The following is a 72,089-nucleotide window of genomic DNA, read 5'->3' as shown; positions in this document are numbered from 1 at the left end:
CATGCTGGTCAAATAAATGGTATCCTACTCGTGACGATAACTGTGGCCAGCAACAAGTCTTCATCATGAAAGTCACATAACTGCAAATTTCCCAGTGCTCTCTGATTTATTTTCCTGGAAAGTTTCATCCTCTAATTTTGTTAAATTCTTTGTTCTTCTCCTTCTCAAACCCATCGATTTTTGGTTGTTTATTTTTGATATTATCTTAATGAAAATAATTTTTAACACTTTTTATAATATGTTTAAATTTAAATATTATTTTTTATTTTATGTTAGTTCAAAAATGTTCACATTATTATAATTTCTGATTTAAATATATTTTATTTGTTAAATATAATTTCTTCTTTATATTTTTAATTATTTAATAAAAATTATACTTATTTTGATCATTCTTGGAAAGGGACATTTAGCTGTATATGTTCAGCGAGGCAAGATAGGATTTGAAAGGGTAAGGGTGCTGTTCAAGCCTTGACAACAACCTTACCTAATGCAACATTAATTAATTTAACCAATTAAATTTCAAGCTCATGTTGCTAATAAAAATGTATCAAAGTAACTCTCAAAAAGAGATCGCATAAAATCACAGTAATGGTAATAGAAGTCATGAGAATGCGAAGCCGGTAATGAGATAATTTCACTACTGGATGGGAAAGAAGAGATGTGTGACTGGTTGTATAGAAGGCCACACTTAGGCCTGTGCCCCACATGGTAGGACCTTACACACATTATTAGAGAGAGGGGAAGAACGAGACCATGTTAAATTAAACTACGAAGAGAAAGAAATTACATAAATCAATTAATTATAATAAATATGATAGTGGCAGGAACACAATTTTCCCAATATTTTTTATATGATATTAAATTACAGAATAAAAGTTTTTATTTTATTTCTTAATTTTAAAAAATTTTTACTTTGGACCTATGCAAAAAAATGAAGGGACATACATACGAGGGTCTAATCCCGGAAAAATAGATAGAAGGGAAAAAGATACTTTAATACTAAAATATTTAAAAAAGACATAAAGAAAACATTCCTATTGGACCGACACATCTGAAGAGTGAGAAAGATGGATGAGAAATAATTTAAAATAAAATAATAATATGAGGAAGACTTGTAAAATTGACTTGGTGACCGGATATTTGAAAAGACTCTTGAAATCTCACATGCTTGTGTTTTCAACAATTCTTCCATCATTGAAGTCTCGTAAGTTACAATTTCCCAGTGCTTTGTGTGCTCTCTCGGTGCTCTATTTTTCCGGTAATTAAGTGTGTTACGTTATTGATTCATCCTCTTAAAGTTTTATCTCATTTTGTTAAACTCTGTTACTATCTCCAGTAAGTTTTCTTTTCAAAGCGATCTTACTCTCCTGTGGAAGGCATAGTTGAGTAATTTGCAGTCTGCAGAACACAGGTAAGTTCATTACTTTCTCTTCATATCTCTTATTTACTTTTCGTTCTTTGCTGGGTTTAATTATATTACAAGTTTGTGTCTCTCTTCTACTTAGACTTGAAAGGGAAACATTAATTCCTTTTTTGTTCAGATGATTGTGAGCGTTTTTTCCTTCATGACTAGCTAAATAATTTTGAATTGATCGATACTGACAATAATATTCATTTGATAAAGCTACAATAATAACTTCACCATCCCATTGGGAAATTTAAAGTTTGGGAAGATTTTTGGGAAAGCATTAGAAATAACAGAGTTTTTTTTTTTTTAAATGAATCAAATTTATTATGTGCACTTCAATAAAAGAGAAAATAATTCATAACTAAATTGCTTATCTTTTGACCTTGGAGAGCAAGGAGGAAACAGTAAAGGGAATTGAAGCTGAGGATCCTAATTTAGCACCGGAGAGTAGAGACAGCCACTCAAAAGGTTCAGTAGCTAAACGACAATTGAGAGCAGGACACCTCTACGTATAAATTTATTGATTATTGGACTATTTTCAATATGATAACAAGTTCATTTTAAATTTATAATTAGTTAAATTAGTTATTTATGATAAATATATGTTATTTTTTAAATATTTTTATTAATCATATGTATTAGTTAAAATTACTATTTAATTGAATATATATGTATAATCACTATAACGACTATTTAAAAAAAGATAAATATAAAAAATAAAATGAATTATATTCTTATATTTAAAACCAAATTAAATATTAAACAAATTTTTATATTAAGAATTAAGAAGAGGATGTAATGGTTGTCCAAGCTTTAACTAAAAAGGTACGAAGCGGGGTGTAACCGCAGAAGAAGAACATGCAAGCTTAATAACAAAATGGAAGGAAGATTCAGCAAAGTGAGGGAAATTATTGGCATAATTTGTCCCTACCTGTGAAACGTGGATAGGATCAAAATCTGGTGTTTCTTGTTTAATAGAACTGTGCTGGAAAGTGGTTCTTTTTTCCTGGATTTAAATCACATACATACGCTTTAAAGAGATATTTAATGATGGGTATCTGATGTTGACCATGATCTTCAGTGACATATATACGTACATATGGAGTGAGTGTTTCAAGAAAATTATACCAAGTGGCTTTCTCGCTCATAGGGCCAGATTTTATTTTCACTTCTTATAATACTGTTCTGATTTTAAATATAAAATTTTTTTATAATATAAATTATATTATAAAAAAAATCTTATATTTAAAATTTGAGGAGTATTTTATTTTAATTTTAGTTTTAGAAAGTATCTTTTTAATCCTTCAACATTAATACTGTATAACATTAAAATTTTAAATGTTAAAATATTTTAAAATTGAGTTTAATTTTTAAGAATAGTAATAATAATTGACACATAAAATCATAATATGAGAAATTAATCCTTGCAATATTAAAGAACTAAAAAGATGTTTTATAAAATTAAACGGTCTAAGTAAAATATTGAAAAAAATGGGGGTGTTTGGAAGATACTCTGAGCACTTTAAAAAATAATTACGCAAGTCAGAGATAAAATCTCTTTTTATATGTTTATCCCAAACTCTCTAAAATTATTTTTAAAATTAAGACTTAGTTTTTATCTAAACACTTCTCACACCTTTCAAATTAGAAGGGTAAAGATGCACTTTTGTCTCCCAAAGTGCTTTTGCCTATTACTTAATTACTATTATTAATAAACAATGATTATTTTAGAAAAAATTTCAGAGAAAGACCTTAAAATTATCATTACCTCAGACATGAAAAAGTTAGAAATAATAGAAAAGGAGGTAGAGCATAATCTGATATTTTGCAAATATAATTAAATGATTAGAATCTTTTATATCAGATTTGGAAAAGAAAAAGCTATCAAATTTGTGATTGGCAACATATTTTTAGGAAAATCACAAAAAAAAATTCTGAAATTTGAAAAATACGGATAGGGACTCATGACAATTTTATTATGAGTTTTGACAATTTTATGATATATTATTATTATCAAAAATCATAGTAAAGTTATTACGGGTCCCTATCTGTTTTTTTCAAATTCTAGGATTTTTAATTGCGATTTTTTCTATTTTTTTTTGTTATTGAATGTTTAATATGTATTATTGTCGGTTCATAATTTGTTAATAAGTAATTTGTTATTATTAGTATATTTTTTATTTTTTGTTATTTAACATTTGCTATAACTAGTTCAAACTTTTTAGTATAAACATATCTTAATCATTCAACTATATTTATAAAATATCATATCAACCTCTACTTGTCATTTCCTTAATTTTTTTAATAATTAAAAATGTACAATTTCACATGTGAGAGAATATTTTTTCAAAATATCTACCAATGGGTTCCCGCTGGCCGCTGTGGGAGGGCCTGTGTGGATAATAGATCAATGACAGTGCTGTTCTTTGGGTAGTCCCCACCACGGGATATGCTTGTCAAATAAATGGTATCCTGCTAGTGATGATCATTTGTAGCCAGCAATAACTGTTCATCATTAAAGTCACATAACTGGGAATTCTGCAGTGCGCTGTACTCTATTTTGCTGAAAAGTGCTTTAAGTGGATTCATCCTCTAATTTTGTTAAATCTTTTGTTCTTCTCGAAACGATCTGATTTGAGCAGAAAGTGAAGGAGACTACTCGATCTCTCATTAAAGGCATCGTCAAGCAATTTGCAATCTGCGAATACAGGTAAGTTCATTAATTACTTTTTCTTTTTTATCAAAATTAAAACCATAAATACGTTTTGAAAAACTAAAAACCAAAAAAATTTCTTGTTTTTATTTCTGTATTTCTTCTTTTTTATTTGTTTAGGAAAATTAGGAAATCATTTCTTTTCCATATGAGGATTTGAGTTATGATCAAAATTTCACCCCTCCAGTCTCAATATGTGTATTTTAGAATGCAATTTTTCTGAACAATTATCCAAGTTTCTTTTATTTATGTTTCTGAAACTTGTTTTATAAAATTTTTTTGGGGGAAAAAACAGAAACAAACAAGCCCCAAGATTTTGACTTTTCAGTGATACTTGTACTTATTTTCATTTATAGCCAAAATTAATTCTATAAATCAATTTCATAAGTCACTTATGAACAAATATATTTTCATGGCCATAATTATAAATCAATTTTATTGAAAATTTATTTTCTAACCTCTAATCCAAGCATACGTGTAAGTGTAAGGTTAAAACTTTCTCATCCAAACAAGTAAATAAATTTTTTCATCGAATAATTGATGAAATAAAATGAAAAGAATTTATTCTTATCAATGTTATTATTCTTATCATTCTTGACTTTACTTTCATCTTCAAATTTTTCAAAAATAAAAAATAAAAAATAAAAAGTAGAAGGACATAATGTTTAAATTTGTCATATAGTCATTTATCTCTTTGTAGTGTTAATATCCTTACCCCATTATTGGATCTATCTTCTATTGTCAAAATTAATTAGTCGTAAATCTCATGCTTAATGTGACTCCAATTGCCTTATCTTACTGATAAGTTTATCTTTTATTCTGCAGTTTGTTCGTATTTACTTCATAGTAGCTTTTGGTTATTTGCCTTATCTTCCGAGACAGGTAAGTTCATTAATTACTTCCCAAAAAACTAAGGGCCTGTTGGTTTTCTTATTTTAAAAATAGTTTTTTAAGCTTTTAAAAAAATAAAGAAAATCTTGTTTGGTAATTTGTTTTCAGATAAGTCATTTTAAAAAACTAAAAACCATAAATATTTTTGAAAAACTAAAAAATAAAAAAAAATTCTAGTTTTTTACATGTTTTAATTTTAAAAAAATGGTAAAAAAGACTACCAAAATAGAAAAATTGCGCACGGACTCGTTTACAAAAATTGTTGACAAGACCTATATTGATATTATCATGGGTCCCTATTTATAATTTTTCTATTTCGGCGGTTTTTTGTTGTTGCTATTTTTCATTTTATTTCTGTATTTCTTCTTTTTTATTTGTTTCGGAAAATTGGGAAATCCTTTTTTTACACTCGACTGCTTTTTCCTCTATTTGAGGATTTTAGTTCTCATCAAAGTTTCACCCCTCTAGGCTCAATATATTTATTTTAAACTGCAATTTTTCTGAACAATTATCCAAGCATTTTTTTTGTTTTATGTTTCCAAACCTTGTTTTATAAAATTGTTTTGGGAAAAAAAGAGTAAAAAAAGCAGAAATAAACAGGCCCTAAGATTTTGGCGTTTCAATGATACTTACTTTCATTTATAGCCAAAATCAATTTCATAAGTCAATTATAAACAAATCTGTTTTCAAGGCGATAATTATCAGTCAATTTTATTCAAAACTGAATTTTTACCCTCTAATCCAACCTTACGTAAACGTGTGTAAAGTTAAAACCTTCTTATCCAAACAACTGAATAAATTTTTTCATGAATAAGTGATTCTTGTCAAAGTTATTATTCTTATCACTATTTACTTTAATTTTTATCTTCAAATTTTTCAAAGAAAAATAAAAAGTAGAAGGACATAAATGTTTAAATTTGTCATATAGTCATTTATCTCTATATATTTTTAGTATCCTTGCCCCATTATTAGATCTATCCTCTGTTGTCAAAATTAATTATTTGTAAATCTTATACTTGATGTGACTCCAATTGCCTTTTCTTACTAATAAGTTTATCTTTTTATTTTGCAGTTTGTTAGCATTTACGTTCCTCATAGTAGCTTTTGGGTGTTTGATCACATTGCGCATCTAAAAATTTTTAAAAAAAAAGGACAAAAAAAAAACACTTCTCTATCCGGTGTCCAAAGCATCATCCGACGGCTTTGAAATCTCCAGAGAGGAAAAAAAACGGTAAGTGTGTCTTTGATTGTCTCCATTTTACTGATAATGTCCCTATTTGTTATTTGCTCTATTTCTGATCTAATATGCATTTTTTGTTAGCTTGCCCATGACTCCACCAATTATGAGAGCTAAAATATATAAATTAAAGTATGAATCAAATCCCAAAAATGTTATTTTATTTTATTAATGATCACATAAATGAGACAAAAAAATACTAGCAAGTTAATATTGAGAGCATGTCCATTGACTTGATGCATGTGATGGGGATATGGAGCACTGACTTGATTCGTAAAAATTTAATTAGATGCAAATTAGTGATAATGCAATCTCCAATTTCTTATTTTAAAAATAGTTTTTATTGTTTTTTAAAAGATTAAAAAAACTTGTTTTGGGATAATAAAAAAATGAAGTAGAAAATTATTAAATCTCAAATTAGGTTTGGTAATAATACTTTATTTTGTGTTTACAATACTGAATTTACAAATAATAACAAATTTTTATTGACATTTCCTATTTAGTATATACTAATTTTTAGCTTCTTTTTTACATTTTCATAACTTGTTTGGTAATTTATTTTTAGGTAAATCTTTTTAAGAAACTTAAAATCATAAATGTTTTGAAAAACTAAAACCAAAAAAATTTCTAGTTGTTTACTTGTTTTTATTTTTGTATTTCTTCTTTTTTATTTGTTTAGGAAAATTTGGAAATGCTTTTTTTTTCTTTTCCATATGAGGATTTGAGTTCTCATCGAAATTTCACCCCCTGATCTCAATATGTTTATTTTAGAATGCAATTTTTCTGAACAACTATCCAAGCTTTTTTTTTTTTTAATGTTTTGTGCTTCCAAAACTTGTTTTATAAATTTTTTTTGGCAAAACAAACAGAAACAAACAAGCCCGAAGATTTCTGCTTTTCAATGATACTTATTTTCTTTTATAGCCAAAATTAATTTTATAAATCAATTTCATAAGTCAATTATAAACAAATCTATTTTCAGGACAATAATTATAAATCAATTTTATTGAAAATTTATTTTCTTTAATGTTTCCAAAACTTGTTTTATAAAATTTTTTTGGAAAAACAAACAGAAACAAACAAGCCAGAAGATTTTGGCTTTTCAATGATACTTATTTTCTTTTATAGCCAAAATTAATTTTATACATCAATTTCATAAGTCAATTATAAACAGATCTATTTTCAGGACCATAATTATAAATCAATTTTATTGAAAATTTATTTTCTAACCTCTAATCGAAGCATACGTAAAAGTGTAAAGTTAAAACCTTCTCATCCAAACAACTAAATAAATTTTTTCATCGAATAAGTGATCAAATAAAATCAAAAGAATTTATTCTGATCAATGTTGTTATTCTTATCATTCTTGACTTTACTTTTATCTTCAAATTTTTCAAAGAAAAAATAAAAAGTGGACGGACATAATGTTTCAATATGTCATATAGGCATTTACCTTTAGATATTCCTAATATCCTTACTCCATTATTAGATCCATCTTCTATTGTCAAGATTAATTAGTCGTAAATCTCGTACTTAATGTGACTCGTTTGCCTTATTTTACTGACAAGGTTATCCTTTTGTTTTGCAGTTTGTTCGTATTTACGTTCTTCATAGTGGCTTTTGGTTATTTGATCGCATTGTGCTTCTAAAAATTAAAAAAGGACAAAAAAAAAAGGTAAGTATGTCTTTGATGGTCCCCGTTTTACTGTTAATGTCCCTATTTGTTATTTGGTTTATTTTTGATTTAATATGCATTTTTTATTAGCTTGTCCATGACCCGACCAATTATGAGAGCTAAAATATATAAATTAAAGTATGACTGAAACCCCCCAAAAAATTTATTTTATTTTATTGATGATCACATAAATAAGACATCGACATACTCGCAAGCTAATATTGAGAGCTTGTCCATTGACTTGACGCATGTGACGGTGATATTGGGTATTATATTGACTTGATTCTTAAAAAATTTTCAGTGAAGGAAGTTTCCATTAAAATTAGATGTAAGATTAGTGGTAATGCAATCTCCGAGTTCTTAAGATTTATACTTTGCATCTCTTCAAAATAAAGAAAAGGTCATAGAAAATAGCGAGCGATGTTGATTAAATGTAGTATGATCATTAGATGCCTTCAAATTGATCTCTGTAAACTGTTTGCCGATTTTCCGATTGGTTGTGTTTTCTTCTTCTTTTTACCTTCGTATAATAATGTAAACAAGAGTCAGGTATCTTAATTGTATATCATGTTTCACTGTAGTCATGCGAGTTTATAGAATTTATTTTTTATCCTTAGAAAAATAATCAACGGTTTTCCTTTTTCTAGCAATCTTTAACTTAAACAGTATGTATATAAATTTTAAGGTTAATTCAATAATGAGATTATAGGATGAGAATGTCGATAGGATCAAAATCTGGTGTTTCTTGTTTAATAGAACTGGGCTGGAAAATCATTCTTTTTCCATGTATTTAAATTACATATGTTCACTTATAGGATCAACTTAGTTTTTAACTTCGCATAATGTTTTATTTCAGTCTCTTAGTTTTGCAAAGTATCTTTTCAGTCCTTTAACATTAGTACTATCTAACATCAAAATTTTAAATGCTAACAAAATATTTTAAAATACTTATATATTGAGTTTATTTTTAAGAATAATAATTCACACATACGAATCATAATATGAGAGATTAACCCTGACAAGATTAAACAACTAAGAAGATATTTTATTAAATTAAACGATCTGAGTAAATTTTTTGGGCCTGAATCTGAGTAAAATATTAAATAAATGGGGCGTTTGGAAGGTCCCATAAGCACTCTAAAAAAGTATTTTCATATAAGTTGAGATAAAATCTCTTTTATATACTTATCTCAAATTCACTAAAATTATTTCTAAAATCAGGGCTTAGTTTTCATCAAAACACTCCCTAACCTGTTTGGTTTGAGGGGATGGAGGGGTAGGGAAGGGGAGGGGAGGTTTCATCCTCACCTTGTTTGGTTTGATTAAAAAGGAGGGGAGGGGAGGGTATTTAATGAACCCTTATTTGGTTCAAGGAGGGGAGGGGAGGGATAGTAATAATCAATTTACCATTTTACCCTTACATATTAGTTTATGCTTTTTATTGATATATTATATAAATTAATTTACATCTTAATTTAAATTATATAATTTAATAAAAATTCAATCTTATCATGTTAATATGTGTATTAAAAAATTGGTATGGTAATTTTTTATTCTAATTAATATAATAATATATTTAAAATAATCAAATTAACAAATTTTATATGTTCAAAGAAAAATGAAATTTTATTTTCTTTAGGCTATCTTTTTTCCAGCTTTAAAATATATTTAATAAATAATATATTTATAAAAAATTAATTTTATAATATTATAATTTTTTATTTAAATATTTTTTATTTTAAATAATTTTTATAATATATTTTTAATTATAATAATGCATATTTTTTATTTTTTTTACTTAGGATAATATATTTTTTATTTGAAATAAATATTATAATAATATATTTTATGGGTAGAAGTGGAATATTAAAAAAGCCATAAAGGCATAATGGTCCAAAATTTTGGCTCCCCTCCAAAAACCCCCAATTTAGAGGGGAGCCAAAATGGGGGGGGGGGAGGGGAGGGGAAGGGAGGGGAGGGGACATTTTAATCAAACCAAACAGGTTAAAATGGTAAATTGATTATTACTATCCCTCCCCTCCCCTCCTTGAACCAACAAGGGATCATTAAATGCCCTCCCCTCCCTCCTTTTTAATCAAACCAAACAAGGTGAGGATGAAACCTCCCCTCCCCTCCCCTACCCTACCCCTTCCCCCTCCCTCCCTCCCCTCCCCTCAAACCAAACAGGCCCTAAAATTTTTAACCAAATGAGGGGAGGGGAGCCTCCAACTAAACACACCCTTAAAATCTCGTATGCTTGGGCCTTCAGTAACTCTTCCATCACTGAAGTCTCATAAGTTACAACTTCGCAGTGCTCTATGTGCTATCTCAGTGTTGTATTTTTCTGGTAATTAAGTGTGTTACGTTATTGATTCATCATCTTAAAGTTTATCTCATTTTGTTAAACTCTTTGTTACTATCTCCAGTAAGTTTCTTCTCAAAGCGATCTACTCTCCTGTGGAAGGCATAGTTGAGTAATTTGCAGTCCGCAAAACACAGGTAAGTTCATCACTTTCTCTTCATATCTCTTATTTACTTTTCGTTCCTCGTTGGGTTTAACTCTATTACAAGTTTGTGTCTCTCTTCTACTTAAGACTTGAAAGGGAAATATTAATTCCTCTTTTTTTTTTAGATGATTGTGAGCGTTTTTCTCTTCATGACTAGCTAAATAATTTTGAATTGATACTGACAATAATATTCATTTGATAAACCTACAATAATAACTTCACCATCCCATTCGAAAATTTAAAGTTAGGGTAGATGTTTGGGGAAGCATTAGAGTGCTTTTGAAATGAATCAAATTTATTATATGCACTTCAATAAAAGAGCAAATAATTCATAAATAAAGTGTATATCTTTTGATGTTGCAGAGTAAGGAGGAAACAGTAGAAGAGATTGAAGCCGAGGATCCTACTTCAGCACTAGAGAAAGACGCACTCAAAGGTTCAATAGGTAATCCCCATTTGGAAAGGACATCTCTACGTATAAATTTATTAATTGTTTGACTATTTTCAATATGACACCAAGTTCATTTTGAATTTATAGTTTGATATTTATAATAAATAAGTGTTATTTTTTTAAAATATTTTAATTAATCATATATATCAGTTAGAATAATGATTAGAGAGAACTTTTAATATGTATAATTACTATATGGATTATTTTGAATAAAATGGATAAATATGATAGACAAAATAGATTTAGGTCTTATATTTAAAGCAAAATCAAATGTCAAACTAGTTCTTATATTAAGGATAAGTTATTTTTTGGGAAAAATTTCAGAAAAAGAACCTTAAAATTATCACTTCCTAATTCAAACACCAAAAAGTTGAAAATAACAAAGAAGAAAATCGTACTTGATCTGATATTTTGTAAATATAGTTAGATGACTAAAATACTTTCGTATCAGATTTGGGAAAAAAATCAAACTTGTGATTGGCAATATATTTTGTGTCATGGGATATTTAACACTTATCGTGGTTAATTCATAACTTATTAATAAATAATTTGTCATTGCTAATATATTTCTTATTATTTGTTGTTCAATATTTATTATTATCAATTCACAACTTATTACCAAACTTTTTAGGATAAGTATATTTTAGTTATTTAACTATATTTACAAAATTACTTTTAAAATAGAGTTTGGTTTTCATCTAGACACTTCTAAAGTTAGAAGAGCAGCGATGCATGTTTGCCTTCTTCTTTTTATTCACTGGAGCACTTTTGCCTATTACTAATAAAAAATACTTATTTTTTAGGAAGAATTTCAGAAAAAAAAACTTTAAAATTTTCACTTCCTAATTCTAACATCAAAAGTTGAAAATAATAAAGAAGAAAATGATATTTGATCTAATATTTTGTAAATATGATTAAATGACTAAAATCCCTTTGCATAAGATTTGGACAGAAAAAATCAAACTTGTCATTAACAATATATTTTTTGTCATGAGATGTTCAATACTTATTATTATCAGTTCATAATTTATTTATAAATAATTTATCATTGTTAATATATTTCTTATTATTTATTGTTCAACATTTATTATTATCGGTTACAACTTATTACCAAATATTTTAATATAAAAATATTTTAGTTATTTAACTATATTTATAAAATAAGTGATCACAACCACTTCTTACTTAAATCTGGAAACGTAAGGTGCGTGGTGTGTAGTGGTGTCGTCATGTTTTGAGATTTTTATTTGCCATTCTCTCTATTTTTTAATAATTAAAAATGTACAATTTCACATGTGAAAGAATATTTATTAAAATATCTACTAATGTGCCCCAGCTGTGGAGGACGCGTGTGGAATATGGTTCCATATTAGTGCTCCTCTTTTGGTGGTCCCCACCACGTGACATGCTTGTCAAAAAAAACAGTATCCTGCTCGCGATGATTATTGTAGCCAGCAATAACCCTTCACCATCGAAGTCACACAACTGGAAATTCGCAGTGCTCTGTGCTGTTTTCCTGGAAAGTACGATAAGTTGATCCATCTCTAATTTTTAGTTTTGTATCATTTGACTTAATTTCATTGAAATTAATATACCGGGGGTTCTTCTATTCTGACAGTTTTGCACTAGTAAATTGGTATTAAATATGATAATTTTTGGAAAAATCTAAATAAAATCCAGCTGAAATACTTAAATTCAAATTAAAAGCTTATATTTTTTTAACAAATTCTTAATCAGGCCATAAGGCCTAATTTAGGATTTTTTAATCTTATTAAATGACTAAAATGTTCTTCTTTTATAAAAGAAAATTAATTATTTTATAAATAATTTAAAATGTTTAATTAAAATATTTTTAAAGATTTTAGTTATATACACATTTTAAACATGATAAAATTATTTATGTGTTTTGGTTTTAAAAAATAATTATAAGAGATGAGAGAACGAACACTTGGGAGGGCTAAAATAATCAAGTTTTTTTTTAATTAAAGAGTGCATTATAGTCATTTAATAACATTCATAAATCCCTAGAGGCTTTATGACCCAATTAGGAATTTGTGAAAAGTGTAAACCTAAAGTTGGATTTAGATATTTCAGTTGGATTTGATTAGAATTCTCCTATAATTTTATGGTTTAATAATCTTTGATTCTTTACTTTTAGTCTCAATTGGTTTTAGTTTCTTAAATTTCAAGCCATAGGTTTTGGTTCTTCAAGAAGCAAAATAGTCATAGTTTTTATTGAATTACAAGGATAATATTTTAAATCAAAAAAATTTAAGAACTAAAAACTATGATTTAAAATTTGAAAGACCAAATATTATATTAACAGGATTTTATTTATGATATCTAAACAAAATAGACTGCATGACACACATTTTAAATTTAAATATTATAATTATTTAAATATCATCACTAATATTCTTCTTTTTGCCAGTTCCCTTTTTGATTTGGCTGATTGTTTTTACTGCTCCTGGAAGTTTTTCTGTGCAAATCAAAGAAGTGGTACGCATGTTTTTGAAATTCACTTTTCTTTCCTCGTTATATACTTTTTTATTTTCCATCTATTTCATATTTAAGGTTATTTAAGATATAAATTCAATAATTATATGTTTGGCGTTGTTAAACTAATCTTAGTTAATATTACATACAAAAATTCATAACAATAAATTTGTATACACGAGAATGATCAATTTTAGAATATTATTGGCGTTTTCCTCTAAATAATTTAATTGAAAGAAAAGAAAATCATATGCTAATAATGTTTGTGTATGTGATAAAGCCTTTTCCAATCACTTGCTGCGGAAAGTAGTTAGCCAAAAATATAAACATGACATAAAGGAAAAAGAATAAGGCTTTACAAGAATTATCCTACTTTAGTTTCTTAACTTATATATTATACACAGCTTACTCAAAATTAGTATCCTAAAATTTCATATTTTTACACACGCATCTCACCACCAAGCTATCACGAAATTTATGAATGGAGCTTGCTAGAGAAACTCTTAATTATTTGAATATTTATAGTAACATTTAGGGACTGTTTCATTTCCTGTTTTCAAAACAGTTTTTTTTTCTTCTGAAAAGCAATAAAAAAAATTGTTTGAAAATGTGTGTTTGTTTATGTGCTTTGAAAAATAAGAAAAATATTAAAAATTGTTCAGGAAAAAAAAACATATGTTAGATGTCTTCTTATCTTCTTGTTCTGTAAAATTAGAAAATAAGTGGAGAAACATTATGGGCATGCTTGTTTTATTGTTTTGGAAACAATTTTTATTTTTAAAAATAAAAAAACTTGTCTGTTTGTTAATTTTTAACTAGGTGTTCTGCAAAACAAAAATAAAAATATATTTCAGAAAACAAAAAAACTCAACAATTTTTACAATTTTTTTTTGAATTTTTTGTATCATGTAGTTGTTTTTTTTTTAAACTAACCTTTTTAGACACTCTCCCATTCTATCTCTTATGCTTATCTGCATGTTTCTCAATCATCTATCTTTTTTGTCCATTGTCAATGCACTTTCCGCTCTGCCTTTCACTTCTCTAGTCGTTTTTCAAGTTGATTTTAAATACAATTATCCTGAAAAAAAAATTTTATTTTCAAATGCAAATTTTTGGAACAATTACCCAAACATGTTTTTTTAGTTTTATAAAACTTATTTTAAAAAATTTATAAAATTACTCTAAAAACGTAAAAATAAAATAGAAACAAACAAAGCCCATGTTTTTAATTAAGGACAATTATGCAAGTATAAAAATATTCTTTCATCTTTTATTTCACTGTTTTATACTCCTCCGGTCCTTAAAATATGACTTAATTATTGAGTTAATTTGATCCTAGATATAAGATCTATTTATCATATTTATCAGTTTTTCTAAATTACTCTTATTAATACTCCTTCAAGCATAATCAATTAAAAGAGGAAATGATGATTAAGAAAGATGATTATGGTATTTTAAGAAAAATATGTCATATTTCTTATAATTAATTACTTATTTAACTTCTTTAATCTAATTAAATTAATTAAATAGGTCTTATATTAAGAACAGAGAAGTATATGTTTTTCAAATTAATTATTCAAACAGATTTTTTTCCAAAGTTGTTTTGAAAGACTACTCTTCAAACTTGGTTTAAATAACATTAAAAAAAAAAAAGAATCAGAAAGCTCTTAAGCGCTCAATTAATCCACAAGAATTCCAGTATGTTATTTATTTCTCAATTCATTTCTTAATCTTTTTATACTCGAGAATTTGAACATTAACGAGGCCCCTTCCTAATTTTGCAAATTATGCTCAGCATTATACACTAACCTCCTTCACATTTTGTCTTAATTACATAGATCTCTCGTTTATTTTGAATACATACACTTACATCTAAATTATTAATATGCTAGTTTACCCTTCATCATAATGCTAATTTTCTACTTTTGCTGAAAATGTTTTGAAGAATTGATGGTTTTCTTTTCTTTTCCCTTTTTTTTCCTTTGAAAATAGTTATTTGTTTTGATATCTTTATCATATTGGACATAAACTTAAGTACTTTAGTAAATGCAGACATATAAAAGACTTGATGGAATATTGGTTAATTTTTTGATAAATATATACTCGACCAATTATATTTATAATATTTTAAATAAATTGTCTAATTTCTCCATCTTGTGGCATTTATATTATATAACGGACAAAATGCGTTTCAAATTTTATCCAATTTTTTAGACATCCTAATATTTTTCATAATTAATTTTAGTTAATTATCCTTTAACTAACCAAAATTTTATAAATTAAATAAAATTCCTTTTTGGACAATTTCCTTAATTTCACCACAATTGCAACAAATATGTCCAGGACATTTATTCCATTTGCCATGAATTTCTAAGAATTTTATGAATTTTTGGGCATATTTTTTAAAAATGCTTATCCTCACGGACCCAGAACTTTTTAAAATTATGCTTTTGCCTCAATTAGAAATGAGACTATTAACGATTCATAATATTACCTGAAATCCATAATTTCTAGGATAATTAGACCTCCAGCCTTGCCCATCAGCAGATTTATTAGGCTTGGGAGCTGGGATTGATTTGTTTTAATTTTTGGAATTATGGTTAGGAAATTGTGGACAATTTCCTAACGTGTACGTAATTAAATTTCATCATTAATTCCCAACCAATAAGTAACTCTTCCAAAATCTATTCTCCTCATAAAATAATTTCTGCAGTTTGTTTTGTCATCTCAAAATTTAATCCCAAATTATTTATCCTTTAATTTTTTCGAAATTACAATTTTAAAGCTAAAAAAATTTTCAAAATAAAATATTCCATTTCCTTGGGTAAAATTCTCTTAGTAAATTTATTAATTCTCACAATAATTATTTCGGACTTTTATGTAATTTTAGTTTATTATATAATTTGCCTAAATATTACCGAATCAGCCAAAAATAGCCCCTTTATTCCCACAAATTCCTTTTTGAGGTATTCTCTTTATTTATGCCTCTCTAAAGCCTCCATTTTTTTTTAAAACCTCTTTACTATTTTTCTTGAGTTTATGATATTTTGTGAATTTCAGGAAAACTTTTCATGATTACTTTTTTTTAGGCTGAAAACTTTTTAAAACTATACTTTTATCCCAATTTGACATTTCTATATGTTTCTCTATAATGTATTTGAAATAAATTAAAACCCAAAAACAGGTTAAAGATGGTGTTGGTAACTTTTATGACGTTTGGTAATAATTTTTTAATAAATCTTAGAATTTGAATATGTAGGCAAAAGTACGTACGAATCTTAATTTTATGTCATTTTCATTTAAGTCATGTGAGTCTACGCTCTACAAAATTTCTTATTTGGTCAAGATTTTCCTCATTCTTCGCAATCTTAATTTAAAACAGTATATTTGTAAATTTATAGTCAATTAATTAACCAATTAAAAAATTTTGACCATAAAAAGTTTACTTATATGTAAAATGAATCTTTTTCATACATTGTGATAATTCATTTAATATTTTGAGAAATATTCCAAAATTAAAATAAAATTAATAAGGGTTAATAATTTTGAGTCCTTTAAATTTGTTATGATTTTAATTTTAGTCCTTCTAGTTTCAACTTTTAGTCGTTTAAATGTGAGTTGCATGGGAACAAATTTACCAAAAGAGATATAATCATAATCTATAGGTTGACATTAAAAATATAAAATCACAATTTGTAGATTGACATTAAAAATAAAAAACATATGTTTTTAAAAATTATATAGTTAGTCCGCTAACCCATCAGGAGAACACTAACCTGCTAGGTTTGACCCACGGGTTTGCTTGTATCCTGAACTCTTTTAATTAGGAGGCATTTATTAAATATTGATATTGGAAATTAAGTTGGTCCAAAAAGATAGTATGCATACAATTTAAATATAATACAATTTTATTTTACGACATTTTTGTGTTTGCAATACTGTAATTCGTTTATTACTTATCTACTTATATAGCTAATTATTAATTAAAATTTGGATCCCAGAACACTAACAAAAGAGAATGCAAATGGTTGGGCATTGACTACACCAGAGATTTCATTACATATTTGTAAAACATTATATATCACCATAGCTTTTCACATTCTTAATTACTATTTTTGGAATCCTAATTTAATGTCTTGTCCATTTTAGATGGCATGCCCTGGGGAAGGTATTTTAACAGATCTTGCCAAGAGATTGGTAGATAAAACCATAAAGGAAGTTAGTTACTTTCGTCATTTCGAGACTCATGATCAGGAGTTTGACGAGGACAATCAACTTTTGTGTAGAAGATTAGAGAAAGTTCGAAAGGATATTGATGACGCCAACATTAATGAGCATGAAGTTGAAGGTGAATTTCAAGATTGGATAAAGAAAGCAGATAATCTAATTCAAATGAATGCTGAAATTAGGCAGACAATGTTTGATAGCTGGTGTTTTCTTAGGAAATATCGACAAGGTAAGAGACTGGCACAGAGGGCGCAAGTCATTAAAGGTCACATCCAAAAATATAAAAACTTTGAAAGAGAAGCTCGTCCAAGTAAACTTCCAGGTATGAAGTACTATGCTTCAAAAGACTTCATTGATTTTGAGAGCAGGAAAACAAAATTCAAGGAACTTGTGGAAGCTTTAAAAGATGGAAATCATTACATGGTTGGATTGCAAGGGATGGGGGGAAGCGGGTAAAACCACATTGGCAACACAAGTGGAAAGCAAGTTGAAGAATCCAAAGCATTTGAGAAAGTCATCTTTGTTGTTGTGTCTAATCCTCCAGATGTCAACAAGATTCGAGGCGACATTGCAAGGCAATTAGTTTTGGATTTAGATAAAAGAGTTGAAGCAGATCACTCAAAGCTTTTGTGGTCTAAAATTTATGATTACAAAAAAAAATTACTTATAATATTAGATGATGTGTGGGAGAAGTTAGACCTCACCGAAATTGGGATTCCATCTAGACCTGATCACAAGAATTGCTATGTTTTGATAACTACCCGCCATTCAAAAGTTTGTGAAGCAATGAGATGCCACCAAACAGTTCGCCTACACATGTTGGCTGATGAGGATGCATTGACACTTTTTCTATCTCATGCTAGAAGTAATGATTCTGAGGGTCTTGCACACGAGTTTGTGAAGGAGTGTGGAGGATTGCCAGTTGCAATTGTAGCATTAGCTGGAGCATTAAGAAATTGGCCTGCAGGTGAATGGAATGTGGCTTTGACAGCCTTACGAAATTCTAAGCAATTTGTTGATATTGATGAAGATTTAGTGACTATTTATAGATGCTTGAAATTAAGCTATGATCATTTAAATGATGAGAAGGCTCAAAGGCTTTTTTTATTGTGTTCTATTTTCCCAGAAGACTATGAAATTCCTATAAACCTTATTATTAGACTTGGTATAGGGTTAGGAATTTTTGGCGAGCCTGACGAATACTGTGCATCAAGAAGTCGAGTAGTTGCAGTAAAAAATAAACTCATAGCTTCTTCTTTGCTATTGAAGGTTGAGGGAAAAGAATGTGTAAAAATGCATGACTTGGTTCGTGAGGTAGCCCAGTGGATAGCAAAAGAAGATATTCAGGTGATTACAGATTCAACAATGACTTTAAAAGCCAACAAGCGATTTGTGTTTTGGAGTGCTGATGATTTTCCTGATCAACTTGGTGATGCAAAACTTGAAATTTTACTTCTTTGGATAACTGGAAATGCTCTAGTGAAAGATCCAAATGCATTCTTTGCAGGAATGTCAAGGCTCAAAATTCTGTCTTTACTCAGTGGATATGGTAGAAAAGTTCCCACTCCATCACTGTCACAATCACTTCTTTCCACTCCATCACTGTCACAATCACTTCTTTCATTGAAGAATATTCACACTATTATCTTGGATGGTTGGGAATTAGGTGACATCTCTGTTTTGAAGAATCTTCAAAGTCTTGTGACGCTTGAATTGAAAAATTGTTTAATTATTGAATTGCCCAAAGATATCAAGGAGCTACAGAAGTTGAGATGGTTGGGATTAAGGAAGTGTGAAATTCAAAAGAATAACCCTTTTCAAGTGATTGAAAGATGCTCACAATTGAAAGAATTGTATTTTGTCAGCAATTACAATGTCAAAGACTGGAAGCCAGAGGATGAAAAAGAAATTGAAGATGAAATTGCTTCTGATATATCTCCTTCTACATTGCAATTTTTTTTATTGCTTGTGATGTCTTGAAAGGCTTGACTCATGATGATAATGGCTTACCAAAATGCTTCAATACAGATCATATGAAACATTTACTATCAAAAGCCATGTTTAAGTACCTTGTGGAAAGATCAGAAGTTCTTGAGCTGGGAAATTTAGGACAAACAGGATGGAAAAGTCTTGTCCCTGACATTATTCCTGTGGAAGATGAAGGCATGGATAATTTAATCAAGCTTTACTTGTATGAATGGACTGACATCGAGTGCCTTATTGATAGTAATCAGCGTCACAATTGTAACATGACAGTCTTCTTGAACTTGATTGAGTTGCATCTGGATAATGTGGATGTGAAAGAATTATGTTGGGGTGCTACGCCTTCAGGCTTTCTTGAGAAGTTACAGATTTTAAAGTTAAAGGGTTGTAGGAAACTGCAAAACATATTCTTAGATGAAACTCTCAAACTTCCTCATTTGAGGGTATTGAAATTGAAAGATTGCACAATGTTCCAACTAGCAATTTTCAAACCCTCTATTGCTCAAAGTCTTGGGCAATTGGAAGAATTAGTAGTTGAAGGTTTTGCAGAATTGAAAAGCTTAATCGCAGATAAGAGTTCAGAAGAAGAAATGGGGGTTGTTCATGATCAAAAAGGTGATGGCTCATTGTTTCCGGCATTAAAGTCTCTTCAAATTGCAGAATGTGGCAAATTAGAAAAGGTATCTTCATTCCTTCTAGCTGGAGACCTTCCCAATTTGACAGATTTATATATAGATGATTGCGCAGAGCTAAAATACATATTCAGTGAATATAGAGGTCAAGTTGTGCAACAGGAAATCAAAATGCTCCCTTCGCTAGCAGAAGTGAGACTTTTTCGAGTACCAAGTTTCATTAACATATTTCAAAAATGCAAGAGATATGTGCTAAGGCCACCGCCTCAAGTTTCGAAAGAAGATTCAAAGGAGAGACCTAAGAACTTTAAGATGAGTTCATTCTCGTGGGCTCATAGGTGTTGTTTTTTGGGCCCAACTACAGATACTAATATTGGAGTTTCTAACGTCACTCTGCTAAAAGAGCCAGGTATGCTACTTTAGTCTTGCTCTTTTTGTTCAAAGGTGTTATTCTATTAATTAAACTTCCATTTTAGCATATCGTATATGAACGGTTTGTATTCTCTCTTTTTTTCCCCTTTTATTTACATATATTTTCATGTTTTTGTGTTATTATAATTTTATGTATGGTTTCCTTAGTGTTTAGTTTTGATAAAGTGCACCTTTACAGTAATTTAATCAATATTTTTTTGACCAGCGTAATTTAATCAATATTGTCTTTATCACAAAATTTAGTTAATATTTAACATCAATTTTTCTTAAAAAAAAGTAGTCTATATTTAACTCCTTGGATGTTGTGGGGCTACCTGCGTCCTTTCTGAATGGGGGAAAAGAAATTCCGCTTGTTTAAATCAGTTTTCTTTTGATATTTAAAATGCTCATAGTCTCAACTTAATATTCATTATTTTGGACTATTTATATTTGTTTGATGCATATTGGTATACCAATATTTCATATTCTCGATTTAAAATTTGAGATCTATTTTTGTATCTCAGAAATTTCAATAAACTGACGTGATATTTTAATTACACTAAATTTAATGTCAATTTGTCTAACATTAATCTTTTTATTGCAGTAAAAATTAAAGACAAAGGTAAAATACTCACACGCACGCACGAATAGTGATAATTGGTAGCATATGATTAACATGAGCAGGAATTTTGGTTAATTCAATGTTTTATTATTTTTTTATTTTTTATTTTTCTATTATTTGACTAGTATCAGGGGCATGGAAGTTATTAGTTGAATAACTTATAAATCACATTTTATTTTTTAAGGCATGTCGATCTAATAACACAGGGGAGATGTGGTAATATAACTATTGCCAATTGATTGGTTTTATTGAAAGTGTGACATGGCACTTCTAATGTGATGACGAAGTAAGTGAATCTGATGTTTAGAGAAACTGTGAGAGAGAAAAAATGATAAGTCATGTTTGTTTTTACTTGTTTGTTCTTTTCTTTTAATTTATATGAGAGTCATGATAGGCCATATTTATAGTCTTTTTTTCTTTATACATATTTTTAATTTTTTATGTTGTTATAATTTTATGCATCGGTTCACAGTATTAAGTTTTGATAAAAACAGTCATTTAAATAATATTTTCTTTAGAAAAATTTAATTGATATTTAATATTAATTTTTCTCAAAAAATTAGTCTATATTTAAGAACAGATTTTGACCCAATTAATGATTTTTTTTTTTAGGTTTGTGTAGATGACAGAAAGCTCTTGGAAAAAAAATAAAATTATTTCTAGTGAAGTAAATTTAAGAATGTTGAAAGAATACAAATCAAATGTAAAATCGGATACCACAAGCGATTAAAAAAAAAAAGGAATTCTTCTATGCATTAAATTGAAAAAAGTAATTTTATGTTTTGTAATTACTCAATTTTCCTACAACTGTAATATTTATCAATAAAATAAGTCTCCATCAAGATTGATAAAGCGGTAATATTAATTATTTTTTTAAGTGCACTAAATTAAGGAATATATATACTATCAAAACACAAACACGTATGGCTTTCGTCTTGGATTGGAACTACACACCCTCGATCTTTTCATTTCAGTAAAAATTTTAAGAGAAAAATAAAAATTCACACGCACACGTGAATAGTAATAACAGGCATATCATTAACATGAGTAGAGATCTTAGTTAATTCAATGCTTTATTTTTTTTTATTTTTCTATTTTCCATTATTTGACTAGTAGCGTGGGCACGATGTTACCAGTTAAATGCGTTATAAATCAGAGTCTTATGATACATGATGCTTGACAAACTAATTTATATTTCATGTATTTTCTGATACATTAATTCTTTTTCGGTTCATCTCAGTTTATAATGGGATTGTTATTGAGATATATGATCATATGATAGAAAGTAATTAGTTATATAACTAGGTTGAATCTAAGAGAAGTGATTGGTTGTAGGAATCACATGTATTGAGTGAAAGGATTGAAACATTTCATTCAGCTGAGTGTCTTATGAGACAACCATTGAGCCTACAAAATATAAGGCAGATGATGCTTGTTGGATGTTCAAAATTGAAGTCACTATTCAGTGTATCCATTGCCACAACCATCATGTTGGAGTATCTGTATGTTGAGGACTGTGAAGAATTGAAGCACATTATAACAAATGAGGCAGAGGATGATGATGTCCATCTCAACTGTACCTCCATCTTCCCAAAACTACAGAGCCTCTATGTTCATAATTGCAATAAATTGGAATTTATATTTCCATCCACTCTTTCCGGAGGTCTTCAAGAATTAAAATCTATACATATTTTGGGAGCTGATGAGCTGAAATATGTTTTTGGAAAATACGATGAAGAAGAGTGTCTATCAAATGAGAATGAAAGTAATGAGCCTCACATTCATCTTCCTGCATTGGAATCACTAGACCTCTATTATGTACAAAATATAATCAGCATTGGTATCAAGAAACGTCAACCAGAGTGCCCATCTCTACAGATTGTGGAAGCACCAAAGGTACGTAACTATTTTTAATTCATTATTTAATAGCGTCTCAATCTTGCTCTGTTTTTTTTTGTATGAAAATATATTTTATCTATTTATTCTCTTTTAAAATTTTAACTTTAAAATTGCATATAACTATTATGGGTCATGCGGCTTTCAGTTTATGTCAAAATGCAATTTATCAATATTTTTATTATCTTGTATAAGGATTATTTTATACTCGTAGAAGACAAACACGCATGACTTTCGTTTTGGTTGTGCATAGTATTTCTGTTCATTTTCAATTAGTTTTTTTTTTCAATTATTTTAACTGGTATCTAACAAGAATCCAACTAAAATAATTTGATCTTTAAAATGCTCATATTCCTAATTTAATATTCATTATTTTTTAATATTTATGCTTATTCGATGCATATTCATATATCTACATTTCATATTCTCACTTTAAAATTTGACAGCTATTTTTGTAACTCAGAATTTCGGATAAACTGAAGTAATACGTTAATGACATTAAATTTAATGTCAGTTTGTCTAACATTAATCTTTTTATTGCGGCAAAAATTAAAGACAAAAATAAATACTCGCACACACGCACGAATATTGATAATAGGTAGTATATCATTGACATGAGCAGGAATTTTGGTTAATTCAATGTTTTGTTATTATTTTTTTATTTTTCTAGTATTTGACTAGTATCAAGGGCACGGAAGTTATTAGTTGAACACCTTATAAATGACACCTTAAAATGCCCAGTGTTATAATACCTGATGCTTGACACACTTATTTTGTATTTCATGTATGTTATGGTCCTTTAATTACTGCGATGTTTTTATTCAGATTGTAGAAAGTGATTAGTTATATAACTAGGTTGAATCTAAGAGAAGTGATTGGTTGTAGGAATCACATGTATTGAGTGAAAGGATTGAAACATTTCATTCAGCTGAGTGTCTTATGAGACAACCATTGAGCCTACAAAATATAAGGCAGATGATGCTTGTTGGATGTTCAAAATTGAAGTCACTATTCAGTGTATCCATTGCCACAACCATCATGTTGGAGGATCTGTCTGTTTGGAACTGTGAAGAATTGAAGCACATTATAACAAATGAGGCAGAGGATGATGATGTCCATCTCAGCTACACCTCCATCTTCCCAAAACTACAGAGCCTCAATGTTCAGAATTGCAATAAATTAGAATTTATATTTCCATCCACTCTTTCTGGAAGTCTTAAAAAATTAAAATCTATATTTATTGTGGGAGCTCATGAGCTGAAATATCTTTTTGGAAAATACGGTGATGAAGAGTGTCTGTCAAATGAGCATGAAAATAATGAGCCTCACATTCATCTTCCAGCGTTGGAATCACTATCCCTCAATGATGTACCAAATATGATCAGCATTGGTATCAAGAAACATCAACCAGAGTGCCCATCTCTACAGATTGTGGAAGTACCAAAGGTACATAACTATTTTTAATTCATTATTTAATAGCGTCTCAATCTTGCTCTGTTTTCTTGCATGAAAACATTTTTTTCCCATTTATTCTCTTTTAAAATTTTAGCTTTAAACTTTTATGTATAACTATTATGGGTCATGCGGCTTTCAGTTTATGTCAAAATACAATTTATCAATATTTTTATGTATCTTGTATAAGGATTATTTTATACTTGTTGAAGACAAACACGTATGACTTCCGTCTTGGTTGTATATAGTAATTCTGTTCATTTTCAATTAGTTTGTTTTTGAATTGTTTTAGCTGGTACCTAACAGGAATCGAACTAAACAATTTGATCTTTTAAATGCTCATACTCCTAATTTAATATTCATTATTTTGGAATAGTTGTATTTGTTTGATGTCTCCTTTTATGCCCCAAAATTACGGATAAAATGAGGCAGGGGAACCTCCTCTGCTCTTCTTTCAACTTTGTCATCATTGTATAAAAACTAACGTCTTCTTAAATATTGTTATAATCTTACTTAAAAAATACCTAAAGAAATTTAAACTATTAAATTTGATTTGAATAGTTCATAACTGTGGTGAAAAAAAGTGAAAAAAATTATGCTTTATAATCATAGTTTGCAAATTACAACTGAAAAATAATCAGATTAAATTTTAACCGTTTTAACTTATTTATATATTTTTATATAAAATTGTAATAATATTTTTGTAAAATGTTAAATCTATACCAATTGCTTAATTTTATATTTACGTAATTACTCGATTTTCCCACAACTCTAATATTGATTGATAAGATAAGCCTTTAGACTACATATGTTATCAGATGTTATATATTGTGGGGTTACATGCACCCTAACCGTTTTTGAATGGCCAAAATGAAATTCTATTGGTTTAAAATTTGATGTCTATTTTGTACCTCAGAGTCTTAGATAAAGTGAAGTAATATATTAATTATTACACTCACTTTAATGTCAACTTCTCTGACTCTGATCTTTTTATTTCAGTTTAAATCAAAATGCAGTTTATCATTATTTTGTTTTTTTTTGGTGAACATCATTATTTTTGTTTTGTATAAAGATTATATGTAATAAATTATATATTATTAACAAAATATTTAAACATTCTCAAAACAATGAAGACTTTCATATAATTTTCCTATGGAGACATGTACAATTAATTATGTCAAAGTGATTCGGCTTTTACTTCTATAAGAATTCAAATTTGAATTTAAAATATTACCCAAAAAAAATATAGTGTGTTTGTGTTTTGTGGGTGAATGTGTATGTATTTCATAAGCACATGGATCAAAATAGAGAACATTATTTTAAATTTTGAATTGCCTTTTTGTGAAAACGTGTTGTAGGAAATTAAGAAGCACATGGAAGATGTGAGAAGTGAGGAAACAAGGGAATCTGAAATACAAGAGATTGTTAACGTTGAAATACCACTACTCACTCCAAGTGTGAGCTTTCAACATGTTCTCAACTTCCACAATCTAAAAGAAATAACAATCTTGGGAAACCAGAAGTTGAAGATTTTGTTCTCTGTCTCTGCTTGCAGAAACCTATCACAGTTGTCTCAATTACGAGTATGGAATTGTGAGGAATTAGTTAATGTGGTTGGAGATTATTCTAATAATCATCATCATGACATGAACTATAGCTCCATTTTCCCAAAACTGGAGGATCTAGATATCGTCGATTGCAACAAGCTGGAGTTTATATTTCCCCTGTCTCTTTTTGGTACTCTTCAAAAATTAAAATCTTTGAGTATCTGTAAAGCTGCTGAGTTGAAATACATTTTTGGGAAATATGATGATGGAGATCATTTATCAAATACAATTGATCTCCCGGCTTTGGAAACACTATCACTTAGAGATGCACCAAAGTTAATCAACAATATTGGTGCGAAAAAATATCACCTTAGCTTTCCGCGTCTACAAAGCATTGATTTGGGGGGTCTTCAAGAGTTCAACGGAAGATCTTTTCCAGATTTGGTGGCTTATTTACAAGGAATACAATTGAATGTGAAAGCTCCAAAGGTAACACATCTGACTTCTTGTCCTATGATCTGCATGTTGCTCTGTTTATTTGGATTGCCTAGCTTTTAAACTTGAACATCAAGAACATATTTTCATGCTTACAAAATTTTCATGTCAAGACATTTCATACATAAAAATTTGTAATTTATTTTTCATTTATAAACATTTGCGTTTCATCAATATATATGTGCGCATGCGCGCCTTTAATCAAAATCTTGCAGGAGATGTTAACTAAAAAAAACAATGACCTTAAAAATTTAGATATTTCTGCTAAATAGTTTGAAAGATAACATGTCCATATATATTACTTTGTTTATTTTACTTTTTCTTCTTGGAAATTTTCTTTTCATCACAACAGGATCGCTTAGCATTTAAACTCAAATACCAAGAACACATTTTTCAGGCATGAAAACTTTTCATTTCAAGACATGAAATTACTAAATTTTTTTTGGGCCAAAAAAATTACTGAATTTTCATTCATAGAAATTAACAATTTAGTTTTAATTTAGAAAAAAATTGCTTTTTTATTTTTCATCAAGCTCTTACACGAGATGTTATTTTTTTCATTTGATTTTTACACAAGATGTTAACTGAAAAAAACAATCACCTTAAAATTTTAAAAATTTTCTAACAGTTTGGAAGAAACCTACACCATATAAAGTTTATCTATAGAAGAAATTAACTACGGATTAATTAGCTTCTCATGTATATATACATTTTATGATTTCAAGTCGATATAATTAGGTATAATCAATATGCACGTGTCTTTAACTTGTAAGCATTCCAGGCCTCCATAAATAAAGTTTCTCTTTATATAACTCAATCCATGTTGAGACATCTATACATTAATAACAGTATTGGATTTTTCACAATTTGTTAATGTGGTAATTTGAATTCATGCTGAAATTTTGAATTGATTTATTTTTATTAGGACCTGATGAAAATTATCAAGGATATGCAGAAGCTGACAACTCTTAGGGTAAGAGACTCCAAAATAGAAGAGGTTCTTAATTTGGAAGGAGTGGAAATTGAAGGTCCATTCATGACATTAAGCATTGCAATGATGGAGTTGGAAAATCTAAGTGAGTTGAGGCATATATTCAGGGGTCCCAAATATATTTTGAGCCTCCCCAATCTTCAAGAACTAAACATCACAGCATGTAAAAAGCTAACAGCCATCTTCTGTGTCTCAATAGTGGGAAACCTCCCACAATTATCCGAATTAAGTATACAAGAATGTGATGAATTGGTTGACATCATTGAAGAGAGTGATGGGGATCATTTACATCAACTTTGTTTCCCAGAGTTAAAGGAAATTAACATCAAGTGTTGTAATAGCTTGAAATTCCTCTTCTCTATCTCAATATGTGGGCTGTTTCCAAAGTTGGAGTTCTTGAAAATAGAAGAAGCCTCTGAATTTGAGCAAATATTTATGTGCAAACAAGCTAATATGCAGAAGATGGCAAAAATGGGGGAAGTATTTCCAAAACTGTCAGATGTAATACTTAGAAAACTCCCAAAGTTTATTTCTATTTGTGAAGGAATTGATTTTAAGGATCTGCAATGTGACGTGGAAGATTGCCCAAAATATCGAGGTATAAATCCAGGAAAAGTCTTTTGATAATTTTGATAATTGCTAGCTACTTTTATGAATATTCATATGATATTAAAAATTCTATTGCAGAAATCAGTCAAATCCAAGAAGAGCCTAAAAATGAAGATTCAGAAAATCAAGCAACAGCAAGTGTTTTACAAGAATTTGCAGAGGTACATATATTAGACTCATCAGAAGAACAAAAAATCATTATTTTTTTTGTTTATTTTCTTTTAATCGTGAATTTAACCTGTTCACAATTTTGATTACTACAACTACTGCAAAGATTTTTGGAAAAACATTAGAAATATCATAGTATTTTTTTTGAAAGATTCATATTTATTATGTGCACATAAAAGAAGAAGAGAAACTAATGCATAGATAAATGAGCTTCAACGTTACTCCCTCTGCTCTTTATTATGAGCTTCAAATAACTAATTTATGAATAAAAAACTATTTGCTAAAATTAGTTAAAAATAATAAATAGGTTAGAAACAGATTTTTGTTTTCAAATATGTCTTTATAATAAATGAGAAAATGGATGAAAGAGAATGTGTGAAGAAATGTGATATGAGAGAAATAACTAAGGACAATGCTGAAAAAAAAAACATTAAATGTTAAAACAAATTCAAATTGAAGTTTATAAAATGGACCATAACTCTTTTTAAATTTAAAATTTATAAATAAGACTAGACGGAATATTAACTTAAAAAAACTTGTCATTTTCGTTGAGAACAATTTTTTTGTCAAAATCGCCAATGGCAACATTTTTATCTAATTTTGTTGAACAAAATTTGAAAGAAATAATAATAAACTTAGTTTATGTTAGTTTATATAATTCCCAAACAAATGATAACAAGTAATAGTAATGAAAGAAGCCTCCTACTATGTGTGATATCAATAACATAAATCTGTATTAGTTTACTATTGTTTTCAAATTTGTTGATATAATTTCTGTCATCTATTATACTGTTGTTTATCTAATTTTGTTGAACAAAATTTGTCCTTTGATGTTTACTCGAAGCTCAAAAACAGAGAAAAAAGCTGTTGGAGTACTTCGTCTTCAGAGTAGTGATATGTGGAGACATTGAGCAAAAATCCCATGACAGACCTCTATTATGTATTATTGACAAGAACGTGGATTATTGCGGATCAAGGGGAAAAAAGAACAATGATTTTAGTAGTACATATTAATTGGAAAGTTGTAGCTTAGGAATCATATGTATATTGAGCTTAGTAGAAAAAAGAACAGGGGTTTTAAATGAAATATTTAATTAACAGGCTGCAATATCTGGTGAATTTAAGAGATTAAATTCATCAACTCATTTAGAAATATAAAGTTAATTATTGAGGATGTGAAAAAAATATCATAAATACCTAACGTATGTTGTTGAGTTGAAAGATAAGACTTAATGCACAATATATATATATATATATATATTTATAAGCAAAACTAATCTAAGGATAAAATGTGTCTTTTTTCTATTGTAGATTACAGAGGAAACATCACTTGAAATTCAAGTTAAAGACCCTGCTCTGGCTTCAGAGAAACAAGCATCAGGAACTTTAGCAGCAAAGTCACAACTGAGAGGGACATATTTACATGTAAGTTTATATATAAATTATCTAAGTGATTTCAACATGCTAGGAATAGAAACGTGTCAAAATAGTTTTCTGCTAATTATTTAATATTTTAAATAGGAGTTGGAGGATGAACACAAAACAAGTGAATCAACTATGCAGCTCCAACAAGAGGATTTTGCAGAAACAAAAACCACTAAAGCTTCTCAGAAAACCAATGTACCATTTGATGATAATGTAGGTTATAACACAGAGGACTAAGTTCTTACAAAATTTGATCATTACAATATTTGATACTTATTCCTATTATGTGTTATTTAGAGTATTGATATCATATCAAAAGAAAGAGCTGAAGGTGGTCCCCTCCCAGAGGATGTAGTGGCAGCAATTATGGAAGCTGATTTAGCACCAAGAAACTCATCAAAAGCATTCATCATTCCTCACCAAAAAGAGTTCCCATTGGTTATTGATTAGTTTTTTATGACATTTTTGAAATAAAGAATTAGGAATGCATTCTAAATTAATGGCTTAAACATTTGCCTTTTTCCTTATTCATTGCTTGGTTTAGGATTTGAAGCCATCAGAATCAAGAAGCAAAACAAGCATGAAATGCCAGGAGAAGCTAGCAGATAGGATGATTATTGTATACTCGAATCTTCACAAAATATTAAAGGATCTAAGGACTAATTAAACAACATGATACTTACATATCTTCTGGTTCTTTTGTAGGGTGTTGCTTCCTCAGTTGTTTCACAAGTTGGAGAATTGCCATTTGGTCCATCTAAATTGGTAAGTTTACCGAGTTCATTTCAAATTCATAGCATATTTTCATTTATGAAGGAGCACAATTGAAAGAGAAATTTCTTTGTGTTTTCTAGGTTGCGAGCATGAAAGAAACACATGAGCAAGGCTCTCAAGAGGATAATGCAGCAAAAGAAGTTCCAATAATAGTTCAATCAACTGATTCAGATTCAAGGAAGCAAACTAGAGTATCACCCATTTTTGAACAAGTAAATGCAGTATAATTACCAAAAAAAAATGCATTATCCTTACTAATATATAAATACCATATGAATTATGAAGTTGCTAGATGCATTTTTTTCCTTTCACTTTTGCCTAGTTATAATTATGGCAAAATTTTATCTTGTGATGTTATTTAGAGCTCAGAAGAAACAGAGAAAGAAGCTGTTAAAATACATGCTTCGCAGCTATCAATGACTCCAATTTCAATAAATTTAGATTAAGTGTGTTGATCAAGAACTTTTTAATGTGTAGAAGGGTTATAAAAGTTAAGACCAATTTGTATTTCTTTTTAACGATTAATCAACATCTAATGACAAAACAACAAACTTCTGAATTCTTGATTATTGAACACTGAAAAATAGAACTACAATATACATTTTTTACGTGTCTCTCACAACTTAGCAAGAGCTAGGTACTTGAAACTGCAACTTATTTCTTCTTACTTTTAGATTACTCAGAGCATCAAAGATACAACAGAACTAGGTCTTGAAGAGAATTATGCAGAAGATGATGTCGTGACAGCAGTTGGATCAACTAATTCAGATTCAAGGAAGCAATCTACAGGACCAATTGATAACCTCTCCGGAAAACATTCTGCACTAGTAAGTTTGTTACTGTTTTCTAATTATAGAAATTGAAGTACTCTGTATGATTTTTTTTCCCTTAGTCTGCGCAAGTTAGTTTAGATGCTCACATGTTACCTTGATGTCTGTTAGAGTGCTAAGGAAAAAGAAAAAGGAATTAATGAAAAAGCTACTTCTACAGACGCAGCACCAACGGCAACTCCATTAAAAAGAGCCCTTGTATGTGTTTTGAGCTATCTCTAATAGTACAACCGTAAGCAACGACTCATTTTAAAAGAGAACCAAAAAAAGGAAAGTTCATCGTGCTCTTTTTTTGTTCTATGCAGACTGTTATAGAAACAGGAGATCACTCAAGTATTCAAGAGGAAGCTGAATCAGAGAAGCCTCTAAAAGCGATCATTCCCCGAGTCACTACTTCTCTTCATCACCGTAAGTATCTTTCTTTACATGATGATTATATATTTTTTTATTCTTTTGAGCCGTTTGCTAACTTTTTGGGCTGTGACAGAATCACAAAATGCTGATGATGCTATCATTTCATTTTATAAATTGGGAGTTTGTGAAATTTTCCAACTTGTGGAGCTAAAAGATGGTGAAGCGGCTTTACTTGCTCAAGCACTCCAACGATATCCTCAACTATTGCTACCTCAGGAACATCGCTCACAACGTATGATAGCTTGGTCCTACCGAGTGCTGGTAGATATTTTGGCGGTGCTGGCTGCCAAGACTCCTTGTAGCATCACAAGTTCAGAAAAGTCAACCTTGGAGACTAACTTATGTGATGCAACCTTGCTTGGGTTTGACAAAGAATGGATTGATTCGGTTCGGTCTAGAGTTTTTGGTGTTGACATGTCTGATGTGTTGGCAGCAGAAGAGGAAATTCAGGTGAAGGAGGCCGAGCTGGAGACGTGTGACGTTGCCTTGGAACAAGTTCGAAAGCAAAGAGTAGAGGCCAGAGAGCGACTTGCGGTGACACGAAGACAGTTGGAGATGGCGCAAACTGAGTTTGAAGCAACTGATTCTCAACTGTCGGCTCTATTGGAAGGTCGCAAGAAGTTGACTAATGAGATAACAGAGTTTAGAGAAATAATAAGTGCCAAGGACAGACCCTTTGGCATTTAATTGTGCGTTTGATTTTTAGTTTTTGTTATTTCGTTTCTGTTTCTAAGAACACTAGAATTCTGAGCAGACCATAATGCATATGATACAGACTAAGACTTGCCTCTGTTCAAACCCATAACAGCAGAACAGAGTTTGAAGTCTCTGATGTATGCATAATTAAATTTGGCCTTTATTTTTGCTGGATGATCCATATCTGTTGTTGGTAATTATTTTCAATTCAGAAAAGCTACCGTATTTATAAGACAAGAACCCACATACCTATCTAATATATTTATTATCCTCAAGCATGCGCAAATTGAGCAGATATCAATTTTTCTTTTTAACTAGAACTGTCCTTGGGTAGTTTAAAAAAAAAAAAAACTAAAAATACAAGGTGTGCAAGTGAAATAAGATAAAAATAAATACAATAGCCTTTGCTCTTAATATCCTGGGGAGGGACTTGATTTTACTGTCGGTGAATTTTATTGCTTTTTTTTTTTTTTTGGCCAACAAGAATTCCATACTATTATTAATCACAAAAAACAATTCAAAGTACAAACACCAAAAGTTAAAGCCAAAACACATAACTCTCGAAAATACTCATACTTCAATCCTAGCACAACAAACTCACTAATATAAACCAGCAGTAAAAACAAAAACAAAAAAAAAAACAGTATACAAATTACCCAATTCCACTTGGATCTAAAATATCACTATTACAGGCATGGTGATTACCACACAACTCAGCTGCATGATGATGCTTCAGTAAGCCATCTTGTCGGACACATTTCCTTTGCACCCAATGCGGCCAAACAATGCACAGCTTTATTTCCCTGTCGACAAACCAACGAAAAATCAGAAACACTCATTGAATTTTTTTCAGGATAATAATTCGAGCCCTTGTAAGTGTTTTAAGGCTCTATCAGTACAGTCATAAACAACTACTCATTTTAAAAGAGAACCAATTAAATACTACTGCATGTTTTTTTGTCCTTTTAATTTCGTTCGATGCAGACTGTTAAAGAAGCAGGAGATCACTCAAATGTTCAAGAGGAAGCAATCATTCCCCAAGTCATTCCTTCTCTCCATCATCGTAAGTGTCTTTCTTTACATGATCATTATAGTACTACTTTTTTTTTTTTTGGGGTCTTTGATCCATCTGCTAACTTGTTCACCTGTTCGTCTCCTAAACTGGGGATTTTAGAAATTTTCAAACTTGTGGAGTTAAAACAAGGAGAAACAGCTTTACTTGCCGAAGCACTAGAGCGATATCCCCAACTATTGCTGCCTCGTGAACATCGAACCCATCGTATAATAGCCTGGTCCTACAGGGTACTGGTTGATATTCTGGTCATGCTCGCGACCAAGACTCCTTATACCATTACCACATCAGAAAAATCAACCTTGGAGGCAAACTTAAGTGAAGCAATTGTTCTTGGGTTCGACAAAGACTGGGTTGAATCAGTTCGTACCAAAGTTTTTGGCGTTGACATATCTGATATCTCTGCAGCAAAAGAGGAGATTCAAGCCATGGGGGGCAAGCTTGGAGAAATTGATTCAGAAATTGATATGGCGTTGACATATCAGTTGTTGGATCTCTCCGAACATTGCAAGAAACTCTTTCAGAAGATGACCATGATCAGAAACATAGCAAGCGCCAAAGGCAAACCCTTTGGCATTTAGGCGTGTTTTACATTATTGTGCTTTGTTATTGGTTTTCAATTCCAGTAAGGCTCCGAAAGAGGGTACCATGATGCCTACGATCGATATATTTGATGGATTCATATTTTGTTGCAACTTTGATTTTTCAATCGGAACTGATTATTATTAGAAGTCTTCTCTTTATACTTTCATTGGGTGTGATTGCAATGGATAGAGAACTTCCCCCGGGGGAAGGCCGCTTGATTCTCTTTGATTTGAACAATATAGTTGTATTTCCAATTATTACATAAATATAAATTTATTACTAAATTAAAAAGTTATTTTATAAATTAGAAAATAGCATATTTTTAACATATGAAATATTTTAATATAATTAAAAATGATTTGAAAATTTTATAATATTTGTATGAATAAAAAATTATTTTTTTACAAGACATTTTAATAGTTTGAATAAATATTAAATATATTTTTTTAAATATGCCCATATTTAAATATTTAATAAATGTAGTGAGAGAAAGTAAAAATTAATAATGTTGAAGTTTATGGTATTTAATAAAAATAATATTAAAAAAATAACTTGAATTTTAGAATAGATTTTAATACTTTTTAACTATTTTTATTGAGATATATATATATATATATATATATATGAATTATTTAGAAGCGGTACATAATAGAGGAAGGGAGAAGTATCTTTTATTTAGTAATAAAGCAGAGATCAAGAATTCCACCATACTCTGATTTCTCACAATAAAATATATCTTTATGTTATATATGTAAAATAAATAAAAAAAACAGTTTGGATAGAACTTTTTTTTAATTGACTAATGCTGTGCTAATTTTTTAAAAGAAAAATCTTAGAACTTGCTTTTGTTGATAGTCTGTTTCTTCATGCTTATTGAATTTTCAATTTCAGATCTTTAATCTTTTCTTCATCACCCTTCTTAGTTTTCTGTTCTTTCAACCCTCTTTCTTTTTTTGGACCCAAAAAAAATATCCTCTTTCTTCTTTCTACACATTTATTTTTTAAAATTTTGTCATCACTCCTACAATCATAAGGGAGAATTATAATGAAGTCCTAAAGAAAAAAATTACAAAATAAGTCTTAGATGTTGTCATTCTCCATTCTAAAACTTATCATTACAGGCTGCTTAGATTATTATTGAGATTTTTTTTAAAAAAAATTTTAGACTTAATTATAATTTTCTCTAATCATAATCTGAAGAGAGGACGCGCGGGTGTGGCCGGATTCTTTATGAGAAAACTGGCCGAGCATCATCAAGCTTCTCTGGTCCTCTTCCGCCCTCCTTGGATAGCAAAGCGATTTCGAGACAATAATAATTGAGGCCCAGCTTCTTCACGTTGACATTACCCTCCGCTGCCCCTTCGCTGCTGATAAACGGCAGTACGTTTGGAATATTTTGTGAAATGCGGAAGAAATAAGGGAAAATTAGGAAGAAGGACCTAAAAAAATTAGTATTTATTAAGAAGGATCTTAAAAATTGTAATTAATTTGAAAGACCAAAAATTAAAATAAAATTTTACAATTACCAAATTATCCCTTATCAAATCCCTACATTATTTCCAACACCCTCCTATCTCAATTTAACAGTTAATTATTAATTGAACTTGATTTCTCTATCTCCCTCCCTCTTTGTATCTCAATTATTATCATTTATGATAATAATGGGGGGTAATTTAGTAATTATAAATTTATATTTCAATTGATAACTGACAATCAAATATTGAGATGGGTCTTGGAGATAATGTAGGGATTTGGCCAGGGATAATTTCGTAATTGTAAATTCATATTTTAATTTTTGGTCCTTCAAATTAATTATAATTTTTAAGATCCCTCTCCATAAATACTAATTTTGTTAGGTCCTTCTCCTCAATTTTCCCAAGAAATAATGTGTTGAGGCTCTAAAACGCAAGTCCTCAATTAAATAGTGGACCCTATTTAATAAATTTTTTTAAAAAATATATTACTTCTAATTATTAATATAAGAGCTAGTTAAAGATTTAATTTGATTCTAAAAATATAATATCTCAATCTACTTTGTCTTCAATATTTATTCATTTTACCTTCAAATAATCATTATAATAATTGAACATATTAAGAAATTACTATCAAGAGGTAATTCAAATATACATTATTAATTATGTAGTTTAGAAAAAAACAGTATATATTTATTATAAATAATTAACTTATTTAATATTCATAAATTAGTTATTTAGTTTTTATGTTAAGGATTTGGTAGTTACCGAAATTCTCAATGAAAATGTGAAATTAATAAATATACTTATCTTTTAATAAATCATAATATCTCATATTTTATTGACCTAACTTATCAATATCTTTCAACTTCTATTTTTTCTTTCGAAATTTTATGTTACCGTAGGTTTTATAGTTTTGATAAATCTGATTTTATATGGGTAACAATTAATTTTGACTAATTTAGTTAAATATTATTTTATTATCATAGGAATTACTTAGGATAAAATAGATAAATATTAAAAATAAAGTGAATTGAGATGTTATATTTAAAATCAAATTAAATCTTAAATAGCTACTAGTATATATGTAAAGAATTGAAGGTAGTGTATTTTTTAAAAAAATGGAGAAAATGTAGATCAAATTTCTTATATTTATATGTCAAGTTTTTCAATCATATATGATTACATGTTTTTTTCTGTTTTATGTAGATTTATAATTAAATGTTATTAAATACTAATATTTTAAAAATAAGATGTATAATTATATGTGATTAGAAAACTTGTTCTCATGAATATAAAAAATTTGAAAACAGACATTTGCTGATGACATCCTTCCAATATACATCTGACAATCACCGCATCAAAGGCGAGATTGGCTTCCTTCTTTTCTTTAATTCAGGGCTTGGGATTTTAGAGCCGCTGCACGTCGCTTCCTTCCCGTTTCACAATATATTCCAAACGCATTGCTGTTTATCCGCAGCGGAGGGGCAGCGGAGGGTAATGTCAGGGGATAGTTGCTGTTCGTGGGGCCGAAGCCACTCTCTTGGCGTCTGAGGTTTGCCGAGGGCTCGTCGAAGCAAAGTTCTGAATTAGGGATATGTCAACAAAGTTCAGATTTTAGCATGGCGCATAGGTTGCTGAGGGATCATGAAGCAGATGGGTGGGAACGATCTGACTTTCCTATTATCTGCGAATCATGCCTCGGTGACAACCCATATGTTCGTATGGTATGTATTTTTCTCCGTCGCTCTTCGGTTTAACCCCTTTTAACCAAGCTTGCCCTTTTCAGGGTTATGAACTTGTAGGCTACCATTAAATTCTTTATTTCAGTTGCACTATAAGCTGTCAAGAGAGTTCGTAATAATCATTTTCAGACTTTAGCATGTTTCTCAGAGGAAGTTAAATTTGTCTAGCTAACTTATTTAATTGCTCTTTTTATCGGTATACATGGCTGCAGACGAGAGCTGACTATGATAAGGAGTGTAAAATTTGTACACGGCCATTTACTGTTTTTAGATGGAGACCTGGTCGAGATGCAAGATATAAGAAAACTGAAATCTGCCAAACATGTAGTAAATTGAAAACGTTTGTCAAATCTGCCTTCTAGATCTTGAGGATGGGTTACCACTACTAGTCCGAGATACGGCTCTCAGTATCAGTTCCCATGACGCTATTCCCAAGAGTGATGTTAATCGGGAGTATTTTGCTGAAGAGCACGATCGCAAGGCATGATTATTTCACTACCATATCGTATATTTGATGATACTTGCCCATAATTTTAGAGAATGTTACACTGGTGTTCTACAAGATAGAAATTGTTTCATCCTCTTCCCATCATCGTAAGTGTCTTTCTTTTTTGATGAAGATTTTAGATTCTCTTCCAGTTATGTACTAACTTTCTTGGCTATATATATGTCTGCGTGTGTGTGGCAGAATCACAAACTGGTGCTGCTGCTGCTTCTTCTCCAATACTAGAGATTGGTGAGATTTTCCAACTTGTGGAATTGAAGGGTGGAGAACGAGCTTTACTAGCCAAAGCACTTGAGCTATATCCTCAACTAAGGCTGTCCCGTGGACAACGTACTCACCCAATAATAGCTTTTTCCTACGGAGTCCTTGTTGATATTTTAGTCTTGCTGGCTACCAAAACAACTTGTACCATTACAGCATCAGATAGAACTGCCCTAGAGGCGAACTTAGGTGCTGCAACTTTTCTTGGGTTTGACGAGGATTGGATTAAGCTGGTTCAGGCCAAAGTATTTGGCATTGACAAATTTGACGTCTCGGTAGCAGAAGAGAAAACCTCAGTCATGGAGAAAGAACTTGAGAAATGTGACATTGCATTGGAACGTGTGCAAAAGAAGAGGATAGAAGCCAAAGAGAAGTTAGCAATAGTGCAAACTGAGTTTGAAGCAGTTGACACTCAACTGTTTGATCTATTGGAAGATCGCAGGAACTTAGTTATGAAGATCGCCGAGTTTAGGAAAATGATAAGTGCCAAAGATAGGCCCTTTGGTATTTAAGTACGCTCACTTTTTGTTTCTGGTTGTTTGTGTTATATTTCTAAAAAGAGTAAAAAATAAGTGAAATATAATGCCTAAGACAAACCAATATGGCCCCTATGTTCCATTAAATAAGTCTTGTTAGGAGAATTTAATCGCTGTGATCTATCAGCAAACAGCTTGTTCAACGCCTCTTGATGCCAATTTTGTTAGGTTGGCTGCTTAAACTATAATCTTCTTTTTCTTTTTCTTTTTTTTTTTTGATGAAAAACTATATTCTCCTAAATGATATTGTTTGTGTAAAGTATTCTTTAATTAATAGTAATGGGTACAATAGCTACTAGTATAAAAAAAACTTAAAAAAAAAAAGACTATAAAAAACATTGTAAATAGCAGAACTGAAAAAGTTATACTTCATTTCATAAACATCACAGGCAGTCTCAAATAGTCCTATAGAGATGACACGTTTCAATTAGAGAGCATTTTATTTGTCCATTGTCAAATATACAGAATGAAACTTATGGCTTTGGGTTCAACTCTTGCACATACAGCGTGCATTGAAAATTGGTTTAAGGGGGAAAAAAAAAACCCTTATTGCCCTGATGGTCATATCGGCTTAACGGAAGTAATTAGTCAAAATTCAATATAACTTTTGGATATTAGGTGGTTTGACGTGAAAAAAATAAAATAAAAAATAAGGACGCCATTGTGATTTTATAACAACTAGCATTTGCTTCCCCGTGCATCACTGCATATGATACAAGTGCATTTTCTAACAGCATAATGCTCCCTCAATTTACGATCACAAGTCTATCTTAATAACATGTACAATATACATGAAGACAATCAACATGATGCACTAACATTCCGAAAAACTTCTCGATAGTGAGCTCCATTTATACCAGTCCCCATGTCACCCACCATAAGCACTTCGAGGCAAAAGAGATGACTTGCAAGCCACCTTGACATAACATCACAAAACCGAAAAAAGATCTCTGACGGTATTGCCATGATCACTTGCAAAAGGAAAAGGCCCTGCACACTTTTCAACTCAAAAAAGAGAAAAAAAATTACTAAAGTCAACTACCAACACATGATATCCGAGGATGGCCTTCACCTCAGCATACATAAACTCTAACCTTCACAGCTAAATTCCTACTCCTCCGGTCCTAATTATAAGACCCCATTTGACTTTTTATTTGGTCCTAATTATAAGACCACAATCCATTTTGTCTCTTATATTTATGCATTTTTTTCCAAGATAATCCTTCTAATAATGATAGTTTTAACCAATATACTTAATTAGCAAGAATATTTTAGGAATGACAATACTTATTTATTATAAATAACCAACTTAATTTATTTCCTTAATCTCCTCAAATAAGTCAATTGGGTCTTATAATTAGGACCGGAGGAGTATTATCTTTCACAACTATGTCAATCCTGAGACTGAATTTCCTCACCAGCACATGATAACAATGCATGCTTTTTCACACCCCTAATCCGTCCAAGCACATAGCTCTTTTGTTTACAAATACTACCTCCGGTCCTTAATATAAGATCCCATTTGACATTTTGTTTGATCCTAATTATAAGATCCCAATCCATTTTGTCTCTCATATTTATGCATTTTTTTCCAAGATAGTCCTTCTAATAATGATAGTTCTAGCCAATACACTTAATTAGTAAGGATATTTTAGGAATGACAACACTTATTTATTACAAATAACTAACTTAACTTACTTCCTTAATCTCCTCAAATAAGTCAACTGGGTCTTATAATTAGGACCGGAGGTAGTATAATGCCCATCCCCTTGAACTTTCTTTTTTTAATAAGATGCCAAAGTCCTGTTTAAAATTTATCTTTTCCCTTGATAATCACTAATTTGATGTTGCATGTGGATTTAATACTTATCAGTTTTCAAAGTTAGTCTTCTTCCATTAACTCATGACACATTTGAATATGTAGAGAAAATTAACAATTATTCATTTCAATACTTTACAGATCATTTCTGACTTCCTCTTTAAATTATGTTGGATTATTCTCACCGTTTATGACATGTCTTTTGCACCCACGCCTTCCGTGATTGACAAATAAACAATCTGACTAACCTCAAGCGCCCCACAACACTGAATTAGTCCCCATCCTAACTTTCTAACCATGACACTTCTCGGCCATTACCTTCCTGTAAGCTCACACAAGCCAATATGAACGATTGGTTACCCTTTGACCTCTATACTGATCTCTTGGAACCTTACCTCTGATGCTAAAATTATACGTTGGTTTCCTCCATTACACAATCCACGCAAATTGCCGCTCCAATTCCTCATATTTACACAGATTCTGATCTACCTAATTAGATCAAAATCATCTCAGTCCTACCGCACGCCAACTTTCCTGCCTCTAGGATCCTTGATGTCTTAAGAACTAATCATCTTTTTTGAGCCCCCCACCAAAATGATGGCTGCTTATCATTTCATTAACACAAGGATCTGTCAATTGGCTGGTAGACGACCTTGCCAAAATCTAAAATCAGACCATACCTTACTTCTTCCGGCAGCTCCTCCATATCTCCCAGCCTATATGAAAAGACTAAACGTCGAACTGCTAATCAGAAGTAACCTCCATGTATCGTGTTCTAGTACTAACTTAACAGGCGTGAAGAAACTAAACATCGTCTAATTCTCCACCTCTGAGACCCTAGCCAACACATCTCATTCAGACCATAGCATGTGCCCTGTGACCTCCTAGTGCCTAAATCAAATGCTAGCATGCCCTCCCATCTCGCCTAATAATAGCCAAGATTCATAATACTCTATTCTTTTTGCTTGAGACACACAACATATCTCTACTCGAACCCACACACTGATTTAGGCTCTCTTCTTCTGCGATAAAACTGCTAACGTATCCACTCTTGATTTTCTTGCAGATACCTCTATCCTTTGCAGGTCTGGATCAACATGATCACAGACGATAACTTCAATACCAGCTACCCTGAAAAAAGATATGCACTCAGAAAATCTTTCCTTCATCCTTCAAAATCATTCTTAATATATGATCCAACCTGTTCTGACTCATCAACAAAATCTCTTAAATCCTCCCTTATTTTCACTCTTCTTAATCTTAACAGCAGAGAAGTATCACATTTTTAGTCATCCCAAATTACAGTTGTGGACCATATGCACATTTCATATCATGCACTTAACGTTTCAAACTTATCCTGTCCCGGTATACATTTCATGTACATTGCTGCTAAAGTCTGAGTGCCATCCATACATTTCATGCCCTGCACCAACCCAAATACTATGCCCTTAAACATCCATTATGGGTCCCCTACCTTGTATACTCATTCAAGCCTCGACTATCATCAGGTTCCTCTCAAAGGACAAGTTATTAATCCCATTATTATCCGATTAAATTACCTACACATACTTCAACTCAAAAAGCTGGCTGCAGAACAACTTTTCTTTCCCACACGTGACCTCTAACGCCCCAGACAAACAACCGCCAAATGCTAACTACTCAACCTTTTCTTGCAACGTACAAAGCTAGAAGCTCACCCAAAAATCATGAAAACTCTGACCACCGTCAGCCCCCTGACACTACTAGCCTTCACCATCACGTGCCAAACTGAGAAGGTCACTCGTATCGCCCTAGTCATCTCACACAAAAACGTTGACTTCCTGCACAGAGTTATCAAAGGCACCTTCCACTTAACAACTGAAAGGTATCCGTCAAACCATACAAGAAAAGCTGAATTACATCACATCCTTACCACCAACACGCATGCTGCATCTATTTTCACGCTATCTAAACCATGTTAACGCTTTAGAGGCAAACCAAACCACCATGACTACTCATGATAATGCTACCTATATAACTTAGTATTTCAACCCCCACCATCAACACAGACACGAAGACTTCACTGACTAAATTCTACTATTGGTCCTTTAACAACAAAGTTGATAGCTCCGGTCACCTTGACATGTATAAACTTTAGCCATTGCAGCATTTTTCCACACTCATCAATGAATACTCTTTTCCCGAACAGGGCAAGGTCAATCGAAATGCAGATGACACCCTTTAATATAGAGGCATTGTCCTGTTTTCATATTGGCACCATTAAAATTTGTTTTTTAAAAAAAGATAACATCACAAGCAGCAGGGCGGAGACTCCTTGATTTCGATTAATTAATAATAAATACGAAAATATCCCTATAGCGTGGCCAACTTATACTAAGTGAATCATTAGCCGGTTGGGGAAACCCACAATCCATGACTTAATGTCATTTTCATACTCCCAAAGATTCACATGCTTCTCGCAAATCATATAGTTACTTAACCTAGCCTTTGTTAATACAAAACCTTATCCTAACCAATTTCATAACAAAATATAATCATTAAAAACCAACTTCCCATAACCAAATATTATTTTCATCCCTAACAGATATCCTTCACCCCACAAGCAAGTACTACTAAGATTTACGAAGCAATAAACATTCCCTTTCTTACATAATAACAAAAACCAATCTTAAATTCACTTGCTTACATCATAACAAAAAACCAATCTGGGCAATCCCATTACTCAACAATCAATGCGCCATGATTTCATTCATGGGAGGCATGTACTTGCCACCACTGGAGGCATATACTTGCCACGATCACCTACTATACATCAGTCACAATTTCCAAGATAATATAAACAACTTTGATCTCTCCTGTCACCCTACATAATTGAATATACCCACCAAAACAGTAGTGACCTACAACTAAACCCACCCTCCTAAAAACAAAACCCACACAACTAACTACACTACTACAGCTCCATCACCTGCTCATCTCCTCCCAGCAGTCCTCAGCAATTCCCTCCTCAAAATAATGGTCTCATAGAAAGTGGGATTTCAGAACACTCTAGTTGCATTTGTGTAGTTAGTCAATGATGTTATCCCTGTAAACACATGAAATCATCTAACTCAATCATCGTCCATTGCTACATGATCTAATTTAATTGTTTCTAGTACAAATTAACTTAATCATTACCTCCTACTCTCTTCACAATGGCATTCTGCACAATACAGCTGAGCCTATCCAGTCCTCTAACACCTTGAAAATCCCCCCATGCATCCTTAGCCAGCTCACCATAAATCTCCCACTCAATCCCACACTTCCCACAATGACGCCTATAAGTAATTTACTACTCCACACTAATATCTTCGTATTAACTATAACCATTACAAAACTTGAGTTTTAGCAGAAGAAAAAAACTTACTCCACATCCTGCAGAACAAACTCCAGAACATAAGTGTGTGCCCTCTCAGCTCCTCAAAACAAATCAAGATCCTGGCAATATCTGAGAAGCATTTCAAGCAAGAAACTCCACATTCAGATATATTTAAACGGCCAAAAATAATCCCAGAACAGATTACATGAATTTACTCACCGGACCAACCTCTCACCCTGTACTCAGGGCAAATCTCTATCTGAATGCTCTCAATGGTGCTGAGCTTCAAAGAATGATTTGGCAGCAGCTGCATCCGTCGCTCAACAGATGTGTTTGGCCTTAGCACCATGTGATATTTGCTGTGAATCCCTTCCCCACCTTCTCGTACCTCAAAATTCTTAATGTAACGTATCTTCTCCTCCCTCAGCTCATTCCCAAACCGTTCGACAATGTCATCACCATCAAGACATAGCAACATCCATGGAGAAAAAAAATACCCTTCAGATATTGGGGAGGAAAAACTTTATAGAACAGGGTACGAACATTAGCACACAACTGAATAAGAAGACCCTCAAACACAAAAACGACCTACTGACACAGACCTCCTCATCATGCACAATCATGTCCGGCGAAACCAGCACCTGCGGATAGCCAAGGAAGGAAGACAGGAACAACAATGGACCTTTCCCCTTCTAAACTTCTAAGTGACCAACGAATGCTTCGGAAAAAGTACCCATCCCCAGTCACCACTCCCATATTTATATAGGACCCAACAACCCCACTGAACAGTGTGACCAATAACCACCCCGCACACGCATTTATATAGTACGCAATTAATGAATGGTTATGGTGACCAGGTAATACCATGCACACGTAACCCTCACAATAAATGCATGGCTGTCACAAAGACCACCGTGAATGCAGCCATATAACATTAGCCGTTACTGTTCATAAGCCAACACTGTTCATAGCACAGTACTATGTGAGGAAAGCCGTCAAGAAGTGATAAACGGCTCATACTGTCATTGGTTTTTATTTATTAGTTCTGTTGATTGGCGGCCATTGGCAACCCAGGATCAGAGCAAAAATCGATAGATCAACTGACATTGGGAGAAGCAAAACGTGAAATTAAAATTTGTAGTACTTTATAGTATAATGGAAATGCAAAATCAACAAAGAGCAAGATGGATCAAAAGAAGCCATAATACCAATTGAATGCAAAAATTTTCAGGCCAGGGAAGCAATAAGGATGATCCCTGGATAATTCTCTATGTATGGCAAGAATTTCCATAATTCGGGGAGTTACAGTAAATTATTCTTTTGAACTCATATTTAAATGTTGCTAGGAGTAAAGAATTGATAAAGTTAATTACTTTATAAAACAAAATATATATGTTGGTTTTATTTAGGGCTTAGAAGCAGGGGAAGGAAGCTTCATCAAAATTCAAAGGTGATTCCAAATGACATCTGACATCCCCAAGCTCTTTATCTCTCTTTCATTTATTACTTCGATATTATCATATTCTTTTTCACCAAATTGAATGATGATATATGAAGAATGAACATCACCGTAAGGATTAGGTGTGATTCTTTTGTGAACTTTCATTTTCATAATATTTAGTAGTGACAAATAATTCTTTTCAACGGATGTCTCACCAAAGACAAAATATTAGAGCGCTTATTAATCGTTTAACTGTTCAAATTACATTTTTTCCCTTTAAACTGATACATCTAAATATTACTAAAAAGATAATTGATTAGTGAATAAAGAGAAAACTTTATGATCTTTTGATGTTATTCAGAGTTCAGAAACAGGGGAACAAAGCTGTTAAAATTCATTCCTCACAGCCACCAGAGGATATAACTTCAATGAATTCAGAGGTGATCAAAATGACATTTCCAAGGCCTAATCTATTATCAAAAGGCTAAATTAGATAAGAAGTCATGTGAAATGCCACCGAAGGACGCAAGGTGTTTTATGTTAATCTGATGTGGCAAATTTTGTTATAAAGATAACGGTGAGTTAACGGTAAAGAGTCAATGATAAAAAAAAAAAAATTAAAAAAATCAGAAGGTTTAAATTTAATCTTTGAAATTTTAAAAAGGTTGTCTATAACCGTCTTAAAGTTTACGGGGAGTTTTGTATAATTTAGCCCTATTGAAATGAAGCGATTTCACTTCTGTTGAATCCGAATTTATAAGAGCACCTATATTTGTTTTGAGCTCTCAGCATAAAAAAGCAACAATTCATTCAGAAAGACAGAAGCAAATAATAAAGATTCAATTGTTCAAGAACCTCCGTTTAATTACTTCAAATATTTTCCGTAAAAGAAAAGGTCCAAATAACGTCCTTTAGCCTTCCATCTTTCTCTAGAGAAAGAGACAAAAAGAGACCCTAACAAGCGGCGGCGGCGGAAATGCATTGTGTTTTTCAACCCTCGGCAAAAATCGCAGAGGTCATCGCTCATAGTCTCAACTCGCCGCCGTTGCCATCTCATATACTTGATGGCGAAACGGAAGAGGAAGGTCAAAGAAGATTCCAGTGAGGATTGCAAAATGGAAGAGGAAGGTTTAAGAAGATTCCATAATCAGAAAAATGCGTGGCTGGTCCTTCTTCGCTTCAGGAGTTTCAGACGGAGTTTTTTCTCGGAGTCTGTGTGTTTTTTATCCTTTCATAACTGTGTCCCACTATCAAAAAATAGCGGTCGTTACTTTATTTGAAAGGTAGTGTTATTTTTGCGTTCATTTTAAACTTACATAAACAGATTTGTACATAAAAAAAAAAAAAAGGTATACAAGTATTTAGTTTAGCATGGGAAGCTCACAGCGTAACGAAGTAAAGTTTGAATTTTCATCAAGAGAAATATTTTTATTTAGTGCTTGATATTTTTTTTCTGAATAAGATTGTCTCTAATAGAAAAATATCTGCCAAGTAAAGAATTTGCCAAATGAAAACTTTTCCCCAATTTTCCATTTTTCAATTACATGTGTGAGCGAATAATTATTAAATTTTTATATTTATGTGTTTGCAGCTGCACGATTGCCAGCGTCGTTAGCTCCGAAGAGTCAAGATGCCATGTCTCCCGGTAAGCCAGTAAAATATTTCTATATATTATTATTCTTATTATTATTACTTTTTTTCCCTTTTATAAAATACTCATTATTCTTAACTTTTTTCGGTATCGAAAAATTCGCAAGTGGATATATAATAAAGCAAAAGGAAAATTATGTATCGGCACACACATAAAGCCAAAAGAAGTGCGAATTTGGTTTAATTCACAAATTTGATAATGAAAAAATAGATTAAGAATTCATGAACAAAAGAACAGTAATATAAGGAAGCCTTGGAAAAAGTGACTTCATTATTATATATATACTCCGTCCTGCACTTATTATAATTTTGAAAAAACTAATTTACAAATAATGAACAAGTAGTTAAAATTTGTTAAAGACAATAAATATGTTTAAAATATGGTTTTGTTTTCAAATATATCTTTATAATAAATGAAAAATGATGAAAGATAATGTATAAGAAAAGGTGACAAGAGGGTATGTTAAAAGAGAGAGAATAAATAATTAAGGACACTAATAAAAAAATATATTAAATGTTTAAATAAACTCCAAATTAAAGCTTATAAAATTGATCATACTTTTTTCAAATTTGAAGCTTGCAAATAGTGTCGGAGGGAGTATATTCTTAGCCAAAAGGTTTTCTTGAGATACGGGAGTGAATATTAGTATACTCAAAGCAGCTTCCATAATACTATCAGTTAGAGTCCAAAAACCGATCTCATTACTGAGGATTTAATTTGCTTGTGCTCTTTGTGCTATCTCTCTGTGCTCTATTTTCCTGGTAAGAATGTACGTTGATTCATCCTTTAAAGTGTTCTCTCAATTTGTTAATTTTAGTTTGCTTCGTTATTCTCCTTTTTTTTTTCTTTTTCTAATCAATTTGATTTGAACAGAAAAACTGAAAAAAGAAGACTGCTCTTTTAGCTTGTTGAAGGCATCTTCAAGCAATTTGCAATCTGCAAATTAACGGTCGTTACTTTATTTGAAAGATCGTGTTTATTTTTGCATTCATTTTAAACTTACATAAATAGATTTCTACGGAAAAGAAAATATACGAGTATTTAGTTAAACAAGAGAAGCTAATACCTCACAGCATAACGAAATAATTTTTGAATTTTTATTAGGAAAAGTACTCTTATTTAATGCTTGATATTTTTTTTTGAATAAAAGTCTCAAATAGAAAAACACATGCTTGGTAAAAAATTTGCCAAATGAAATTTTTTTCCCAATTTTCAATTACATGTGTGAGCAAATAATAATTAACTTTTTATTGTTATGCGTTGCAGCTGCGGGATTGCCACCTTTGTTAGCTCCAATGAGTCAAGATGCGATGTCTCCCTTGGGGATGTTCATGGGATGAGATGGGATAAGGACGACCCTGTCCCAGTCCCGTCCCAATAATTGAGAGGAGATAGCTTTTCCGTCCCGTGTCCTGTTCCATTCTAATAGCCTCCCATTCTAATTGGAACAGAACAAGAACATTTCATTTCCCTTTTTTTAAAATTTTTTTATTTGAAAACTAACTATACAAAAAATATAAAAACTTATAATAAAAACTATGTGGAGAAAATAGATAAAAATGATAAAACAATGACAAAGAAAAATATTTTTTGTAATCATAAGAGACAAAAAATAAACAAACCTAAAATATTCACTACAAAGAATATCATGTAAGTCATACAAAAACAACTTTTAAACAAATAAAAAATAACAATTAATAAATATCATTACCAAAATACTATTACAGTGATAAATAAAATAAATATATAACAACTAAAAATAAAGATAATATATTGGGATGGGACCGAGACTGGGACCGGGACATGACACTCTTATCTTGCATCCCGTCCCATCCCGAAACAATTTTATCCCGTCCTGCTTTTGTCCCATCCTAAAAGCTTTCAAGATGGGATTGTCCCCTCCCAAAATAACTGGGACAGGGACAGGACACTAGAATGGGATACAGTTGAACACCCGTAGTCTCCTTGGTAAGACAATAAATATTTCTATATACTATCATTCTTATTATTATTACTTTTTTTTTCCTTTTATAAAGTACTCATTATTCTTAGCTTTTTTCGATATCATGCTCTTCTTTTGATGTATCGAAAAATTCGCAAGTGGATGTATAATAAAAAAAAAAAAAGAATATTATGTATGGGCACACACATAAAGCCAGAAGAAGTACGAATTTGGTTTAATTCACAAATTTGATAATAAATAAAATAGGTTAAGAATTCATGAACAAAAGAATAGTAATATAATGAAGCCTTAGAAAAAGTGACTTCATTATTATATATATTCCATTTGACACTTATTATAAATTTCAAATAACTAATTCACAGATAATAAACAAATAGTTAAAATTTGTTAAAAGCAATAAATATATTAGAAATATGGTTTTGTTTCTAAATATGCCTTTATAATAAACAAGAAAAATGATGAAAGATAATGTACAAGAAAATGTGACAAGAGGGTATATTAAAAGAGAGAGAATAAATAATTAAGGGCATAAATGAAGAAAAATGTATTAAATATTTGGATACATCCCAAATTAAAGCTTATATAATGGACCATACTTTTTTCAGATTTAAAGCTCACAAATAGTGCCAGAGGGAGCATACTCTTAGCCAAAGGGTTTTCTTGACATCCGAGAGTGCATATTATTATACTCAAACCACCTTCCATAATACTACCGGTTAGACTCCAAAAACCGATCTCATTACTGAAGATTTAATTTTCCTGTGCTTTTTGTGCTATCTCTCTGTGCTCTATTTTCCTGGTGAGAACGTACGTTGATTCATCCTTTAAAGTGTCCTCTCAACTTGTTAATTTTAATTTGCTTCTTTATTCTCCATTTTTTTCTTTTTCTAAGCGATTTGATTTGGACAGAAAAACTGAAAAAAGAAGACTGCTCTGTTAGCTTGTTGAAGGCATCGTCAAGTAATTTGCAATCCACAATCCGCAAAAACTTGGTAAGTTCATCATCACCTTCCCTTCTTATCTCTTAGTTATCTACTTTTCCTTTATCATTGTTAGTTGCTTTATACTACCTCCGGTCCTACTCCTAATTATAAGACTTTATTTCTAAACTATAAACGATACTGAGACTTACGGGGAAACATTAATTCCACTAGATTACTAATGAGATGCCTCGAAATTATTCTAGGCTTTATATCGTGATAAATGATCTCTTCATGAATAATATTCTTTAACACCGAAAGTTTTTGTATGCTAGTTTTGGCACTGTGGGCAAAGAAGGCGGATTAAAATTGTTGTCTTTATTTTCTGATTAATTGCTGCATTATTCACCTCATAATTATACTCCCTTTGTATGTATATTTGCTTTGGTTTAGTTTCATCGATGTGTTTATGTCTTTCAGTTGCTTCTTAACTTCTTTCACTCTTGTTTGTTTGGCCGTTCTCTTGACCTCTACCAATATAATCCTCAGGTCATAAATATAACACCCGTTTTATAGTGTAAATTATACTATAAAATGAGTATTATATTTAAGACTAAAAGAGTATATTGAGAGAGTTAGAAGGAAATAATATTGTAATATATAATTTATTGTATCTTCTATTATATTGTCAAAAATTAGCTGTGCAAGCTATTTTTAAGTTTTGTTCTTCTATTTTTGCAGTTTGTGTGCCCTAACATCCGGTCATATTTAGATTCTTCATTGCAGCTGTAACTTGTTTGATGCTTTGTCTTTCTATAAAATTTACAAAAAAGGGGGAAAAAAGGAAAAGCAAAAAAGAGACTTCTTAGATCGTCCAAGAATCATCAAACGGACGACGGTGGAATCTCGAAAAAAGAGAGAAGGGTAATTATATATTTTGATTGTGTCCATCTTACTGTCAATGTCCCTATTTGTTACTTGCAATTTAATTATATTTAATTTGGAAGAATATTGAAGATTTATTGTTATTGATGAGTGCAGTCCCATTACATGGAATCCGCTGCTAGTTGAGATAACTTGATACGCATTCATTTCTTATCTGATTTCGGTCATATTCTTGGAAATACCTTATAAAAAAAAATTTTTGTTTTAAATTTTTAATACATTTTTGAAAAATCACGTTTCAACATTTCTTTTACCTAAACTTTCATTAGGATTATATCGAACTTGCGTCCCACTTGAAAAGTCAATTACTAGTGTCAGAAAAACGACAGGAGTATAATATATCACATGATAGGATGCATGGTTGCATTAAATATTTGCAGTAGGTATAGTAATGTCAGAAAATGGAGGAATTTAAACTAACTGACAAATTAACTTTGATTAACTAATTAACAAAAGCCTAGGAATTCATCAACAAAATAATAAAAAAAAATACTTGTAAATTTGAGTTTGTCAGTCCAATAATTGAATTTGAGGGCACAAACAGTAAATAATTATAGATATTCTAGTTAATAAGTTTCGGAAAAAGGCAAGGAGAGGTTAGTAATATCATTCTCTTATATATGCTGATTTTCTTTTATCTGTTATTTGTCGCATGATGACTGAAATTCTTCCCCCCCCCCTCTTTTTTTTGGCAATTTGTATACCCTGATTGGTTCGTGTTTGGGTTCTTCATTTTAGTTTTCCATTCGATGTTTTCTTTTTTTAATTTCTACAAATTAAAATAGAACTGTCAAAGGGATCATTCGAAAGTTTTGGAATCTTTGAAGAAAGGTGAGTGTATGTTTTGCCTGCTGTATTTCCTTCTTTTTTTGTGTGTGTGCATATATAGATGTTACATATTCCTCCTATTCTGTTTATAGATTTCAAATTTGGTAAGAAGTGTCATCTATTTTATAAGTATTAATTCAGGTTTGTCTTAATATTCAGTGTATTTTTTTCCAATTTTTCTCTTAAATATTTATTCTCTCTCCTTTGTCATTCTCTCATATTTTTTGCAAGGTCATATTTAAAAATAAAAGTATACTTTTAACCTATTTATTACTTTAAATTAATTTTAACTAATTATTTATTATTAACGAATTAATTATTTAAATTTTATAATAAGGATTAGAGGAAGTATTTGTCATATGAAATATATTTATTTTATACTTCTCTTTCCTTGTTCTCGGCCTCTACCAATATTGAGGCGTTTGGACGTGCATGCCATATCTAAAATATTGTGTTGAATAATTTATATATAATCTCAAATTTTTGGATAGTTATTGTGAACATTCAAACTATATATTATTATTTAATGTTTAAAAAAAATCATCTTTCATCACAATTTATAACTATGTTTTTCAACATTTAAATATCTTTTTAGTTAAGCAGTGAGAGCTCAAAAGCCTGTTTGAACCTCAAATAAATAATTATGCAGTTGATTTATTCCATTTGACTAATCATTTAAGGCATTTACATAATTTCTGAATCATGGAATTTGGCCGAGTGCAAAATAATTATCCAAAAATAGGCTTTTAAACTTAACGTATTTTCTTAGGGCATTTTAACAGTTAGTGCATCCACTGGGATCATTATTGATCAGATACATATATGTGTTGCACTAATACGGATTTCAACAAGAGTTTTAATGATATTTTTGTTTTATCAGTGACATTTATTTTAATTTCTTTTTCCTTCATCACGTCTCTGAGTGTTGCTCGAAAACTAGTGCGTTCCATCTTCCTGTTACCATCCTTGAGAACACAATGGAGGTAATAATCATTTTATTCTTTCTATAATATATACTCTTCTCTAATACGTAGTATGTGATTTTTGTGAATATCATTGTTTGCATGCATGCATGTCTCCTTTATACATTATATAAAGAATAACTGATTAGCAATAGGACCTAATTTATCTTTAATTGTAATTGTAAATATTGCTGCTTTTAATCATTTAAATCTTCTTTGAATGATTCACTTATTAACTGAATAACTAATTAACTGCATATTATAACTGTATAGCTAGCTGTTGTAGATGGCCATGGCAATACCACAAATAAGGAATTTACATGTTCCCATGTTTAACTATAAAAATAGTGGCACGAACAAACATGAAATCGATGCAAAATATATATATATATAATTAACTATTAAACTTACCTTTCTCTGGCTCTCCCGCACTTGTAGCTCATCGTCGGTGTCTTCCTGATAGGCTTGGACGCAAATCAGATCCTAAATCTAGAATTAGGGCTCTGCAGCGTCAAGCAGCTTCCCTCTTTTCTTTCTCTTCTCTAGCAGCTTCTTCTGGCTTGCCTTGGCATCTCTCCTTCTCAATCTGTCCCCCTCTGTCTTTAATCTTTCTTAGCTTCTCCAGTAAATGTCATGTGAGAAGGAGAAGTGCTAAACTGGGGAAGGCAAGACATGTATAAGGTGGCTAGAAGACTAAGTTAACCTTCAATTATCTGTTTAATTCAAATTTTAACCTTTTATGGAATTTTCTTTATCATTGGAAAATTACTACAAATTAATCCTCAGTACGATTATTTTCTTTCTCATTTAGCTTCTTGAAACCATAAATTAATTTCCTTAAAATTGTCCAACTAAAAGTTAACCTGTAATTATTTTTCTTCAATTTTTCAAGAAAATAAGTTTTCGATCGCAAAAATCTGTGTTAAAATTATTTATACTTCTTTTTGGGAAGTAAGCTCTTCTATAATATTATTCATTTCCCGAAATGATTATCTATAATATTTTTCTTAATTATTCAAGACCTTTATATAATTTTAATAATTATTTCTCCATTGATTTTCCTAAATTTATTATCCAAAAATGAGTGTTTAGTGAATAAATTATTTTCTTGAGGCCTTAAATAATTTTGTTAAGCCTCCTAAAAATTTTATTAATTCATAGCTTTAAAATTTGAGATGTTGTATTCTGTAGGTAAAGTAAATTAAAAAAGCGGGAAAAGACAAATGAATGCCATTTTAAATTTCAAATTCTAAAATGGTGACATGAATTTGTAAAAATCCTAAATTGATGCTCATGCTCAAAGTGTGATTTTGCAATATTACCTTTTATTTTATAAAAACAAGGCCACCATCACTAGCGATCCTACCGTCGGAGCTCTGGCGCTGATGTCCAACCCCCTAGATGGCAGCAAACAGCATTACGGAAGTTAGCATCCATTGAGCAAAATCATATACTCCTCTTAATATAGGACCTAATTATTAAGTTAATTTTAGTCTTAAATATAAAACCTATTTTTATATTTATTAATTTTTTCTAAATTATCCCTATAGATTTCCCTCAACCATAATCAAGTAGAAGAGGAAGAGATGATATTAAAGAAGATGATTATGATATTTTAGAAAAAAAAAGTGTCATATTTTTTACAATTAACTAACTCACTTAACTTTCTTAATCTAATCAAATTAATTAAATAGGCATTATATGATAGGGAGAGTATAAGATACTCCCTCCGTTCCTTATTATAAGAGACGAATAACCGAATTACGTTGATCAAAAAAGCAGTTAAAATTAGTTAAGAACAATCAATATAATTTTTTTTTCCAAAAATGCCCTCATTAATAAGGAGAGAGAGCATGAGAGAGAATAATTAAATTATTGAAAGAAAGAGAAGTGAGAGGGAGAGAGAGTGTGAGTTGGAGACAATAAATATGGGTAAAATAGGAAATCAACACAAAAAAGTAGAGACAACTTTTAAGTGTCTCTTATATATAGGAACATGCCATAAGCATCAAATGTCTCTTATAATAAGGAACGGAGGGAGTAACTAAGTAGATAGTGTATCAAAGTAAAAAAGTCGTTTACTTTACAAATGGTGGTATTGATAATACTTTTACCGAGTTTCACTATTTCATCAATGGCATTGACAACAACCTTCAATGGCATTGACAACAACCTTGTTACGATTTTAACAATGAGGAAAAATCAAAGTGAATGACATATTAAAAATAATTTACTACACTACTAAAGGCATTTATAATACTTTCACCGAATTTCACTACATTATTAATGCCATTTACACCAATATTTTTTGCAATTTCAACACTTAAAAAAAATCAAAGTAAAGAGCCTTGCTAAAAATCATTGACTACTCTACTAATGGCATTTATATCACTTTTTTCCAAGTTTCACTACTTCATTAATGCCCTTTACAATAACTTCTCTATAATTTCAGCACTTGAAAAAAAAAATAAAGTAAAGAGCCCTGTTAAAAATCACTTACTACACTACTAATAGCATTTACAAAGACCTTTATCGAGTTTCACTACTTCATTAATGCCATTTACAAAAATATTTCTTTTTTACAATTTCAACACTTGTGAAATAATTCATCTATGTAAATAATTAAAATGTAAAATATAATAAATTATCACCATTTAAAATAATTAATCAATGTAAATTATAAAATTTATGACAAAGTATGCTTTTCCAAACCTTATAAATGCGCTAAAAACTTCTTTAGGTAATTCTAACTCAAGTAAATCGATTTTTTTTTGAAAACACCTAATTAATAGGGAATAAATTTTATTATACTCTACACCTTAATTATTTACATTTATTAATTATTTTACAAGTACATTTTAATTATTTGCATATATTAAATATTTTAAAATTGCTGAAATCGTATTTAATTATTTACATTGATTAATCATTTTACAAATCCATTTTAACTATCTATATTGATTAATTATTTTACTAGCATTGACATTGTATAAAAGTTTTTTGAGTGTTTCCTATCAATTAAGTTACTTCAAAAAAAAAAAATCTATTTACTTGAGTTACAATTATTTAGAGACACTTTTAGTACATTTATAAAGTTTGGAAAAGCATAATTTATTATAAATTTTTTACTTTACATTGATTAATTATTTTCAATGGCGATAATCTGATTATATTTTACATTTTAGTTATTTATATTGATTAATTATTTTATAAGTGTTGAAATTGTACAGAAGTTGTTGTAAATGATGTTAATGAAGTCGTAAAACTTGGTATTTGACCAAAAAAAAAAAAAAAGGAGTAAGACTTGATAAAAGTGTTGTAAATGATTTTTAACATACCCTTTACTTTGATGTTTCTTAGTGTTGAAGTTGTAAAACGATTATTGTTAATGGCATTAATAAGGTACTACTTCCGGTGCTTAATATAAGATCTTATTTGACTTTTATTTTGATCCTAAATATAAGGTTCTCATCTACTTTTTCTCTAATGTTTATACATTTTTTTTACCAAAGTAGTCCTTCTAATAATAATAGCTCTCACCACCACACTTGATTAGTAAGGAAATTTTAAGAAAGATAACGCCTATCTATTACAAATAACTAACTTAACTTGTTTCTTTAATCTCCTCAAATTAGTAAACTAGCTTTTATAATTAGGACTAAAGGTAGTAGTAGAACTCAATAAAAGTGTTCTTTATGCTATTAGCAGTGCCGTAAATGATTTCTAATAGGACACTTGACTTTGATTTTTTTCTAAGTGTTGATAGTTGAGAATGATGTGAATGCAGTAGTGAAACTCAGTTAATCGGACCCTTTATTTTGATAGTTTACCTTATGTATAATTTTGTATTATATCAACAAATCAGATAGGGTTGGTGGCTTAGCGGTCATTAGATCTTGTGGGATCCAAGGGATGATGCGATCAAATCTCACTTTGATAACCTTGGCCCCAAAAAAAAGGCGTCGGAGCGCCGTGGCCTGTTGGCAACACGGTTGCCGGTCATGATGGCTTTTTTTTAAAAAAAAAGAAGATAAAAGGCACTATTATAAAATCACCAATATTTTAAAATTTCAAGTTAGTCATAAATATTAATGTGAAGTTTTGTAAATTGGTGTCATAATTTTAGAATTTGAAATTCCAAATGTCATTTATTTGTCGTTTTCCTTTGAAAAATTGAACTTCATCAACCAACAAAACCTAAATTAACTATATATAGATAACAATTTGTGTAACAACCAGAAAAGTTTAAATTTAATTTCTTTTACCTATATACAATGAATATGCCTTTTAATACATTGCCATGATTTTAATGTTTTAAAAAAGATTTCAAAATAAAAATAAATTAATAATAATCATAATATCAGTAAGTTGGAGTTTTCTATTTTTAAAAAAAATTGTTTCGAAAAATTGCATATCAGAAGTCTTGTTAAGTTACAGTGTTAGATCTTACACAAATGAAATTGTGATATCATGTCCATTTTAGATGACAAGCATTGGAGAAAGTGTTGCAATTAATATTCCACAGAAATTGGCGGAAAAGATCATCACTGAATTTAAATATTTTCGTGATTTTGAGGACTACACACACAACTTTGTGATAGAAAACAACATTTTGGATGCAAAACAAGAGAATGTGCTGAAAGATATAGAAGATGCCAAGAAAAGAAACGAAAGTAAATTAGCGATTATGTTCAAAATTGGATCGAGGAGGCTAGTATTCTAATTCAGAAGAACACTAGAATAAAGCACACACGGTCTTAGTGTGCTTCAATAGCCTATATATTTAAATGTGCTTCAAAGTAGGAATTTCTTATTGAATGGAAAGATAACTTCAATCAATTGATGAAGTTACTTTATTAGATTAATGTCTCCATTTGTTGTTATTTAGAGATTAGAAACAGGGGAAAAAGTTGTGGGAATAGCTTCAGAGTCATCGATGACTACAACTTCAGAGTTATCCTTTGATATCAGGGGACAAGCCACATAATCAAGCTATACATCTATTATTGACAAGAACTTGTGTTCTTGGATGTAGGGGGGGGGGAAAGCATCCTGAAACAACAGTTTCTTGATATCTTTCATCATGCAGTCAAAGTAAAGAATTATCTGCTCATTCAATAAATGAAACTGAAAAATATTTCCTTTCTTTTGGCTTTCTTTTTAGTTTACTCAGAGTATCAAAGGGATAACAAAATCAAGTCTTCACGAGAATTATGCAGCAGCGGATGCCATGATAGCAATTCTACCAACTAATTCAAATTCAAAGAAGCAATCCACTAGGCCATTCAGCAACGCTAGAAATGATTCTGCGCAAGTGAGTCCATTGCCCTTTTCCAATACAGCAACATCTGAACTACGCCGGATATTTCCCAATTCAATTTCATCAGGAGGAGTTGCATCTAAATGTTCGATGCTTCAAATAGGAGATGGAGTGTAAACAGTCAACACATGAAGCAACTTCGCTGGGCCAACAGCAAGATCTTGAAGAAACAAAGATATCCATTGAAGGTGCTCATAACACCAAAATATCATTTAATGATGATGTGCGTTATAATTAATGTATCCCGACAGTTTTTGAAGTTGCATTATGATTACTAACCACTTTTTTGCGCTGCACAGAGTATTGATGTCATAGTAAAAGAAAGAGCTCAAGAAAGGCCTACCTCTAAGGATGCTAGATTAGAAACACTGTTTGCTGATTTAGCATCAAGGAATTTATCTGCAGCATCAATCACTACTCCACGGGAGGAGTTTCCATTGGTTACTGATTATTGTGTTATGCCTAGGAATATGCTAGATGACTAAAAGAAAATGTATCTTTTTTTTGCACTTCTTGTTTTAGGATTTGACAAAGAAAAAGTCAAGTGGAACAATCATGATAAACCAGCAAGTACTCGCAGAAAAGACATCTGTTGTATGCTTGAACTCTTCACAAAATATAGAAGCTAGAACCTAATGGTTATAATTAAATGACCTCACACGTTTTCGGTACTTATGCAGAGCGTTGGAAATGTTCAAGAGGACATCACAATTATGAAAGCTAAAACAGATGCGTCTTTCATTTATTCACAAGTAGAGGAATCACAGTCTGGTCCATCTGCGATGTTAAGTATTATTTATGTAAGTTTAAATACAAAGTACCACTCATTTACATCTTTGTAAATCAGTATCAAAATATCGACAACACATATATGGTCTCAACCAAATTTTCACTTTGTAATAAAAATAAAGCTAGATTATAATTAAAGGGCCTAGCACACTTGTACAGGTATTGGTACTTTTGCAGAGTGTTGAAAGCATTCAAGAGGAGACTACAACAATGGAAGCTAAAGGAGATACTTCCTCTTTTTATTCACATGTAGAGGCCTCACAGTCAGGTCCATCTGCGATGGTAAGTTCAGTATATAATGATGCAGAACTTTGGAGTTTATACATTCGGAAATGCAAGACCAATGAATTTAAATAACTTGTGATTTCTAGGTTGCTAGTATGGAAGAAATCGTGAAACAACCCTTTCAAGAGCACGATTCAAATGAAAACGAAGTAGCAATTCAATCATCCAATCTAGAGTTAATGAACCAACCAAGAGGATCATCGCATATGCTTTTTGAAAAAGAATTTGCTAAGGTAACTACATTAATTATATAGAAATTGAAGTTTGGTAGATTGTTTTGCCTTTGTATATCCATAACTATAGGATTTAAAGGAGGAAAACAATTATATCATTGATCTTGTCTCCGACTACTTTTCTGAGCCAATACAGATATGATGCTAAGGAAAAAATAATTAGTGAATAAATAGATAATTTATGTGATAACATTATAAATCAAATTTTATCTTTTGACCTACTTATCAATAGGGAAGAAAGTCGTTAGACTAATCTTTCATTTTGTGTCACGCAGACTACTAAAGAAATAAGAGGCATAAATGTTCAGGATGGACCCCATACTCCTATGAAGAACAACACAAGGCTTCCTGATGTTATTCCCTCTTTCTTTTTGTGATGATTTCAGATTCTCCTTCAGTCATTCATGGAGTAACTTTCTTGGCCGTACACATGTCAGAATCACAAACTGGTCTTGCTGCTTCTTCTTCTCCGACGCTGAAGATTGGCGATATCTTAGAACTGGTGGAGTTAAAAGATGATGAACCAGCTTTACTATCCAAAGCACTTGAGATATATCCCCAGCTAAGGCTGTCTCATGGACAACCTACCCGCTCAGTAATAGCTTTCTCCTACAAAGTGCTGACTGATATTTTGGTCATGTTGGCAACCAAGACACCTCGTACCATTACAACGTTAAAGAAATCAACGTTAGAGAAAAACTTGGGTACTGCAACATTTTTAGGAGTCGACAAAGGATGGATTGAATCAGTTCGAGACAAAGTTTCTGGCAATGACATGTTTGATGTCACGAAGGTGGAAGAAAAAATTAAGGAGATGAAGGAAAAACTGGAGAGACGTGACAGTATGTTGGAGCGAGTTCAAAAGCAGAGGGTAGAAATCAAACAGCGGATTGCAGGTGTGATTGGACAATTAGAGATGGTGCAGAGTGAGTCTGAAGCAATTGATTCTCAGTTGTGGGGTCTATTGGAAGATCGCAAGAAACTAATACAGAAGATGATGGAGTTTAGGGGAATAATAAGTGCCCAGGACAGAGCTTTTGGAATTTAGCTGTGTTTCATTTGTGCTTTGTTATTTCATGTTTGGCTCAAAAAGACTGAAAAGTAGGGAACCACAAGCTATACTATGACCACAGTTTCCCTAGTTCAACCAAATAACGAGACTTCAGAATTTTAAACTCACATGATGTAAGGGTAAATTTGGCCTTATATTTAATTTGTTGGATCATTGGTGTCTAACTGCTATTATACTATTATTGTGTGACTTGCATTCCTAGGTTTGTTTGACCCTTTTCATTGGAACTTCTCGAGACAACAAATGACTTAGCATTCATACATTCCCACAAGATTTTGCTTGTGTCAATATATAATCCTTTGGTCAGTTTTTTATAGCAGATATCAAGAAAGTAATCGTTTTTAAAATCTTAAAAAATCTGTTGTTAGATACTTGTAAAAATAAAGTTGCATCATATGTTTATCAACACAACCATCAACTACTGAACAACTTCTAATATACGCAGACATTTTATATAATTAAGAAATGTAATTAAACGTCTTGCGCAATTGAATAAGATGAACGAAAGTGAAGCAGAGAGATGAATAGGATGAATGACAGTGAAGGGGGGATTGCTTCTGTAATTTCTGTCCTCCGCCATTTGACTAATGCCGTCATGAAAATGTAAAAGTGGCATTTAAACTTGATTGCTCATCAGCCTTTGTCTCTTGCTCTGTTCTTCCATGGATTGAGGCTTAACTGGTCTGGCGATAGAGTTTAGAGCTTCAACTTTGCCTTTGAATAATAATGCATGTACGATGCAGAGGCTATTTCATTTTCAATAGGCCAGTTTATTTCACATTTGCAATTTTATTAGTTGCAGGCTATTTTACCATTACCATTATTGTGGTTATGATCAGAGGATGAGAAAGAGACGGAACCAAGTTTATTTTCTATCACAGATTGCTATAACGCCAACTTTAAGATTGAGAAAAAATAAATCAGCCTACTTTGGTCAAAAGTGAAGTCTACTGACAGCTCTATCACAATGATTCAATGAAAACTATTAAAGAGCTTCTCAACAACCATTTTCAAAATCGTTTCATTGTTTGCATAAAACAGGCAAGCTTTGAAAAAGATACACTTTTTTTTTTTGTTGTTGTTGAAAACGGCAAGAAGGAAATGCAAATACTTTTTTTTTTTTGAATTAGTAGAGGCAAGCGGAGCTTGATACAATCAAAAGACTAGGAGAACTCAGCTCATGTCACGTGCATAGTGGGCTGCACAAACAGGAATAACCTACTCAAAAAACGTCCGTGCATAGTGTCCATGTCAACAAAGAGGGGGGCAAAAAAAGCAGCCAGCCTTGCCTCTTTCATGTCTCTGCCCTTTGATCAATTAATGCCCCTGCCAATGCTTGTAGGGTCTCCATGTGAATGGTTCACGTACAGAATTACAGAAAAGGAAAAATCATAATCATAATTCAAAGTATGTATATGAATTAACTTAAGCTTCTAATGCAGGCTATAACATTACATTTGTCCAGTGAAGCATGCGGTTACTATATTATGCGATCTTTCAAATTTTATGACACAGAATAAAAGAAAACGAAAGGGGATGACTAAAACCTCGTAACCAGAAACTGTAAGAAAAATGCCAATAATTCATACGACAGTATATATTTCACCCAACAAGCTAATTCTCTTTCTTATTTATCATCTTCACTAACACTTCACCAACAATTCCACAGCTCATTCTCTCCAGTATCTTCCTCACTCCCCTTTCCTTCCTTCTTAAGTCTCCTTCGTGTTCCTTCCTTCTTCTTCCTAAACTTCAACAACCACAGTGGGATCTGATCTTCATCCTCAGTTCTTACCTTCATCTTCTTCCTCCATCCACTTTCTCAACTCCATACAAAGGAACCTCAGTTCTTACGCTCTGTGATTGCTTTCAACTAGCTGTGAAAAGAATCGAGTGGTTCCACGCAATGAAAAGAACTTTTGAAAGTTTAATAAGCTTTTCTTTGATCAAACTTGGGAGCATTCTCTCTTTAAGGTTAACTTTTAAGTCGTCTGCACCTTGACTGTGTCTTTTTAAAGTCTTTGTGCCGCTGGCACAGAAAAGAAAAAAAGTATCTGTGCCTTCAACTAGCTTGACATCTCTTCTTATTGTTTTCTTACTTCGGGAAGGGGGGGGGGGACTACATTGTATAGAGGAGTTTGAAAGCACTATCAGAAAAAAGGCTTTCACGGCGGTTAATAGTAGCTTTTAACGGCAGTTTTGAAGGTGACGTTGAAAGGTAAAGAAAACACGGCGGTTTTGAACTGCCGTGAAAAGTTGATTTTCCACGGCGGTTTTCAATTTAACCGCCCAAATAATTCATTTGAGGCTTACAACGATTATCCTCCCAAATTCCTTCACAATGATCATCTCTAACAGCATAGTCACCATCTACCAAATCTAATTCAACTACTTTAGGTCGAGTAGCTGTGAAAGGCGGGGTTTCATCAAGATTAAGCTATAAGTCACCATCATCTCCACCAACTCCTTGCCTTTTACTTTGAAGCACGATAGACAATTTCTTTTTTGCTAGATCGGGAACGAAGAACATTTGTTTTGCTTGACTTGCCAAAATAAATGGCTCGTCTCCATATCCAAAACTCTCAAGATCGACCGAAATAAATCCAAATTCTTCATCCACTTGCACAGCTGAAGTTGAACTCCCTTTGATTGTCGCTTTGGGGTTACTCCAAAAATTAACCAAATTAATGCAATATAGTGCAAAACTCGGGTCGTTTCACTTTGAGGAGCCGAAAACGAAATTAAACCCTAGTAAATAAATGCAAGTAACCTAAACTATAAAAAGAGATTTTTGATTTTGAAAAGCTGTTAATTAAATACTACGAATCAAATTGAAATTAAAATACTTTTTTTTTGTTTTTATATAAAAGTGATTAAAATGAATGGAAATTAAAGAAATGAAAATGAGAGACACAGATAACACTGATAAAAATCAATCCTCCAATTCAACAACGCAGGCAATCATCACTCTAAAAGATGTGGGAGTTAAAAACAATGAATTAAGAATTATAATTAAGCTTTTGATCCAACAACCGAGCCACCTCGAGTTGCCACAAAATATTTTCCTAAAATCCCAACTTACTAACTGCAACCAGAATAGTAAAATGGGATTAAGGATGCTAAAAACCAATGCTTAATTAGAACTCTTAAATCCAAAATAACAGAATTAAAGCTAGCAAGAGACTATATGATCCAAAATTCTAAGCCACCTTAGAAAATCACAATATATTAATTCCAAAATCAATACAAATGTCATAATCACAACATTATAATTGAGATCAAAACTATAAACAGCCCAATGTCAAATACTAAGCAATAATCCAGTCACAATAATCCCCAAATATAATCAGATTAAGCAATACAATTATCCCAACAATTAGAAAAACTATCCTAAGACCTAGGAATTGTTAAACAATTATTGAGTAGGAAATTAAAGCAACTAAAACTCCCCTTTGATGATCCAAGCTCCTGCCATTATTGTTGAATTAGAGAATTAGGAATTAGCCACGCTTTGCCATCAAATTCGCTGCCACCAGCAATTCTCTATTGCAAGCTTCCATGGAGGAGATGACGCCGTCGAGCTTCCTTTGGTCCTCTGATTCTGTCGCAACACGGAGAGGGAAAAAAATGATCGCCGTCGCTGGTCCCACTGGTTCTGTTGACGCCGAGAATAACTCACGGAGAAGACAGAGGAAGGTGATGAGGTCGCTCCAGCTCGTGTGTTGCTCTCTCTCCGTCCGCGCCTGTACGTGTATCAGCTGGTGTATCTCCTTCTCCAGCCGCCAGCTCCCTCCCGTGTTCAGCTTGCTCTGTTTCGTTCTCTTCTCCCTGCCGCGCCTCCCGTCTTCGTTTCTTCGTGGGTTCCCCTGATGATGAATGTAATATTAGAAATTAGGGGTGGAGCAAAACGCAGCGTTTTGCTCCCCCCTTTTATTATTTTATTTTTTTTCTTTTTTTTTAATTTATTTTTTTTTCTTTTTTTTTATTTTCAAAATCTTCCAAAAACCTGCAAGCAAAAATTCAAAGATAATGTAGCATTAATTGTCCTCAAAAATCAATTAGTCACAATTAAACCAAAATATGACAATTTTGCCCCTATAAAATAATAATTCAAAATAAAACAAAATAAATCGATTAAGGCAAAAAGGGACTAATTAAGCTGACAAAACTCATATAAAAGATACCAAATATATAAAAATAATTGAGTTTGTCAACAGCATTACTATTAACCCACTTACATTTGAAGACGGGAACTTTAAACTTGGTATAACTAACCTCCCATATCTCTTCTATTATTCCATAATAGGACATTGCCGCCAACATTGGGTTTCTGTCTTTAGAACTAGCAAAATGCATGGCTTCCGCTACTACCATCACCCCACTATTCTGCATAGTACTCTTATCGTCTTGGGTTTTTGTGTAAAAAGAATAACCATTTATATCATATCCACCTCAATACAAAACCTCAAAAGAAGGCCCTGCAGCTAGCCTCTGTATTGTCTCAGAAGGATTGCCATATTTTAACACTTCTCGCTTGAACCACTCTACAAATGACTTATTATGTTCATTAGCTAGTTGCATATCACTCTTTCTTAGATTCAAGTTCCCCAGCATATTCTTGTGAGCATTTAAGTAAAGCAAAATTTCATCCGTGTTGTTTAAAATGTATAGATGTGCTTGCATTACAACTTCTCTTGACATAGACCTCACTATGACACCCCGTGTTCCCTTGCTTCTTCTGCCTTGATCATGTCGAGATTGAGGAAGACCAACTACCTTTATCCCATCAAGATATGCGTTACAAAACTCAACTGCCTCCTCAGCTATATATCTCTCAACAATTTATGCCTCAGGCCGATAAGGATTCTTAGAGTACCCTTTTAGGATTTTCATGTATCTTTCAAAAGGGTACATCCGTCTTAAACACACAGGGCCACAAAGTCTTATCTCTCGCACAAGATGAGCTATCAAGTGGACCATAATATCAAAAAATGATGGAGGAAAATGCATTTCCAATTGAGAGAGGATCACATAACCTTCATTTTCTAATTCATCCAACTCAGCAGGATCAATGACTTTGCTGCAAATGGCACTAAAAAACATACAAAGTCTTGTAATAGTATTTCTCACATCGGTTTTCATAATGCCTCAAATAGCAAGTGGAAGTAATTGTTGCATCAACACATGACAATCATGAGACTTCATTCCCGTTATCTTCAGATCTTGCATTGAAACAAGTTTGCTTAAATTAGAAGAATAACCTTGTGGCACCTTAATACTATTGACAAAACCATAGAAACTTCTTTTCTCTTCATTTGATAATGTGTGCGTAGCTGGATGTAAATAAGCCCTCTTACCATCTCTTTCTTGTGGGTGAAGGACATTTCTTATTCCAATTTCGACTAAGTCTCATCTTGTATTGATTCCATCTTTAGTCTTTCCACTTATATGCAAAAGTGTACCAACAAGGCTCTCAAATACATTCTTCTCCACATGCATCACATCTAGACTATGCCTCACATCAAGACTTTGCCAATATGGAAGATCAAAAAAGACAGATCTTTTTTTCCATATATTTCTCTCACCGGCAGTCTTCTTCTTCTTCTTCTTACTGAAGACCACATTAATTCCCTCCACCCGCTGATAAACTTCTTCTCCAGTTAATGGTCTTGGAGCCATTTCATATTCTTGTGAGCCATTAAATGCCTTTTTCAATCTACGGTAAGGGTGATACTGACTAAAAAACCTTCTGTGACCAAGGTATACTGTCTTCCTGTCATGTTTAAGTTTCATATAGTGGGTGCCTTCTTCACATATCAGGCATGCTTTATGCCTCTTAACACTGTATCCAGACAAATTTCCATATGCTGGAAAGTCATTTATCGTGGTGAAGATCATGGCACGTAAATTGAAGGTCTCTTGTTTATATGCATCAAACACATCAATACCTTCCTCCCATAATTTCTTCAGATCCTCAATCAAAGGTGCCAAATACACATCGATATTGTTTCCCGGTTGTTTTGGCCCCAAGATCATCAAAGATAGCATGATATACTTTCTTTTCATACATAACTAAGGAGGCAAGTTGTAAATTACGAGCAGCACTGGCCAAGCACTATGTGTGCTACTAAGATTACCATATGGGTTAATTCCATCCGTACAAAGCCCTAGCTGAAGGTTTCTTGGCTCGCCACCAAATTGAGGAAATTTTTGATCTATTGTTTTCCATTGAGGAGAATCTGCTGGGTGACGAAGCTTTCCATCACATATTTTCTCATCAAAATGCCATCTCAAGTTCTTTGCATCTGTGGCATTAGCAAATAGATGCTTAAATCGTGGTATTATTGGAAGATACCACAGAACCTTTAAAGGAGAACCTTTGGTCATCTCATTATAATCACCATCATCTTTCTTCATTTTGTATCTTGAAGTCCCACATTTAGGGCACTTATTCAACTCTTCATAATCATTTCTGAATAATATGCAGTCATTAGGACACGCATGTATCTTCTCATATTCTAAACCCATCAGACACAAAATCTTTTTTGCCTCATACATTAGTTTCAGAAGTGAATTCCCTTTGGGAAGAATATCACTCAGCAATTCAAGCAATTCCGTAAAACTAGCATCGGTCCAACCATTTCTTGCCTTCAAATTCATCAGTTTCAATACGGTTGTCAATCTTGTGTAATCATCTTTGCACCCCGGGTATAAAGGTGTCTCTGCATCACTACACAAAGTTTCAAAGGTGGAAGAAAACTGTGTAGAGGATTCAGACCTTATATCACGAAACATATCCGAAATTCTATCACCAAAGTCTTCATTCACAACCTTCTCATTTGCAGACAGTGTAGTCTTTCTAATTTCTCCATGTCATATCCAATTTGTATACCTCAAATTTATCCCATCACAGATAAGATGCTCTTTTATCTCAGAAATACTCTATTGACTATTGTTTAAACATTTGACACAAGGACAACAATCCATCTCTTTTACTATGAGCATTTCTCTGAGCAAACTCAAGAAACTTTTCAACCCCATCCTCATATTCCTTGCTAATTCTCTTAGCTTTCATCCAACTACGATCCATTGTTCTATAGATTATTTAAACAACACTTTACTATCAATCAAAATTCATAACGAAGAAAAAAAAATACAAAATAACTAACAGATTATTTATTACTAAATTCTTATATTTATTACAAAAAAATTACCAAAAATTCGAAATAAATATAAAAAATTTATAAAAAAATTTAAAAACTTCACAACTAATCAATTCCAAACATTTAAACATATTTCTAATACAGTATATAAAAAGAAATTAAGGTTTTCTCACATCCAATGCCCACCAATCAACACCAATCAACGGTTCAACCACATGAAAAATGCAAAATGAACAATACAAGCCAACCACAATGTAAAACTAACAACCCCATTTCATATATAACAGATTTTCATGGCCAAAACATTCAACAAACCAAGAAAAATTGAAAAGAATGAAAGAAGAGGATACTCACAGAGCAGAGAAGCTTCAAACGCGAAGTGAGGGTGGCGGCGGCGGACGGTGGCAACGCACCACAAGCCCAATGCAGGAGTTTAAACGGTGGGATAGTGGGGGGTATGACCGGTTTTCGGTGGTGGACCACGGCTGAGCAAGAACGAAGGGAAATGAGAGGCGTTCAACCACAGCGGACGGCGACGCACGGCGGCAAGGCACCACAAGCTCAATGGAGGAGTTTAAACGGTGGGAAAGTGGCGGGAATGGCCGGTAATGGCAGTTTTACGGTGGTGGGGCAGAGGGGGACCACAGCGCACTGAAGAAATGAGAAAGAAAGTGACCGAAGTTGAAGTGGAGAAAGGATAAGAGACACACTTTCCACGGCGGTTTTGAAGAAAACCGCCGTGGAAAGTATTTTTAACAGCGGTTCTTTAACTTATTTACAAAAATGCCACCGCATTTTTTACCACATCGTTTTTCTGCTTAACCGCCGTTATTTTGCAACGTTAAATGTCTTTTTTCTAGTAGTGAAGACTCCAATTTCATATATTATTGCTTTTAAATTTTTTATGCGGAATAATATAATTTTTAAATCTAAATTTTATTTTCAGCTATTCATTTAGTTACTAGATTTTGACCTTTTACAAATACCAGAGCTCAGCTGTTCAGATCAAGACCATCCCTTTTTGTAAAGACCAAAAAAAGTAAACTAAGAAAATAAAGAGGATAATTCTGTTTGACTATTTGTATTGATCCTGAAAAAATAAAGAGAACAAAATAATAAGTAATTTAATGATCACAAAAATTTAATAAATAATCATTTCCCTTACAATTAATATTTTAATCAATTATTGTGGATATGCATCGAGTGAGGTGGTGGCCTAGTGGAGTTTGTGAAGGCTGCTTACAATTGAGCATCATATCTGATTTTGATTCAAAAGTAGCGATTCAGCAAAGTACTGGGCAAGACTAGGTAGCGGGTAATACTAACGTGTTATAATTTGAATTGACACACATAAAAGAATAATGCATTTTAAGTGCTTCATTATTTGTTTTCCATCATCATACTTAATATGCAGCGACGTGGTTATGCAAAGAGCAGAGGACATTCAAAATTGAAGGTATCTAGTTTTAACTTAACGGAACCTACGATTGATATGGAATCAAAGTCATTATCACTATCATGCCTCCAAAATTTGGTTATGGAGAATCTACCTAATTTGAGGTACATATGTGGAGATCACAAACAACTTCGATCACAACCTTCGACGAGTGGAAATATATAAATTTGGAGAGCTAAACTGCATTTCCTCACTCCGGATGATGACATACATGGCGACATTGCGTGAATTAATCATAGAAGATTGTTCTCCGCTAGAGCAAAGCATTGGGCATGAGTATTAAGACAGCCAGTACTCAGGTACACTTAAACAAGAACATATATACGTACATAAATGCTTGATTAATATAGAAATATTATTTGTGTATATCTGATATAAAAGAATCTAGGCGTGACTACTTTCAGAGCCATTTGTTTTTTCCAAATTAATATACTGGTAAGAATCTTTCTATTTTAGTGATTAGTATAACTGATTTTAGCACCGACATGTAAGTAACCTTATCAATTTTCAGGAAAGCATCTGCATCTATCAGAAACAATTACAATTTTAAAAGTCTTGTCGTCAATAGCTGAACCAAAAACCTGCTTTTGTATTCCTTTTTAATTTCTTGATTGTTTATATTTAGCGTATTGTAATGAATATTTAAGAAGAATATTTTCAGATTTATTCACGAAAGTTTCTAAACTTAGTTCACAATTTTATTGGAGTATGAAACGGCTCAGGTCCTATTTTAATGATATGGACACAAATAATTTTTCTGGGTTGTACTTTGGTGTTTCGTAGACTTGTTACTTTTAAATGATATGAATGCAAATATTTCTGGTCGGAGAAAAAAAAAAAAAAAAAAGAAACGGCTCAAGTGCTATTTTAATGATCAGTTTGAAAGTAACTCATGAGGATACAGCGCCTGTTTTGGCTAACAAAGCTTGGATATTTGAGTATTAGTATTACATCTTATCTTCATTAATTAATTAATTTGGATTAGTTTTACTGACCTTTTTTCTTGGACTGCATATCATGCTATTAAATCATTCCATTAACACAATTACACATATACACTTAAAATTATTTAAATAATTACAACTGAATTATTAAATAACTTTTTATCATAAAAAACTTGATTGATATGCTAAATGCCAGTAAAATACTTTGTTTTCGAACGATTCAATTAACTCACATCTGTGTATGGGAGGGTCTCACTTTCATCATCTTTCAAAATCTTAGGGAATTGTATGTGATTAATTGTTAAAAATTGAAGTGTACGTTCGCTAGGACGATGATCAGATGCCGACCATGTTTGAAGGGCAGAGAATGCGAAGAGTTGGAGGAAATTATGTTATCAGAGGATCACTTTACAAATGCATCCTCTAATTCCTTCTTATAGTCTGGTTCTTCCCCCACTTACCCTCTACTCAGCATCTTCCACAGTTAAATATTTGTGGATTTATATGTACTATGGGTTGAAAAATCTGAGTTGAGGCATACATGGTCCTAAACATATTTTGAGCCTCCACAATCTTTGCAAACTAAACATCAAAGCATGTAAAAAGCTAAGAGCAATTTTCTGTGTCTCAATAATAAAAAGCCTCCCACAATTGTCCATTTATGGGTACCAGAATGTGACAACTTAAGTTGACATCATTAATAAGCTGGAGCAAATATTTGTAGACAAACAACATGATATGCAGAATATGGCAAAACCGGAAGAAGTACTTCCAAAGCTTTCAGCGGTAAAACTTTGAAAACTTGTGAGTGTTTTATTACTATTCGTAAGGCAATTGATTTTAAGTCTCTGGAAGATTGTGAGGTGGATGATTGTCCCAACTATTAAGGTATAAATCTAGGAAAAGTTGCTTTAATAATTGCTAGCCGTTTTTATGAATAATAATATAAGATTGAAAATTTCACTGTAGAAACTACTCAAATCCAGTAAGAGCTTGAAAATGGGGATTCAGAAATGAAGTAGCAACAAGTGCTTCGCAATTCTTTGCAAAGGCATATATATATATATATATATTTATATATATATAGGGAGAAGTAATCTGCTAATCCTTCTAGTTTCATTCAGTTTTTAATCAAGTCCCTCTAAATTTTATCTTTTCTATTAGATCCTTAAACTTATTTCTGTTAAAAGAATTAATCCCTCCGTCTAAAAACTGCTAAAACACAAAAGGCGCCTTGTAACGGCCATTAAAGTGTGAGGCCATGACAGCGACCATATCCCTTGAATGTTCGTAACAGTCTTCCGATGGTCCCCTATTCCTTCCGCCTCCAGCACTTGGGGTTTTTGATGTGACTGTCATTTCTGCTTTGAGTGATTTTAGTATGAAGTAGAATTTCTCCTTTCCACCATTGCTATTGGGGTTTCCGGCTCTCTGAATATATTATTATCCTTATCATCGTCCAAGTCACCGGAGCTATCATTAGGACCATTCTCCGGCTTGACAAGGGAGAGGCCTCTCTCCATCTAATCCATCCCACCCAAGAGGAGTTGAACCAAACAACAGACAAGTTACGCGCATGTTCGATGTTGATGCAATATCACTTCCGAAGCTTCTCCCATCTTGGAAGGGTGATGCAAAAGAATCCATTAGGTTTGAGAGGATTATATATGTAGGAGCAGAACAAAAACCTCATTGTTTACAATTTCATGCCGAATCATACCTTGCCCACACGCTTACAGAGGAGAAAGACTCATTGGCCACACCACAAGAGTTCTTTTGGGTCAAAGGATAATACTTGTCCAATATTTCTTTAACACATGGATGCTTTTCAGCCAACTCACCATGTCTTAACGTTGTTTGAGGCCGTCTTTTAACAGTTCTAGACGGAAGGATTAACACCTAGAACAAAGATAACTTTAAGGATCTAATAAAAAATGAAAAATTTAGAGGGACCTAATTAAAAATTGAATGAAAATATAAGGACCTGCAGATTACTTTTCCCTATATATATACACACACTCCTCCAGTCCTAAATATAAGACTTCTTTTGTAGTGAAATTTACACTACAAAAGGGATCTTATATTTAGGACCGGAGGAATATTAGAATAATCATCAAAAGAAGGAAAAAAATCGTATTGTCTTTTGGTATTTTCTTTCGCTCATGTATTTAACCTATTGATAAATTTGATTTCTACACTAACTTATTAACTATG

At 31.6% G+C, this 72,089-nt stretch overlaps 5 protein-coding genes and 1 long non-coding RNA gene across 6 annotated transcripts; all 6 read left to right on the top strand.

The window, feature by feature from the left end:
• The first annotated feature begins 17,527 nt into the window (after positions 1-17,527).
• Positions 17,528-19,585, top strand: LOC114742293 (disease resistance protein At4g27190-like). Its single transcript, XM_028930597.1, has 2 exons — positions 17,528-17,834; positions 18,150-19,585. The coding sequence occupies exons 1-2, from the start codon at positions 17,528-17,530 to the stop codon at positions 19,583-19,585; spliced, it is 1,743 nt and encodes a 580-aa protein (XP_028786430.1).
• Positions 19,586-19,662: 77 nt separating this feature from the next.
• Positions 19,663-23,992, top strand: LOC114742189 (uncharacterized). Its single transcript, XM_028930500.1, has 4 exons — positions 19,663-20,629; positions 22,494-22,538; positions 22,632-23,149; positions 23,975-23,992. The coding sequence occupies exons 1-4, from the start codon at positions 19,663-19,665 to the stop codon at positions 23,990-23,992; spliced, it is 1,548 nt and encodes a 515-aa protein (XP_028786333.1).
• Positions 23,993-28,105: 4,113 nt separating this feature from the next.
• Positions 28,106-32,541, top strand: LOC114742101 (uncharacterized). The gene is made up of 12 exons (XM_028930398.1): positions 28,106-28,232; positions 28,322-28,404; positions 29,723-29,836; positions 29,933-30,049; positions 30,134-30,274; positions 30,381-30,455; positions 30,542-30,601; positions 30,691-30,822; positions 31,285-31,437; positions 31,552-31,638; positions 31,746-31,848; positions 31,928-32,541. Exons 1-12 carry the CDS (start codon positions 28,106-28,108, stop codon positions 32,539-32,541), a joined length of 1,806 nt encoding a protein of 601 aa, XP_028786231.1.
• Positions 32,542-33,518: 977 nt separating this feature from the next.
• Positions 33,519-38,702, top strand: LOC114742020 (uncharacterized). The gene is made up of 2 exons (XM_028930299.1): positions 33,519-33,613; positions 38,113-38,702. The coding sequence occupies exons 1-2, from the start codon at positions 33,529-33,531 to the stop codon at positions 38,700-38,702; spliced, it is 675 nt and encodes a 224-aa protein (XP_028786132.1). The 5' UTR covers positions 33,519-33,528.
• On the top strand, positions 37,286-38,416 carry LOC114743955 (zinc finger CCCH domain-containing protein 4-like). The gene is given in 3 exon segments (XM_028932170.1): positions 37,286-37,406; positions 37,637-37,757; positions 37,760-38,416. Coding segments are annotated over 3 exon segments (378 nt in total). The 5' UTR covers positions 37,286-37,301; the 3' UTR covers positions 37,912-38,416.
• A 7,225-nt stretch (positions 38,703-45,927) lies between the features above and the next one.
• On the top strand, positions 45,928-63,955 carry LOC114744169 (uncharacterized). Its single transcript, XR_003740067.1, has 3 exons — positions 45,928-45,939; positions 59,473-59,480; positions 63,880-63,955. It is a non-coding gene; the product is annotated as an uncharacterized LOC114744169 (long non-coding RNA).
• Positions 63,956-72,089: the final 8,134 nt, after the last annotated feature.

Source organism: Neltuma alba, unplaced genomic scaffold (assembly GCF_004799145.2).
Source record: "Neltuma alba isolate B1F8T4 unplaced genomic scaffold, ASM479914v2 tig00000105_pilon, whole genome shotgun sequence".
Taxonomy (NCBI): Eukaryota; Viridiplantae; Streptophyta; class Magnoliopsida; order Fabales; family Fabaceae; genus Neltuma; species Neltuma alba.
This window is presented reverse-complemented; position numbering and strand designations above follow the sequence as displayed.

Bases quoted from the DNA above. Each gene is read 5' to 3' on its own strand.
- LOC114742020 (XM_028930299.1), top strand. From the start codon at position 33,529: ATGCAGACTGTTAAAGAAGCAGGAGATCACTCAAATGTTCAAGAGGAA. The intron at 33,614-38,112 runs GTAAGTGTCTTT...TGTGTGTGGCAG, and splicing joins CATTCCTTCTCTCCATCATC to AATCACAAACTGGTGCTGCT.
- LOC114742189 (XM_028930500.1), top strand. From the start codon at position 19,663: ATGTTTAAGTACCTTGTGGAAAGATCAGAAGTTCTTGAGCTGGGAAAT. The intron at 20,630-22,493 runs GTATGCTACTTT...GGTTCATCTCAG, and splicing joins CACTCTGCTAAAAGAGCCAG to TTTATAATGGGATTGTTATT. The intron at 22,539-22,631 runs GTAATTAGTTAT...CATTTCATTCAG, and splicing joins ATATGATCATATGATAGAAA to CTGAGTGTCTTATGAGACAA.
- LOC114742101 (XM_028930398.1), top strand. From the start codon at position 28,106: ATGGGGGAAGTATTTCCAAAACTGTCAGATGTAATACTTAGAAAACTC. The intron at 30,275-30,380 runs GTTATTGATTAG...TGCTTGGTTTAG, and splicing joins ACCAAAAAGAGTTCCCATTG to GATTTGAAGCCATCAGAATC. The intron at 31,639-31,745 runs GTATGTGTTTTG...TGTTCTATGCAG, and splicing joins CTCCATTAAAAAGAGCCCTT to ACTGTTATAGAAACAGGAGA.
- LOC114742293 (XM_028930597.1), top strand. From the start codon at position 17,528: ATGGCATGCCCTGGGGAAGGTATTTTAACAGATCTTGCCAAGAGATTG. The intron at 17,835-18,149 runs GTAAGAGACTGG...CTAATCCTCCAG, and splicing joins TCTTAGGAAATATCGACAAG to ATGTCAACAAGATTCGAGGC.